This window comes from Nelumbo lutea, chromosome 5 (genome assembly GCF_056320005.1).
Source record: "Nelumbo lutea isolate HS-2025 chromosome 5, American lotus-T2T, whole genome shotgun sequence".
In the NCBI taxonomy this organism is placed as follows: domain Eukaryota; kingdom Viridiplantae; phylum Streptophyta; class Magnoliopsida; order Proteales; family Nelumbonaceae; genus Nelumbo; species Nelumbo lutea.
The window spans coordinates 41,955,630-42,023,886 of record NC_142688.1 but is presented as its reverse complement, the minus strand read 5'-3'; the positions used below and the strand labels follow the sequence as shown (position 1 = coordinate 42,023,886).

The following is a 68,257-nucleotide window of genomic DNA, read 5'->3' as shown; positions in this document are numbered from 1 at the left end:
TGTGGTTATGCTTGCTGAAGCTAACAAATCGGGCAAGAAAAAGAGAAAGGCAAAGAAGCCTCAGAAGAAGGCTACCAATCCTAAGAAGCAGAAGAAGAACAAGGCATCTGATGTCTGTCACTTCTGCAAGCAGACCGGCCACTGGAAGAGGAATTGTCCTGCCTACCTGGAATCTAAGAAAGGTAACATCGAAACTTGTGTCATAGAAACTAACATGTTAGTTACTTCTGTATCCTGGTGTGTTGACTCCGGGGCTTCAACTCATGCGTGTAACTCACTGCAGGGGTTCAAAGTTAGCAGAAGGTTGAGTGAAGGTGAAGTGACATTATTCTTGGGAACAACTGCAAGTGTTGCAGCAGCGGCAATAGGAACCGTAGAATTAGTTTTTAAAGAAGGAATGCTTGTACTTAAAGATTGTCTTTATGTACAGAACTTGAGAAGAAATTTAATTTCTGTTTCAAAACTGTGTGCTGATGGATATACTGTTTATTTTAGTAATGTGATTACTGTTAAACGGAATAATAAATTCATCGCATGCGGGGAACAAGAGAACGGTCTCTATGTTCTACATCCTTCTCTGGAAACTAACTTAACCGAAACTACGTCGGTCAAAAATCCCAAGAAAAGGAATCGTGATATAGTAAGTCCCACGTGCCTCTGGCATTACCGACTTGGCCATATCAGTATTGACCGAATCACAAGGTTGGTAAAGGATGGTCCTTTGGATTTTCTAACTGTAGAAAATCTTCCCACTTGTGAACCTTGCCTTCAAGGTAAGATGTCTAAGCGGCCATTTGACGGTAAGCTTGAAAGATCTGAAGGCACACTTGACCTGATACATACAGATGTATGTGGTCCCCTGAGTGTTAGAACACGGAATCAACACGTGTACTTCATCACCTTTACAGATGATTTTTCACGATATGGTTACGTGTACCTAATGAGACATAAGTCTGAATCATTTGAAAAGTTCAAAGAGTTCAGACAGGAAGTCGAGAAGCAGTTAGGGAGAGAAATTAAGGCCCTTCGATCAGATTGAGGTGGCGAGTATCTCTCTGACGAATTCAGGGACTACTTAAAGGTCAATGGGATAGTGTCACAATTAGCTCCTCCTGCTACACCTCAACTCAACGGTGTTTCAGAGAGGAGGAATAGGACCTTGTTGGACATGGTCCGGTCACTTCTCGTACGCTCACAATTACCCACATCATTTTGGGGATACACATTAGAGACTGCTATCTACGTACTGAATCGGGTTCCAACCAAATCAGTTCCTAAAACTCCATATGAACTTTGGACCGGAAGGAAGCCAAGTGTAAGACACTTGAAGATTTGGGGTTGTCCTGCACACGTTAAAAGAACAAGTGCGGACAAGTTGGAATCTAAAACCAGTCGTTGCCTATTTATAGGCTACCCAAAGGATTCGGTGGGTTATCTATTCTATGACCCGAGTGAGCAGAAAGTGTTCTGCAGTCGAAACGCCCAGTTCTTAGAATCCGATTACATCCTGGACACCCATCGTCAGGAAATAGTTCTTGATGAGGAGAGCTCAGGAGCAGTGGGAGATACCCCACAAATTCCAGGTAATTACCAACCTAGAAGATCCACCCGGGTATCCAGACCACCAGTCCGGTATGGTTATGACCAGGATAGTTACCTGGTGGAAACCTTGACCAGTGAAGAGGATCCCGTGACTTACGCGGAAGCTATGTTAGACATAGACTCCCAGAAGTGGGTGGAGGCCATGAGAGCTGAAATGGACTCAATGGAGACCAATGGAGTCTGGACTCTAGTGGATCCGCCCCCCGGGGTAAAAGCAATTGGTTGCAAATGGATCTACAAGAGGAAGAAGGGCCCCGATGGCAGGATTGAGACCTTTAAAGCTCGCTTGGTGGCGAAAGGGTATACTCAGAAAGAAGGCATCGACTATGAGGAAACCTTTTTGCCCGTGGCCATGCTTAAATCCATTAGGATCCTGCTAGCTGTAGCAGCGTACCATGACTATGAGATTTGGCAAATGGATGTCAAAACCGCGTTCCTGAATGGAGATCTTAGTGAAGATATCCACATGCAGCAGCCGCAAGGCTTCATTGCTGCTGGTCAGGAACACATGGTATGTAAACTTAATAGATCCATATATGGACTTAAGCAGGCTTCTAGGAGTTGGAACATCCGTTTTGATTATGCAGTTAAAACGTTTGACTTTGAGCAGAATCCGGATGAGCCCTATGTTTACAAGAAGTCCAGTGGGGATAAGATCACCTTTTTGGTGTTGTACGTGGACGATATCCTACTCATTGGAAATGATGTAGGAATGTTGACTTCGGTCAAGGTATGGCTATCACAGCAGTTTTCCATGAAAGATCTTGGAGAAGCTTCATACATACTGGGTCTTCGACTCTATAGAGATAGATCGAAGCGGATAATTGGATTATCCCAGGCTGCTTACATTGACAAAATTGTCAAGAGGTACAGCATGGAGAACTCCAAGAAAGGAAACGTTCCTTTCAGGCACGGAGTCACTCTCTCCAAGAAGATGTCTCCCAAGACTTCTGAGGAGATTGAGAGCATGAGAGACGTTCCCTATGCCTCAGCCGTAGGGAGCATCATGTATGCCATGTTGTGCACTCGCCCTGACATTGCTCAGGCGGTGAGTGTAGTAAGCAGATTCCAGGCAAACCCAGGGCAGTAGCATTGGACTGCTGTGAAGAACATACTCAAATACCTTCGAAGGACAAAAGAGTTTTGTCTGGTATTCGATGGTAGTTCACTGCAAGTTCTAGGGTATACCGATGCCGATTTCCAGTCGGATCCAGATGATAGAAAGTCTACATCTGGGTATGCTTTCACGATAGGATCGTGTGCTGTTTGCTGGAAAAGCAGCAAACAGGGGTCCACTGCAGACTCCACAACCGAGGTCGAGTACATTGCCGCAAGTGAAGCTGCCAAGGAAGCCGTGTGGATGAAGAAGTTCATACACGAATTGGGATCGATTCCATCCAGCACATCTCCCATCCCGTTGTTGTGTGACAACAATGGAGCGATCGCCCAGGCTAAAGAGCCTCGGACTCACTCGAAGTCGAAGCACATCGAGAGAAAGTACCATGTACTGCAGGAGATCGTTGGTAGAGGGGACGTCCTGATTCAGAAGGTAGCATCAGCGGATAATGTGGCAGACCCATTGACTAAGCCACTGACACAGAAGGTGTTTGAGAAACACATGGAAAGTATGGGACTCCGGCTTGTACCAGATTGGACCTAAGTGCAAGTGGGAGCTGCTAGACAGTTTTGTGTGCCCTTAGCTTCAATCTGATTTGATGTACTTTTGTTATTTAGTGGAAATAAATAAAGTGCATGTTTGATTCATGTTGTTTGGTTTAATTCTGTGTAAAACCCTAAAACTGGACATTTATAGAGACTCATGTTAGTTTTAAATGTTCACAGCCGTTGGATAAGTCTGGGGAGATTTATCCTGCCAAGGCTGATACTGGTGTGCCACCAAGTGTTGGGATGGCCTGTCTCAGCCATCAAGGTAAGACCCGAGGCACATGCAGTATGGGATTACTTGAATCCTTGACCTGGACCAGATTTCCAGTATTGCCCTGGACCTTGGAGATAGATGGGCAAAACTGGAAAGTTAAACCTGACCCCTAGACTCGATTATGACATTTCACTAGGTGTTGGATCAGGCTGCCTTTGATATGCCATTCAGTGAGATCCTTAGTGGGGATCAAAACCTAGGTATGTTGGGGCAGTTTGAGAATTCATCTGAGTGGGTGATCATAGTGACAGAATCAGCCACTTTGTCGGACAAAGGGTAATGATCGGGAATGCACTCTCTCTGATGGAAACCAAACTGCCGGTAGTTGATTTCAATCGTTGGAATTTTGTTTTGCAAAATTAATATATTTATATATATATATGTACGGTTTCGAATTGTTTGCAAATGGTTTTAATTCTCGGGATCCATGTGAGAGGAGAGTGCGGCACTGTTCCTTGCAGCCGAGGGAGAGGCCCTCTCATGTCGAGCAGTGCTTGATCATTAAGGGCTGAGAGGTTAAGTGTAAGACCATTGAGGATAATACCTAATGGGCTAATCTTGCACCTGCCCACAGTCCCTGGTTTTTTATAAGATGGCTTGGCCCAGGGACCACTTAATGTAAGTGTTGGGCCCATAGGGTCCATATGATGGACTCAAGGGGTTCTTGAGTTTTTCAGTGAATTCGGCTGGGCCTTGTTTTAGAGGCTGGGCCGAACCCATGTGGCTGGTGTGTAGATCAATGCTTGGGTCCCACGCCATACAAAGAAGCCCAACTGGGCAGCAGATTGGAAAGTAATTAGACACTGAACACTTAATGGGCCAAAAGCCCATTTCGAGGTAGGCTGATATGATCACCCATCCATGGCGCGAATTTGAGATTAAAGTTAGTAAAAGGATTGGGCCTTTAGCCTTATCCACTCTTAGAGATCAAATTCAAATTAGATTTGAATCTGGTAACCTCCTGATAAGATCAGGAGTAAGCTAAGTCTATCTACAGAAAGAATTAAGATTATCCCCTATCCAAATACTGATTTGGATTGGGATAACTCCTAAAAAGGAGGTTTCTTAATCAAGAAGAAAGGAGGAGATTTCGAACCACCTTGAAGAGGTATAGGATATCTCCTGCGAATTGAGAGAGATTTTCATTCATACTTTCCAGAAAAACAGAAAAAGCAGTTCAGCCTTTTTCGTTTTGGAGATCTCCTCCTGCCGCCGCCATTTGCCATTGCAAGATTAGATCTTTGCAGAAAAGAAAAGTCAAGAAATATGTTCTTGACATTAGTCTTGCAACAAAGACTAAAAGGATTCAGTGTTTAGTGTTTCCAGAGGATTCTTGTGAAGGATCCAGTGTGTAGGATGCACCCTGCTGGATCTGTTCCATCCACAGCTGTGTCATCTTCAGCAGGAACGGATCTTGGAGCATTCTTTGGGCGTGAACACCAACTTTGGGAGATACTGCTTCTCCGGATCAGTTATATTCCTCCCATTTATCTTTTGGTACAGATCTGGTTTGATTATGGTTCAAGTAGGATCCTTGAATATTGTATTCTAAACTTAGGGAATATGATTCCCAGTTGAGAGAAGGTAGAAAATTTTTGAAATTCGCCCACCCATTCCGCAACCTTTATGGCGTCCATTAGATGGATCCTACCATTCTTTCACTCCAACAAGTTCTTAGGTGACATTCCACTTAGTATCGGAAAATTAATGAAGCTCAACACTATTCAATTGCAGGATAAGATGTTTTCTAGAAGCATACCTGATTCGTTAGGTTCAAGTGTTTCTCTGAACGTCATAAATTTCACCAACAACTCACTCACCGGTCAAATTCCATCGACACTTGGGCATTACCCTCCCTGAAATTGTTAAACCAATTGAATAACTTGCCAACGGGATCAATTCTAGTGGGTCTATCTTCTCTTAGGCTTCAGCCTTTTCAATGTGTCGCACAAGAGCATGCATTGTCAAAAGACTCTTAGAATGTAAAATCATTTTGTGTTGAGATTCAACAAAGAAGATATATTGAATTCGATAAAAGAGGAGAAATTGATTGGGAAGGAAGGGTCTGGGGAATGTTTATAAGGTGATTCTTGGGAACGGAAGGAGCTGGCAATAAAACACATGGAATTCAAAATCCGAGGGCCGGAAAAGCCAGAGTAGTAGAACGACAATGTTGAAGAAGAGATCAGGAAACCCATCAGAATTCGACGCAAAGGTGACGACTCATCTCTCTGCATCTCTCTACGATCGTGTCAATCGATAGTACTATTCATGGCTCTGGCTGCAGAATGAGATGGTATACTGGATCTCCGATGTGAATTTGAAGGTCCAAGTTTCAGAAGATGTGGTGTCTAAGGTGGGATTGCACCGAGAAGATGTGGTAAAATAGGTATTTTAAAAAGATGATCATCTCTTTTACTTGTTCCATTTTGGTCATTGTAGAATACTAAAAGATGCGAGGTCATGGGGACACCATCATCAAGTCCCAAAGAACACAAGGTCAGGAGAGTGAGGCTGGCTTGCAAGGTTAGAGAGAACCTTGTTCCGAGGTTTGAGGAGCTACAAGGCAGAGATGTTAGAACCATCATATGAGGAGCCATAGAGGTACCTATTCAAAAAGATTAATGAGATAGTGAGGTTGCAAATCCCATAGGGCTACAAGGTCATAAATCTCACAAGGCTGCATGGCATTCATCCTACAAGGCTATGAAGTCATGGATCCTATAGGGTTGAAAATGACAAACTCAACCTCCTTATGAGGGAAAACTCAACAAATAATACTATTGTCAACCCATTTTAGGGTCATTTAGTAAGACACCCCTTATATTTTAACTGATGTGTTTACTGAGACCTGCACTTTAGTTTGCCTCGATTACTAATATATCCATTATAGTTTTAGTTTGTAATTGTATTAGTTATTAATGATTCTTTTAGATGAAAGTGTAAAATGACATTTTTGACACGAATGCCATCAAACCAAACTAATAATTGAAAAAGAAAATAAGGGATTTAAGCCTATTTTCTTTTGAAGAGTAGAAACCTAACCATTGAATGACAATGGATAGTTGTCCTTTTCCACACTATTCAAAGTCTAAAACCATGCTAGAAGCTCCCAAAGTCCCTAGAGCAGCATCAACAGCAAATGGGTATATATGTGGCCAACGGTTAATTCATAATAGTCCTGAGGGCTTCGACAACATGACAATTATAACTCAATTAGGAAAAAGAGAAAGCTATTTTGACATTTACATAGCCAAGTGTAAAATCCTCACAAGAATGCTAAAGTATAGGTGAGAATTTGGAAAAAATCTTCATAAAATAACTTCCTTTCTGATTTGAAGTTATAGAACATATATGATTGTTGTTTGTGTTGAATCTTTCTAAGAAGTTTGTTCTTGAAGTTTCTCTCCTGCAAATCCATTTTGGTTGTAAAGATTCTACAGATGCACCTTCATCACCATCTTGCTGTTTGCAAATGATTACTTAATTTTTGCAAAAAGTACTATTCCATCTTGCCTTGAAATTATAGATATTCTGTAAAAAGTGAACAGGGCCTAAGAAGGAAACCGTGTTGCAAACTGCTCCACAAATAAAGGTATTGATCTACGGAACTTTTTTACCTATACCTCGATGCATCCAATTCCAAATGAAAATGCAAAGCTTCTTAGAGAAGACTACCAACAACTTCTCATTCTTTGAATGGGGTAGTGCTTTTGTTTCTCTTAACCTTATGTATTAATTAGTCGGGATCCGTGCACTACATGGGTTTTATTTATAAGAAAATTTGAGGATGGAATTCTATGACATTTCTAATTAAGTGGTACCCATCAATGTTCAATTCAAGTATTATTTATTGGGTTATGTCTAGTTTATCCAATCACAATATAAATTATGCTATTGTGAGAATGGTCAATTTCCTACTCTCTTGATAAGTTTATTTTCTTTTTTGTCTTAACGCTAATTTATTATTATTTTTTTCAAAAAATTATTTATTTTATTGGTTTAATTTATTATTATTTTTCTATTATTTTTAGGTAAAATAATATTGGAAACTTCACAAGAAAACACCAAATCTATCAGACTGTCAATTCAACTCTGTATTCAAACAAGGTAAAAAAAGGAAGAATGACGGTTCAATACAGAGTCAGAATTTGTATGCCCAAAGTACTGTTGGGGTAGGTGCCAATTTGGAATTGATGCCTATTCACGGGCGGGCATTGGTGCATAGAGTGTGGGTTGTTGCCATTTTGAATATTAATAGCTCTGCAGTGAAAATCAAAAATCTACATTAGGCCTGTCCATACTTTTCCGGAAAAAAAAAAAAAAAAACCATTGTGATGGCAGTGACTCCAAATGGTCCACTTTCACAAGCTTAATGATAATTGATTTGTCCATTTCTCTCAAATATTGTTTGTTTGGTCTATTTTCAACGAAAAGAACAAGGATTGGTGATAGGTCTTCCCAAAAAGATAAGCTTTTTATTTCATCCAGAGATAGGATGCTAAGCTTATCCACGTGGTCATCATGAGAGAAGCACATTTTCAGGTGATGCTTTCAATTGATTTCTGTCACTGCCGTGTTGGTTTTTCATCGTGGGTAAGAGTGTCAATTGCACTGGATTTGGTCCAATGTGAGTCCATTATAAATAAATCAGGTCCAATCCAATCTAATGAATATTTTGGATCATTTTGGACTGGTCCAATTAAAGTCTGGGCCATTTAATAACCTGTTCAAATTTGTTTTAATTATCCAAATTTGCTCAATTTACACTTATATTCTTATCTTTTATCAATGGATCAGATATTGGCTCAATCCAACCCAATCTAATATAAATTCATTATGGATGGACCATGTCCAACCCATTCCAATAAATACTTTGGACCATTAAATCTGGACTGATCTAATTCATATATGTTATTGGTCTGTCCAATCCATCCAAATTGATTTTGGTTTGGATGGTCCAATCCAAAACTGGTCCATTGACACCCCTAATCATAGGGACTCAGGAGATAGCAGGAAATATGAACTTTGTGATCATAGACTTGCTTTACGAACGAGAGAATATATGTCCAGTGTTTATGGAATTTGGGAAAGATTATACCAGATTGAAGCATTTTAGGAAAATAAAATATGCACACCATAAAGATCAAACTGCATTTCATTCTTATTCGGATGCATAATTTAAAAAGTCAGAAACAAGTTCGAAGGTAAAAAAGAAAAAAGAAGGAACTAATTATTTGTGGAACTCCATAACCCAAGTATGGTAAGCATTGCAAACAATTTCACAACCAGCAAAGCCCGAATCTATTCCCAAGGCCTCAAACTCCTTTTGCGTCCTCTCTTTTCCTCCAGGGCAATGAGTTAGCATGACTAAATCATGTGTGAAGGCAATATTAGAGCGGTAACTAGCTTCTGGAGCCATTGGAAGAATTGATTCAACAATGATCAATTTTCCTGACTTTGGTAGGGCTTTCCAACAGTTTCTCAAAATCTTTAAACAATCTTCATCATTCCAGTCATGAAGTATCCACTACAAAAATCACGAAATTAAAATATATATATATATATACATTTAAATATATATATATATTTGGAGACATGAAATCACAAAAGAACATATCGAAAATGTACCCTATAATACTGTAGATTTTAAATTCCTAAATACTCTCTGTCTATGTTTTATCACTTCCTTCGTTTAAGGACTAATAGACATTATGACTTTCTTGATTTGTAAACTTTATTTGCTTTAAATGACTTGATACTACAAAGAGATTCATGGTGAATGTAATTCTCTTCTAGATATCGTGGGACATATCCAGTCTACCCCTCTCAAGACCTAAAAGTAGAACTAACCTTCATAAAAATGGCTTCTCCTTTGGGGACATATTCAAACATATCTCCTCCAACATGTTTCACACCTGTCCCATGGTTACAAATACTTTCTGAGTTTCTGTTAGCTGTTAGAAATTAAAGGAAGTAGAAAAGCTGGGGTTTTTCTACTAATAATTATCAAGCCAAGCCAAATAAAATTCTTACCAGGGTAGGATGGTGCTGCTTCTATCACATGAAGCAAATCAAAATTGATACCTTTGATTTGAGGATACCTAGATGTAATCATTTTTAGTGTGGTTCCATTCCCACCTCCCACGTCAACCACCTCTTTAAGACCTTCAAATCCCTTGTATGTGTCAAGAATCTTCTTCAAGACTATTGTGGTGTGACCTGACATTCCCTTATTAAAGAATTCGTTATACCTTGAATCTTTCTCACAGTACTGAAATAAGGTCATTCCGTGTTCCTTATGGAAAGGAATTCCACCTTCCAATATAGCATCTCTCAGCTGGTACCTGCAAGCAGCGATAAAGTTCAGATAGAATGTAATGTTTTTTTTTTTTTCTCCTGGAAATACAGAATGCATGTCACATAAGGAGTGATGTTGGTGGTGGAATATTTTGCCCAAATCAAAGATCATAGCTCGGCAAGTAAGATCATACCAGCTATCAATGAGCGACTTGTCCTGATGCAGTAGAAGCAGGGGTCGAAGAGACACTCCGTCCTGGCTGTTGGTGAAAAATTTGCAGACAGGAGCCAAGCCATAACGCCTTTCAACTTGGTCATTGTCCCGTTGGACGAGAGAGCATTTAAGAACAGAGTAACTCGTCAGTAGAGACAAGAGACGGTCGAGCATGGTTGCTGCATCTGGGTTTTCAGTGTGAAGGTGCAAGGCAATCTCTGAAGCCGAGAGGTACGCATCAGGGCCAGCTCTAGATATGATCTCGAACACATCTAGTTCTGTAGTGACTTTCAAGGCCATAGGAAGCACTGAAGCACTTGCCAATTGCATGGCCGCCAATATACAGTTTTCTTCTTCTTTCTCTTCATTTGGGGTTTCAAAGTGATTACTGAGGATTAAAGCCATACTCACTGTAGAGCAGAACTAGAAAGAAAGCTACACAGTTAGAATAAAGATAATCCCTCTCTCACGGCTCACAATCTCACTGTTTATGAAATATATAGAGGCTCGTCCGTGATGCTAATGACATGTGATTTTAATGCGTGATGTGATTTGTAGTTTGATGGCAACCACTACCAGCCATTAGGTAGGCTTCTACTTAGACTTTTGTTTTTATTTTTTTTCTTTGGTTAACAGAATTTCACTTTTCACTCCACAAGCAACAAAACAACAAAGCAAAGATCAGAAACACCAAAAAAAGAAATCAATTACTAGTACTACTAACTACTTGGACTCAGTTAGGAAAGAGTACAAATACAATTATGTAGTGTAAATATATACAGAATACAAGATTTTGTACTCTACATGTATGTTTGTATTTGTACTCTTTTCAAACTGAGCTTTTGGCTGCTTTTGGATGCAACACAAAATTGTTTGCACTAGTATAAAAATGCATGGGAGTGCAAATGAAAATAATGCATATTTTGATTTAATTTTGTTTTGCACTTTATATTATTCTGCTTCACATCTTATTTTACTTTATTTGAACTACAATTAAGGAAAATAAGGTAAAATTTGAAAAAAAAAAATCAGATTTTTCGCCCAAATCATTTGCACTGCTATAACTTTGCATCAATACAAATTTATTTGCCTTGCAACCAAACACCGCCTTAGGAACAGAAACAAAAGTAATCAACTAAAATAGTTTATGAAATAGGACAAAGGGCATGCGTCCAACCTTTCTTTTGAAGAGACCAAACCCCACTGGGCAAGGAGATGAGAAAGCCTATTCTAGTCTCGTTTAATAAAGAACAAAGAAACTGAAAGAACTTGGGAAAGGTTTAGATAGTCAAGTAACAAAAATATTATTTACGACGCTGCCCTTCCTGTTGTCAATACAAATTTCGTGCGTAAATTTGGAGCACAAAAATTAATGTGGACAAATTCAAAGGAATTTGATTTTTTTTCCAGAAATTTAAATGGGATACAGACTCACTTTTTCTTGGCAAAGAAAACCTTCTGATTCTCTTGCCTTGGACGAAAGCCGAAACTGTGACTAGAACTTGCAATTATGAGAAGCAAACAACACCCAACCTTGTGTCAATGAAAATTTACTCATGCTCAATCAATGATTAGAACATAAACAGCTGAAACAATGTTTTTACTTGTAGAATTTACAGAAGCCCTTTGAATCATGGGAATTTCACGGGTTGATGTAGCACGAAGTTGTAACAATTTCGGTGCTTCGGCAATTCAAGAGTTGGGGTATTTCTTCTTTCTTCCTTGATCTTAGTGCAGCGCATTCCCTTTCCTTTATCAAAAACAACGGAAGCGGTCGAAGACAAACGGAAGCAGTGGTTGAAAGGGGGGAGCCAAATGGGAGCTTCCTCTTGTTTTCTCCTCTATTTATAGAGGCTCACCAATTGAAGATGAGTTGGTTTGAAATATTTGAATTGATTTGAATGGTTTCAATTCAATTCATCACCATTTAATGTTAATTGAAATGGGGGCACTAAATTGACATATCGGTGATCATTTTGTCAACCTAATTAAGGTAATTAAGTCATTTAATTGAAGTTAATTTCAATCGCTAACTGTATTTGGAACAAAGTGCCACTTGGCACAGGGTTGGGCCTACACATGAAAGGAAATCCAATTGATTAATTGTAACATTCCTTCTTAACTTAGATTAAATTGGATGCCATTGAGATCTGATAATTCAATTTAAATGCTCTTCTCTATATTGAAATTGAAATTGAATCAATCTCCCTTAATTATGGGGCCATGTTCAACTAATTGGGAAATCATTTATGAAGAGGCCACTTATTAGCTAGGTGTAATAACACCTCATGGGTAACGTGGTCGGTCAAGATCCAACCAGAATTTCTTTCCCCCTCTTTTTGTTTATTATTTATTTTCTTGAATTCATGTTGGGCTCAATGGGATGGAAGGTTTTAGTGGGACCCAATGTATGGGCCCTCAATCGTATTAGCCCAAGGTGTTGGAGCCCAACACCTTATTTTTTTGCCAAATTTTACCTTATTTTCTTTAATTGTAGTTCAAATAAAGTAAAATAAGATGTGAAGCAGAATAAAGTAAATCGCAAAACAAAATGAAATCAAAATATGCATTATTTTCATTTGCACTTCCATGCATTTTTATACTAATGCAAACAATTTTGTGTTGCAACCAAAATCAGCCTAAAGCTCAACTTGAAAAGAGTACAGATACAAATATACATGTAGAGTACAAAATCTTGTATTTTGCATTATTTTGTATATATTTACACAACATAATTGTATGTGTACTCTTTCCAAACTGAGCCAAAGTAGTTAGTAGTACTAGTAAGTAATTTCTTTTTTTGGTGTTTCTCGTCTTTGCTCTGTTGTTTTCTTGCTTGTGGAGTGAAATTCTGTTAACCAAAGAAAAAAAATGAAGATATTTTCATTTAACAAAGAAAAAAAGAAACAAAAGTTTAGGTAGAAGCCTACCTAATGGCTGGTAGTGGTTGCCATCAAACAACAATTCACATCACGCATTCACATTACATGTCATTAGCATCATCGACGAGCCTCTATATCGTTCATAAATTGTGAGATTGTGAGCCATGAGAGAGATTTTCCTTACTCTAACTGTGCAGCTTTCTTTCTAGTTCTGGTCTACAGTGAGTATGGATTTTGATGCTACTCAATCTGAGGTGGTGTACGAACTGAGGAGAGCATCCAGGTAGTCCTTGTTGACAGGGCGAGGCTGAGCTACAAGGATGAGGCTGCACTTCAAGACCTATGATCAAGAAAGAAATCAAAGGCCCGAGGAGTTATCCCTGGGTAAGTACTCTGACACTCAAGTTAGTAAGAAGTGGTGGGTGGTCGGGCCGAGCTAAGTAGCAGTACTGGTCTCAGAAGTGGATCCCTTACCTCGAGCATGGAGTGCCTTTTTATAGTGATGAACATACAATTTATCTATATTTTATGAGGTTTTTGCATGAAATTTTATGCTGGTTTAATTAGATTTTGCCCTATTTTAGCTTGATTGCAAGAAAGATTTCAGGGGAGCCAAATCAACAAAAAGAAGGCAAAAGCAAGAAAAGAAAGCCCAAAATTTATCAAGTTCAGCCCGGCCCAGCCCTGAGAGCAAGGGATTTTCATTCGGCCCAAGTAGTGCAAGCTAACTCTTTGGAAAATCCAAGAGAAGAAGCCTAGCAAGAAGGAAATTTCGGCCCAGCCCATTTTTAGCCCAAATAACAGCCTAGAGTGTAGCCCACATGAAATCAAAAGCAAGCTAAGTTGTAGCCCAAATAGCAGCCCAAAGGGAGCTAGGGGCGGCAACTCCTAGAAGTTTCTTGAAGAGAAGGAGGGTGCACTCTAGAAGGTTCATGAGGGGTGTAATATACCCAATTCTAGAGACTTCAAGAAAGGGCAAGAGCCCCCTTGAAAAACTATATAAGGAGGCCTCTAGGAGGGGGGAGAGGTGTTCAATTGCTTGTGAGGAAGGCTCTCCCACTCTTAGAGGTTCGGACACCTTGAGAGAAGAGAAGAGAAGAAGGCTAGGCGCAAGGAAGAAGAAGAAGAAGGGCTGAAGGAAGTTCAAGACAAGCAAGTTAGAAGAAGAAGGTGAGTTCGAATTGAGGGTTTGTGATTCAAAGATCTTTTGTAATAAATCATTTGTAGTTTCATTCTCTTTTGATTTGAATTCAGTTTCTTTGTTATATGTTCTTTCTTCTTTCTCCTTTATTTCCATTCTTCCTTGATGTATTTCAGCTTGTAAAATTTCAATTCAGCAATCTAATTCTTTTTTATTCATTCAAATGGTCATGAATTGTACTTGAAGTTTCTTGAATAAGGGTGTTATTGTAGATTAATTCGGCCAACTAACCTTCAAAACTCATATCTGAATTCTCAGATCTGAGATTGCAAGTTCTGAATTGCTTGAAAGAGAATTCAGATCTGCAATTTTCAGATTGGCCGAATGGATCTACAGCTTGGAATTCCTAGAATGCTTGAAAGAGACTCTAGGAATTCAGATCTACTATTCAAGAACTGAATTGAGTGCAAGGTTAGAGATAACTTGTACAACTCAGTTGGTGATCAATTCAGATTTGACTTGATGCCTTAGAAGTGTTTGAAGAAATGCATGCATGGGGATTAGATTCTTGCTAGAGATAGAAGAACCGTCACTCATGCATAGGATGAACATGCGCTTGAGAGAGGTTGTTCATGACCTTGGGGTTTCACCAAACCAAGGCTCAATCATGATTTATTCGAATGATCCAAATTGATAGATTGCTGAATTCTGAGATTGACATTTACTGCTTACTCTTCTAACCTGATTTGAAGGCAATTGGGCCAATGATTTAGATAGATTTTAATTTAGGATTTTTTTAGCTTTCATTAAAGTTTTGATTTATTTGTGGATCAGATAAGAAGTGCTCAATTTAGTATTGGTAATTGTTTCCTAAATTCTCATGGGAACGATAATTCACTCACTACTTTATTACTTGAATGGCTAGTGCATTTGCTACTGTCACAATGAGCCACACATCAAGTTTTTGGCGCCGTTGCCGGGGATTTATGGAAACAATATTAAGAAACATTGAGCATTCTTAATCTGATCTCATTCAGCATTGCATTCATAGTTGGGTTAATTTGCTAACTTTTTCATTTCAGCTTGGACTGCAACTGCTGTACTACTGTAATTGTGTTTTAGTAGATTACTTTCTTTCAGTTTAATTTTAATAAAGGGAGACCTGTTTTCCTTTCTATCTTGAAGTTATTGTCTTCTAAAAGAAAAAAAAAATTGAAAACATGAGTGTTGCAGATCTGAGTTGCATTCGGCACTCAGATCTGCTATAGCAGAACTGCAATACTCAGCAAAAAAAAAAAAAAACTGTTCTCATCCCTTTATTATTCTTTTCTTTCATTACAAAAAGAAAAAAAATATATATTTAGATAGTGAAAAAAAAAAGAGAGAGAGAGAGAACCATATAACCGAAAGAATGGAAACCAAGGATTCGGATCAGAACTCAGATCTGAGTTCAGATCTGAGTTCTACTGTAGCAGATTTGCAACAGTTCAGATCTGAGTTCCCTTGAACTCAGACCTGAACTGATATAAATTCAAAGAGTAATTGGGGGTTATCTTCACCCCAATACACCCTATAACAAATTTGCTATATCTACAAAACAATTGGATAGCATTGGGTAAAGAAATTCAGATCTGAAATCACCCAGATCTGAACTGGGACTATGAACAGAGCAGGATAGAGGGCAGACTTTGCAATGTTAGATAACTTGTACTATGATTTTTTTTAGCTGATTTGGTTGAGAAAAAGTGTGTTAATTTTGAGGAAAAGAATAGCATGAGAGCTTTCAGATCTGAACTTCAAATCTGACTTTCAGATCTGAAACTCAAATCTGAATTTCAGATCTGAAACTCAAATCTGCTAGATTAAGATCTGAGTTCAGCTAATTGCAGGTCTGCATTCTGCTAGGTTCATATCTGAGTTCATCTGAACTCAGACCTGAACCTACTCAATTATGACTGATATTTTGATACATCAGACTTGTCTCATGGCTGAAAATGTAGCAAAGAATGAAAGAAATTTGATGTGAACTCAGACTTGGGGTCAGATTTGAGTTCAGTTGGTTGCAAATCTGCTAGGTTCAGATCTGAGTTCATCTGAACTCAGACCTGAACCTACTCAATTCTGATGAGAATTTGGCACCCCATTCACAATGTGAGATATCAGATTAGCTTCAGGGAACAAAGGGTAGCAAGGATTGAAAAATATTTGAAAGAATGATATGTAAGCCTTCAGATCTGAACCTCAGATTTGAGCTCAGATTTGAGCTCAGCTAGTTGCAGATCTGAATGCATGTGGGTTCAGGTTTGAGTTCATCTGAACTCAAACCTGAACCCACTCTATTCTGATGTGAATTCGGGTAGTAACAGCACCATTTGATGCATCAGACTTGCCTCATTGATGAAATATAAGCCATGAATGGTAAAATCAGATCTGAATTACATGAGAATCTGAGGCAGTATGAGTACATGATCTCAAATTTCTTTGAAATTGATGTTTTGTTATCTTTTAAATCTTTTGCACCCGATCTGAATTGATGTTTGGATTAGATCTCTTGCAGCAGTTAACAATACCAAGCATTGCAGATCTGATTTTTCAGGTCTTAGCAAGTGTTTGATATGCATAAGCTATACAGGTTTGGGCTTCAAATATAGAGCTTAAAATCCTTAAACCAAGCCTAACTCTGATATCAGCCCTAACGCATCACAGATTTGGTAGATGTATATTGCAGTGTATACCAATGAGTGTGTATGAGATATACAGCTCAGATCTGAATTATTATTTGTTAATTTCTCTAGACTAACAATGCCAAAGACTTGTAGATCTGAACTCAACTAATTTGGGTCTGAATTCAGATGTTGCAATCGATGGATGTAGATAAAGGAACCTTGAATAAGATGATTGGTTTAAATCTGCTTTTAGTATAATCGGCTTCATTTATTCATGATAGGATGTAGGTTTTTGTATTCCAATAATTCACTTTACATTTTCAGTGTGATAGGATTAGTTATTTATTTTCTTTTGTGAATATTGGCCTTTTTATTGCTTTGACCTTAACAGTTTATGACAAGCAGACCTGAACTGGAAGAGATCCTTTACGACCCGAAGATTGAACGGACTCTCCGTGTCCGTTTAAGAGCTGCTAGGCAAGTCAGACAAGAAGCACAAGAAGCTCAAGAAGCTCAAGAAATGGCTGAGCAGAGGGCTATGATGGACTATGCCAAACCCACTCTCACTGGAGCTGCCTCTAGCATTATCAGGCCCAATATTGCTGCTAACAACTTTGAGATCAAACCTGCCATCATACAAATGATTCAAAACACGGTGCAATTCTGTGGATTGGCCCACGAAGATCCTAATGCACACATTTCTAACTTTTTAGAAATTTGTGATACCTTCAAACACAATGGGGTAAGTGATGACGCCATTAGGTTGAGGTTATTCCCATTTTCTTTGAAGGATAAAGCCAAAGCATGGCTGAATTCATTACCGGCAGGATCAATAGCTACATGGGACGAAATGGCCAGCCGTTTTCTCTCTAAATATTTTCCCCCTTTTAAAACTGCTAAAATGAGGAATGACATCACTACCTTTTTCCAGCAAGAGGGGGAATCTTTATATGAGTCATGGGAACGATACAAGGAGCTGTTAAGGAGAGTTCCTCACCATGGCCTCCCCATTTGGCTGCAAGTGCAAACTTTCTATAATGGTCTTACTGACTCAAATAAGACCATATTAGATGCTGCAGCCGGAGGATCCGTAAATAATAAAACTCCTGAGGTTGCCCATGCACTTATTGAGGAAATGGCAGCCAACAACTATCAATGGCATTCGGAAAGAACTCAAACTAGGAAGCAGCAAGGCTTGCATAATGTTGACACTTATACAGCACTATCTGCACAAATAGGAGCACTCAGTAAGAAAATAGATGAAATGCAGATAGCTGCCATGCATGTGCAGCCTCTTAATTGTGAATTATGTGGGGGAGGCCACATCAGTACAGACTGCCAAGTTGGCAATCAGTTCAGACCATCTACTGAACAAGTTGACTATGTCAGCAATTCATCAAGACAACAGGGTTACCAGAGTCACCATACTTTTCATCCAGGATGGAGGGGACATTCAAACCAGTCCTGGCCAAATCAGCATACTTCCAAGCCGTTCCACCAAACTTATCACCAGCCTGAACCAAAATCCAATTTGGAAGAACTGATGACAAAATTTATAGCAGGTGCAGAAACTAGGTTCCAGAACCAGGAAGCCTCAATCAAAAACCTGGAAAACCAAGTGGGGCAATTGGCACAATTAATCTCTTCCAAACTACCGGGAACTCTTCCAAGCAACACTGAAGTGAATCCATGAGAGCAGGTGCAAGCTATTACCTTAAGGAGTGGAAAAGAGTTGCCTGAGGTAGAAAAGAAGAATTGGGCTGAACCCAAGGCAGAAACAAGCCTTGGGACCAGACAACAGAAGACGGAATGACCAGAAGCACAACAAGGGATGCACCAACAACCACAAGTTCCATTCCCTAACAGGCTGAAGCAACAAAAATTGGAGAAGGAATTTGGTAAGTTTCTTGAAATATTTAAAAGTTTACATATTAATATTCCTTTTGCTGATGCTTTAGCCCAGATGCCACACTATGCAAGGTTTTTGAAGGAATTATTGGCAAACAAAAGGAAACTGGGAGATGTGGCTACAGTTGCATTAAATGAGGAATGTTCTGCTATCCTTCTGAACAAGCTGCCTCAGAAACTCAAAGATCCAGGGAGTTTCACTATTCCTTGTACCATTGGCAGTTTAAAAATTGAAAAAGCTTTATGTGACCTGGGAGCTAGCATCAATTTAATGCCATATTCTATCTTCAAGAAATTGGGGTTGAATGAACCCCAACCCACTAGAGTGGCATTACAATTGGCTGATAGATCCATTAGACATCCTAGGGGGATCATAGAAGATGTGTTAGTTAAAGTTGACAAATTCATTTTTCCAGTTGATTTCATTGTGTTAGACATGCAAGAAGATGTAGAGGTCCCGCTTATCCTAGGGAGACCTTTCCTGGCTACTGGGAAAGCAATGATTGATGTCCAACAAGGACAACTCAGCCTTAGGATACAAGATGAGGAGATAATTTTTAAAATGTCTAATGCTATGAAACATGCACCCTCTAGTGATGATTCTTGTTTTATGATTGATGCCATTGAATTGACAATTGATGAATGCTTCCAGGTAAGTAGAATAACTGATCCTCTTGAACTCTGCCTCCAGTAGGGAGAACTTGAAGAAGGAGAGAATGAAAAAATAAACCTCATGATAGCATACCTGAACGATAAGCCTCAATTCAAGGGAAAGGGGTTTCTTAAATTAGAGAACTTAGGCAAATTGCCTGGACCATCAGGTAAGCCATCACTCCAAGAACCCCCCACCCTTGAACTGAAGCAATTACCATCCCATTTAGAGTATGCTTTCCTTGAGGAACCATCAGATCTCCCCGTGATAATTTCCACAGCGCTGAATCCCTTACAAAGAGAAAAATTATTAAGAGTGCTCCGGGAACACAAAAATGTTATAGCTTGGAAGGTAGAAGATATCAAAGGCATTAATCCATCAATCTGCACTCATAGAATTTTGATGGAAGAGGACAGCAAGCCTTCCGTTCAGCCCCAAAGGCGCCTGAACCCCAACATGAAAGAAGTGGTAAAGGCTGAAATAATTAAGTTGTTAGATGCTGGGATCATTTATCCTATTTCTGATAGTTCTTGGCTAAGCCCTGTGCAAGTTGTGCCCAAGAAAGGGGGTATGACTGTTGTTCCAAATGAGAAAAATGAACTCATCCCTACTAGAACCATCACTGGATGGCGTGTGTATTGACTATAGAAAATTAAATGAAGCCACCCGGAAGGACCATTTCCCTCTCCCATTTATGGATCAAATGTTGGAGAGGCTAGATAGGCATGAGTATTATTGTTTCTTGGATGGATATTCAGGGTATAACTAGATACCAATTGCACCAGAAGATCAAGAAAATACCACTTTTACTTGCCCATATGGAACCTTTGCATACCGAAGGATGCCCTTTGGGTTATGCAATGCCCCAGCAACCTTTCAGTGATGTATGATGTCTATATTTTCTGATATGGTTGAAAAATTTATTGAGATCTTCATGGATGATTTTTCAGTTTTTGGCTCTTCGTTTGATGCATGTTTGAATAATCTGGAATAGGTGCTTACTAGATGTAAAGAAACACATCTTGTGTTGAATTGGGAGAAATTTCATTTTATGGTGCAAAAAGGCATAGTGCTTGGACACAAGATCTCTCAAAGAAGTATAGAAGTCGACAAGGCCAAGGTGGAGGCAATTGAAAAATTGCCAACCCCAACATCTATTTGTTCTTTGAGAAGTTTCTTAGGACATGTTGGATTCTATAGGAGGTTTATTAAGGATTTCTCAAAAATTTGCAAGCCATTATCTACCTTGCTGCAGAAAGAAGTGCCTTTTGAATTTTCAACTGAATGCCTTCATGCTTTCAACATCTTGAAAGACAAATTGATCCATGCACCTATCATGGTAGCACCAGATTGGACCCTCCCATTTGAATTAATGTGTGATGCGAGTGATTTTGCTATAGGAGCTGTTTTAGGACAAAGAATGAACAAACATTTTCAGCCAATTTACTATGCTAGCAGAACCTTGACTGGACCCCAACTCAATTACACCACCACAGAAAAGGAGCTGCTAGCAGTAATATTTGCACTTGATAAGTTTCGTTCATATCTGATATTATCCAAGATTGTTGTCTACACAAATCACTCGGCATTAAGGCATTTGCTTACCAAGCAAAACTCAAAACCATGACTGATCAGGTGGATCCTTTTATTGCAAGAGTTTGACATTGAGATTAGAGACATGAAGGGTGCTGCAAACCTGGCTGCTGACCATTTCTCCCGGTTGGACACGGTAAGCTCAAAAGAGGAGATAACCAGCAACATTCGAGAAGAATTTCCGGATGAGCAGTTGTACTCAATACATAAATACTCATATCCTTGGTATGCTGATTTTGCTAATTATCTAGCTGCACAAGTCCTTCCTCCTAACCTTTCATATCAACAGAAAAAGAAATTCCTTTCTGATGTAAAATACTATCTGTGGGAGGAACCCTTTTTGTATAAATTGTGTGTAGATCAGATCATAAGGAGATGTGTCCCCGAGGAGGAGATGGAGTCGGTACTCCAATTTTGCCATGATAAAGAAGCAGGAGGTCATTTTGGAGCTAGTCGCACTGCAGCCAAGGTTTTGCAATCAGGTTTTTATTGGCCCACACTTTTCAAAGATGCCCATAGGTATGTATCCACATGTGACAAATGCCAAAGATCGGGAAACATTTCCCGACGGAATGAAATGCCCCTTTCCAATATTTTAATCTGTGAAATCTTTGATGTTTGGGGTATAGATTTCATGGGACCTTTCCCGAATTCTTTTGGAAATAAGTACATCCTCGTTGCAGTTGACTATGTATCCAAATGGGTAGAAGCCATGGCTTTACCCACAAATGACTCAAGAAGGGTGGTACACTTCCTAAAGAAGCTATTCTCCCGATTTGGCACTCCGCGAGCTATAATTAGTGATAGGGGAACTCACTTATGCAATAGCCAATTTGAGAGGTTAATGCAGAAATATGGAATTACACATAAATTAGCTACCCCTTATCACCCTCAAACCAGTGGCCAAGTGGAGTTGGCTAACAGGGAACTCAAAAGAATTCTGGAAAAGACCGTAGCATCTGCCAGAAAAGATTGGTCCATCAAATTAGATGATGCATTATGGGCATACAGAACTGCATTTAAGACACTCATTGGCATGTCCCCCTACAGATTGGTCTTTGGTAAAGCATGCCATTTACCAGTTGAATTAGAACACAAGGCCTATTGGGCTCTTAAATTCTTAAATTTTGACATTCAGGCCACAGGGGCTAAAAGGCGGTTGCAATTGAATGAATTGGATGAATTCAGACTTACCACCTATGAGAATGCCAACGTTTATAAAGAAAGAATAAAAAACTGGCATGATAAGAACTTGCTGAGACGGGACTTTTATGTAGGCCAACAGGTATTGTTATATAATTCCCGTCTTCGCTTGTTTCCAGGTAAGCTGACATCCAGGTGGTCTGGACCCTTTACCATTTCACAGGTTTTTCCCCATGGGGCTATAGAACTCACCCACCCGGTTTAGGGCACGTTTAAAGTAAATGGTCAGCGCCTGAAACCATATTTAATGGGCGGTACTGTACCCCCTCCATCCACTGTTTATCTTGATAACCAATAATCTTTTATGCTTGCTCATGAACAGGTTAAGGAATCTTTTTGTCATTTATCTTTTTAGAATATTAGTTATTAAAATAAAGATCTTTTTCTCAAAATTCCAATTCTTTAAGGACTCAGTTCATCATTTTTTTTTTCTTCAGTTTGCTCTAGCAAGTGTGATCCCCTAACACTACGAACATTGAGGACAATGTTCATCTTAAGTGTGGGGGAGTGAGCCCGAGGCTAGGGTATGGGGGATGAAACCATGCACCTCATTCACCTCAACACACATATGCAGGCAATGACATAACCAAAAAAAGACTGGAACCCCTCAAGTTCATTACTATTTATTTGATGATTTTTTTTTTTTAAGAAGGAATTCAATGAGTTGAGGGAGACTGATGTACTTGTTAAGTTTTTATTCTTGTGAATAACCCAATTTGATATATGCATGAGAAAAGGGGAGCTGAATATGCCTTTCAGCATGACTAGCCCTAACTTCCTTCATGTGTATGGAAGCCCTTGATTTCATTGTTAATGGTCAAGAAAGCTAGTGCACATCTGAAGTGTTGATTCTTGAGGTTCAATAATTGCAAAGAAGGACAAAAGCCCAAATTGACTCCGCTATTTTGAGCTGAATAGTAAAACTAGCAGCTCAGAACATGAGTCCTATTTACCTACCTCAAGTAAGTGACTAGTGTGAGATGGAGCATAAGATGCACACACTCAAAAAAAAAAATAGAAAAAGAAAAGTAAAAGAGAGAGAAAAGTGTGTGAGATGGAGCATAAAATGCACTCACACCGGAAAAAAAAAAAAAAAAAAAGAAAAGGGTGAGATGGAGCATAAGATGCACTCACCCTTAGAAATAAGTAATTGTGGTGACAACCGAGGTTCAAAGGGGCACTCTAAAGTTGAACTCTCATTGAGATTTAGTTACAGATGTGAAACTTAGTGAAATTTGATTATTAACCTTGACAATTAAGGAGCTGATTTATATATGAATTAGGAGTGAAGGCTAGACTATGATGAAATTCATATTCTCCTTTCCTTGGATCTGATACATATCTTAAATGGTAATTTACAAGAATAAGAGTTGAGCATATACAAAAGTTCCCCGACTACTCAATGCATTTCTATCTAAAAGGTTCACTAGGTAAATGGTGAGAACAGAAGGGGGGAATATTAAGTTTATGGCTGATGTCTTTGCTTGAGGACAAGCAAAAGCTTAAGTGTGGGGGTATTTGATGAACCTACAATTTATCTATATTTTATGAGATTTTTGCATGAAATTTTATGCTGGTTTAATTAGATTTTGCCCTATTTTAGCTTTATTGCAAGAAAGATTTCAAGTAGAGCCAAATCAACAAAAAGAAGGCAAAAGCAAGAAAAGAAAGCCCAAAATTTATCAAATTCAGCCCGGCCCAGCCATGAGAGCAAGGGAGTTTCATTCGGCCCAAGTAGTGCAAGCTAATTCTTTGGAAAACCCAAGAGAAGAAGCCGAGCAAGAAGGAAATTTCGGCCCAACCCATTTTTAGCCCAAATAACAGCCTAGAGTGTAGCCCACATGAACTCAAAAGCAAGCTAAATTGTAGCCCAAATAGCAGCCCAAAGGGAGCTAGGGGCGGCAACTCCTAGAAGTTTCTTGAAGAGAATGAGGGAGCACTCTAGAAGGTTCATGAGGGGTGTAATACACCAAATTCTAGAGACTTCAAGAAGGGGCAAGAGCCCCCTTGAAAAATTATATAAGGAGGCCTCTAGGAGGGGGGAGAGGTGTTCAATTGCTTGAGAGGAAGGCTCTCCCACTCTTAGAGGTTCGGCCACCTTGAGAGAAGAGAAGAGAAGAAGGCTAGGCGCAAGGAAGAAGAAGAAGAAGGGCTGAAGGAAGTTCAAGACAAGCAAGTTAGAAGAAGAAGGTGAGTTTGAATTGAGGGTTTGTGATTCAAAGATCTTTTGTAATAAATCATTTGTAGTTTCATTCTCTTTTGATTTGAATTCAGTTTCTTTGTTATATTTTCTTTCTTCTTTCTCCTTGTTTCCATTCTTCCTTGATGTATTTCAGCTTGTAAAATTTCAATTCAGCAATCTAATTCTTTTTTATTCATTCAAATGGTCATGAATTGTACTTGAAGTTTCTTGAATAAGGGTGTTATTGTAGATTAATTCGGCCAACTAACCTTCAAAACTCATATCTGAATTCTCAGATCTGAGATTGCAAGTTCTGAATTGCTTGAAAGAGAATTCAGATCTGCAATTTTCAGATTGGCCGAATGGATCTACAGCTTGGAATTCCTAGAATGCTTGAAAGAGACTCTAGGAATTCAGATCTACTATTCAAGAACTGAATTGAGTGCAAGGTTAGAGATAACTTGCACAATTCAGTTGGTGATCAATTCAGATTTGAATTGATGCCTTAGAAGTGTTTGAAGAAATGCATGCATGGGGATTAGATTCTTGCTAGAGATAGAAGAACCGTCACTCATGCATAGGATGAACATGCGCTTGAAAGAGGCTGTTCATGGCCTTGGGGTTTCACCAAACCAAGGCTCAATCATGATTTATTCGAATGATCCAAATTGATAGATTGCTGAATTCTGAGATTGACATTTACTGCTTACTCTTCTAACCTGATTTGAAGGCAATTGGGCCAATGATTTAGATAGATTTTAATTTACGATTTTTTTAGCTTTCATTAAAGTTTTGATTTATTTGTTGATCAGATAAGAAGTGCTCAATTTAGTATTGGTAATTGTTTCCTAAATCCTCGTGGGAACGATACTTCACTCACTACTTTATTACTTGAACGGCTAGTGCACTTGCTAGTGTCACAATGAGCCACACATCATATAGCCAAAGATACATATCCTGGCCAGAGGTACTCGTGATAGAGTCCCATTTCCTTTAGGAATCATCTTTCCTTACTCCTCCTTATCTGTAATTGTGCTCATCCGCATGACGTGTAGTTGACATGGCTGGAAGGAAAAGACGGGGGCCACAATAATAATATAGCTAGGCCGACGTGTAAAAGCCTGGATGACATGGCAGGGCACTAGCTAGGCAGCCACATGTATCGCAAGACCAGCTTAACCATGACCCGAACAACACTTCCCCAGTTCTGAAGTCGAGGAATGAAGTAGTCCAATTCGTTCTTCAGCTGAAGAGCTTCAAGTTGATGTCTAGATGGGCATCTGGCCTTTTTGGTGTTCCCCAGTGACTGTCACAATCTTGGGAACCAGGCAATATGAGGAATGGTCAAGGAATCTTCCCATCATTGGGTGTAGAACTCTAAAAGCTCTGACTTCGGAATTCAAACCACTCCCCGAAATGTTGTGCGGTTGTGTAGCTTGGCGAAGGGCCAATGTGTCGAACTAAGCTTCCGAGTTTATCCTGTAGGGACCGAGGAATGACTCTGGTTCCAAGTGGAAGTCAAGCTTTGGTGCAGTGGTGATGCTCGGACATGGTGCATCGAGATTTGGAGTTGGATCCGTATTTCAGAATTTGGGTTTGTGTCATGCTCGGCTTTGATGTGCCGACCTTCCAAAATTGAGGCTTATCTTGGCCATATGCCGAGGAAAGGCCTTTTGCTGATGGTTGGATGCTGAGCTCTGGAATTGAGGTTGTGATTTTCGGCCACGGGGTGCCGAGCAGTGAAGACGGGTTCCTTCGGGGTTTCCGAGCTGTGAAACTAAAGTTATCATGATTCATCCTTGCCATGTCAGTCGTTGTCGAGGAGTCTTTCGCTCATCGGCTGCAGAACTTAAATGAGAACTAAAGTTTCGATTCCCAAACCACTTCCCTAGTTCAGATGTCGAGGAGGGGAGTCCTTGGCAAGACTACTGCATGGCCTTGTAGCCTTAAGCAACCTATCCGAGGACTTGAGTGCCCTAGCCAAGGGTCTATGTTGAAGGTTGGACCGGTACTGTGGGTCTCTGCGTCAAAGGTTGGACCGGTAGTGTAGTTGAACCGGTGCAATTAATAGGTATAACTGCTTCTTGCGGAGGATGCGACATAGGTTTTGAAGGAGTCCCGTCATACGTTATTGGTCTTCCAAGGCATTGTTAGAGGTGCTTCATCTGCACCATTGATCTCTTCTCGATCCGTGCTCCCGATGGTTATAAAAGGGAAGACATTGGAGTGCTCGGCAACTAACACGATAGATAGCTTGGTGGCCTTCGCTCCTCAGCTCTTGTGAATTGCCCAGTATGTCCTTTTCATCTCATTAGTGCTCTTCCTCTTTCGGGTCCTTCAGTAGTTCTGGTTCCAGCTCTTCTTATGGCACGAACTACGAGCCTTAGTTGAGAGATTTTGTACCTGCCGAAGTTAAGGAGGCTGAGGCTGGTCCCTCTGAGATGGAAGCAGAGCTTTCTCTACGGGTAGGTCATCAGTTTGGCACAACGTCCTGCGTCTTGGCGCCCGAGGATATGGCTCGGATCCAAACTATGTACGCCATTCCTGCAGAATACCAAATGAGGTGTCCACTTCCTCGGGAGATGGCCACTGATTCTCAACTCAATGAACTATGTGTTTATGACCATAATTTGGAGGTTGGACTGAGGTTCCAGTTGAGCGAGGGGTTCGCCGAGGTTCAAAACTGGTACAGGGTGTTTCCGGTGCTGCTGATGCCGAACTCCTTTAGGTTTCTGGTCAGACTTATGTCCTACTGTGTCGTCTGTGATGTTGAGCTGACCCTGGTGATGGTGAACTTGATTCTCTAGCTGAAACACCACCAGCAATGGTACTATTACTTCTCCACTTGGTGGAATATTCTTTGTGTGCATTCCCAAGGGTCCCCCTTTTCCTGTCTAGTTGCGGGAGTCGAGGATGACTCTATTGCAGCCCCAATGGTGAGCGCTCACTTGAGAGGAGAGGTCGGCCCTGAGCATGATTCACGAAATTAGCGTTATCGCATACACATCCTCGAAGATGTTGATGCTCGTCGGGCTGATGGAGAGGGTAGCTGATCTGTTTCCTTTACTATTTGTTCGCCGAGTTAAATTTATCTTGCCTGTCTTTTACTTACATTAGGTATCCTGTATTGTAGGTTTAAGTATGGTTAGCGAGGAAGAGATTGTTCACTAGATGAAGGCACTTCGACAAAGATAGGAGCAAGCTGGTGCGCAACCAGAAGCTCGCTCCAAGACAAGAGAACAGCCATGTTCTGCAAATAGGGGGGCTCGTCGACAACTGAGAGTCCGGCAGTAGGAGGATGAGGAGGACGATGTGGTCGTGGTCGACCTTGAAGGGGTTCGTCGTCCCATAGGTGCGTCGGCAACTAAGGCAAGCAGTAGCTCGGGTTTGCACGTGTCGAGGTGGTCGGTTCATTTGGACCACAATCTGGAGATGCCTGGGGTTCCCGAGCAATTATTGTAGGGAATCATGACAATGTCAATAGTTTGAGAATAAATTGGAGTCGGTAGTAGAGCACTGGAGCGTGCGCTGCTATGGTCTGTGGCACAGGTAAGTCTCCTCTTCTTATTCCTTGTGTTTCGTTCTCTTTCTTGGTATACTTATCATGTTTGTCTACAGAATGCTTGTGCGGAGATAGCGCTGGTTGATCATCTTCGAGACTTCAAGTCATCGTACGAATGGGAACACTCTGAGTATCTACAACAGAAGGCCCAGTTGCTCTTAAGAGGGAGGTTGCCATGCTAAAGGTACAGTTGTTCAGGCAAGCAAGCCTTGTCCGGGAGCTGAAGCAAAAGATTGCCAAGCTTAAGGTAGAGCGAGACACATTGAAGCAGGAGGCTGTCGAGGAGGTAGCCAACCAATACAAGGCGCCAGAGGAGATGCAGCAGCAAAGGACGATTAGTGATAAGTATGGTAGATGCAGCTAGTAGAGGAGCCTTGGTAAATAAAGCACCCAAAGCGGCCAGAGAATTAATTTCCAACATGGCCAAAAATTCTCAACAGTTCGGAGCAAGAACAGATGGCACCACTAGGCGTGTTAATGAGGTAAGTCATGTTAATTTGGAAAATATAATTTCAGATTTAACTACTTTGGTAAGACAATTGGTTGCAGGGCAATTGCAATCAACTAGGGTATGTGGTTTCTGTTCAATCCCTGGGCATCCTAAGGATATGTTTCCATCACTACAGGATGGATCGATGCAGAAAGTTAATTCCGTAGGAGGACTTCCGAGCCAGCCTCAATGCAAGTATCACCCCTACTCTAATTACTACAATCTTGGGTGGAGGGATCATCAAAATCTGAGCTACGGAAACCATGGATGACCACAGAGATATCAGCCCGAAGCTTTCAATACGCAGCCCCAATTTTCAGCACCTATCACAGTGCAAGGCCAACCTTGAAGTTCAGGTATGTCATTAGATGAAAGAGTTAAGGCTGTAGCTACTAACACACAGCAATTTCAGTAGGAAACAAGAGCCAGCATCCAAAACTTGAGGAACCAAATCAGCCAACTCGCTACTTCCATTAGCAAGTTGGAGGCGCAGATCTCCGAGGAAACTACCATCACAGACAGTAGTCAACCCCAAGGAAAGTGTAAATGCAGTGGTGCTAAGAAGCGGGAAGGAGTTGCAGCTCCAACCTACCTCACCAACGAGGGCAGGTAAAGGAGACAAGGAAGAGGAGAGACAAAGTTCAACCGATGATCCCATTGAGGTAATATCCGATCCCCCTCCCACTAAGATTACTAATGCCATTATACCACCTTTTCCTAGTAGGTTGGAAAAGCTCAAGAAGGAGGAATATGAGCAGGAAGTCTTAGAAACCTTCAAGAAGGTGGAAATCAAAATCCCCTTGTTAGATGCTATAAAACCGATCCCAAGATATGCAAAGTTTCTACAGGAATTATGCACTAACAAGAGGAGGTTGCAAATCGATGAGAAGGTAAGGGTTGGAGAAAACATTTCAGCTGTTATCAAGAGGACCTTGCCAGAAAATGTGTTGATCCAGGTATGTTGAAGATGTGTTGGTGCAGGTTAATGATTTAATTTTTCTAGCTGATCATTCTAATGCCAACCTGGAAGGGATTATTGAAGATGTGTTGGTGCAGGTTAATGATTTAATTTTTCTAGCCAATTTTTACATCCTGAAGAAGGAGGAGGACACAGTCACAAGTTCAGCCCCACTTCTATTAGGCATGCCATTCATGAAAACGGCCAAGACCAAAATAGATGTGGATGAGGGTACCCTCTCCGTCGAGTTCAACAGAGAGATTGTTAAATTTAATATATTTGAAATTATGAAATAGCCAAGTGAATGCCATTCGATCTGCTCTATTGATACCATTGATTCGATTGTGCAGGAAGTTTTTGGAGAGGAGGGCATGGATGAGGAACTTGAATTCAATGCACAATTGGACAGGGATGAGGATTTTGATACACCCTATGACACTACGGAACCGATGCCGGAACAAAAGGTAATCAATTCTGATCTTCCATCGTCATGTTCTCACAAGAAATTGATACCTTCTGTTTTGCAGGCTCCGGAGTTGGAACTAAAGACCTTACTTGATCACCTTAAGTATGCATACTTGGGCGAGAAAGAGACACTACCCATGGTCATTGTGAAAGGGTTGACCGAATGGTATTGCTGCTTATGTCTACATCCAGATGGTGGCATCGTCAAGTGAGCTTTAATCCCATATGGTATTGCTACATATGTCTTCATCCAGATGGGTACTTACACGGGTGGCCTCAACACTTTTGTTGTTGTCGGTCTAGCCTCCAAGCCTCTCCATATCGACAGTAAGCCCCAGCCGGGTTCGGAAAGCTCACTAGTCTTCGTAACTTTGACACTTCAACTAACAATCTTGAAGGAGATATCTCAGAACTCAGGTCCCTGACACAATTCATCTCTCTACAACTCTTCGAGAATAATCTGCCAGGAGAAATGCCCTAAGAGTTTGGGGATTTTAAGTATCTCATGAATTTGACGCTTTACTGGAACAACCTAAGTGGTACTCTCCCTCAGAGGCTTGATTACTAGACAGACTTCAATACCATCGATGTCTCTAAGAATTATTTGGCGGGTCTAATTCTGCCTGATATGTACAAGAACGACAAATTGAAAGCCTTGCTCATGCTGCATAACAAGTTTATTGGAGAAATTCCATCCACTTACACGAATTATTCAACTCTAACTCTTTTCTACGTTAGCAATGATTCCCTTTCTAGCAGCGTCCCTACTGGAATCTAGGGTTTGCCCAACCTCAACAACATCGATTTCACAATGAATCACCTGCAATGAGCTGTTACGTTCGACATTGCGAATGCCAAAGCATTGTGGAAGTTATACATTGCAAATACTAGACTTTCAAGTGAATTGCCGCCAGAAATCTCAAAAGCGACGACTTTGATTTCTATTGACTTGACCTCCAACAAGTTCTTAGGTGACATTCCACTTAGTATCGGAAAATTAATGAAGCTCAACATTATTCAATTGCAGGATAAGATGTTTTCTAGAAGCATACCTGATTCGTTAGGTTCAAGTGTTTCTCCGAACGTCATAAATTTCACCAACAACTCACTCACTGGTCAAATTCCATCGACACTAGGGCATTACCCTCCCTGAAATTGTTAAACCAATTGAATAACTTGCCAACGGGATCAATTCCAGTGGGTCAATCTTCTCTTAGGCTTAGCCTTTTCAATGTGTCGCACAGGAGCGTGCATTGTCAAAAGACTCTTAGAATGTAAATTCATTTTGTGTAGAGATTCAACAAAGAAGATATATTGAATTCGATAAAAGAGGAGAAATTGATTAGGAAGGAAGAGTCTGGGGAATGTTTATAAGGTGATTCTTGGGAACGGAACGAGCTGGCAATAAAACACATGGAATTCAAAATCCGAGGGCCAGAAAAGCCAGATTAGTAGAACGACAATGTTGAAGAAGAGATCAGGAAACCCATCGGAATTCGATGTAGAGGTGACGACTCATCTCTCTGCATCTCTCTGCGATCGTGTCAATCGATAGTACTATTCATGGCTCTGGCTGCAGAGCGAGATGGTATACTGGATCTCCGATGCGAATTCGAAGGTCCAAGTATCAGAAGATGTGGTGTCTAAGGTGGGAGTGCACCGAGAAGATGTGGTAAAATAGGTATTTTAAAAAGATGATCATCTCTTTTACTTGTTCCATTTTGGTCATTGTAGAATACTAAAAGATGCGAGGTCATGGGGACACCATCATCAAGTCCCAAAGAACACAAGGTCAGGAGAGTGAGGCTGGCTTGCACGGTTAGAGAGAACCTTGTTCCGAGGTTTGAGGAGCTACAAGGCAGAGATGTTAGAACCATCATATGAGGAGCCATAGAGGTACCTATTCAAAAAGATTAATGAGATAGTGAGGTTGCAAATCCCATAGGGCTACAAGGTCATAAATCTCACAATGCTACATGGCATTCATCCTACAAGGATATGAAGTCGTGGATCCTATAGGGTTGAAAATGACAAACTCAACCTCCTTATGAAGGAAAACTCAACAAATAATACTATTGTCAACCCATTTTAGGGTCATTTAGTAAGACACCCCTTATATTTTAACTGATGTGTTTACTGAGACCTGCCCTTTAGTTTGCCTCGATTACTAATATATCCATTATAGTTTTATTTTGTAATTGTATTAGTTATTAATGATTTTTTTAGAAGAAAGTGTAAAATGACATTTTTGACACGAATGCCATCAAACCAAACTAATAATTGAAAAAGAAAATAAGGGATTTAAGCCTATTTTCTTTTGAAGAGTAGAAACCTAACCATTGAATGACAATGGATAGTTGTCCTTTTCCACAGTATTCAAAGTCTAAAACCATGCTAGAAGCTCCCAAAGTTCCTAGAGCAGCATCAACAGCAAATGGGTATATATGTGGCCAACCGTTAATTCATAATAGTCCTGAGGGCTTCGACAACATGACAATTATAACTCAATTAGGAAAAAATAAAGCTATTTTGACATTTACATAGCCAAGTGTAAAATCCTCACAAGAATGCTAAAGTATAGGTGAGAATTTGGAAAAAATCTTCATAAAATAACTTCCTTTCTGATTTGAAGTTATAGAACATATATGATTGTTGTTTGTGTTGAATCTTTCTAAGAAGTTTGTTCTTGAAGTTTCTCTCCTGCAAATCCATTTTGGTTGTAAAGATTCTACAGATGCACCTTCATCACCATCTTGCAGTTTGCAAATGATTACTTAATTTTTGCAAAAATTACTATTCCATCTTGCCTTGAAATTATAGATATTCTGTAAAAAGTGAACGGGGCCTAAGAAGGAAACCGTGTTGCAAACTGCTCCACAAATAAAGGTATTGATCAACGGAACTTTTTTACCTATACCTCGATGCATCCAATTCCAAATGAAAATGCAATGCTTCTTAGAGAAGACTACCAACAACTTCTCATTCTTTGAATGGGGTAGTGCTTTTGTTTCTCTTAACCTTATGTATTAATTAGTCGGGATCCGTGCACTACATGGGTTTTATTTATAAGAAAAATTGAGGATGGAATTCTATGACATTTCTAATTAAGTGGTACCCATCAATGTTCAATTCAAGTATTATTTATTGGGTTATGTCTAGTTTAAACAATCACAATATAAATTATGCTATTGTGAGAATGGTCAATTTCCTACTCTCTTGATAAGTTTATTTTCTTTTTTGTCTTAACGCTAATTTATTATTATTTTTTTCAAAAAATTATTTATTTTATTGGTTTAATTTATTATTATTTTTCTATTATTTTTAGGTAAAATAATATTGGAAACTTCACAAGAAAACACCAAATCTATCAGACTGTCAATTCAACTCTGTATTCAAACAAGGTAAAAAAAGGAAGAATGACGGTTCAATACAGGGTCAGAATTTGTATGCCCAAAGTACTGTTGGGGTAGGTGCCAATTTGGAATTGATGCCTATTCATGTGCGGGAATTGGTGCATAGAGTGTGGGTTGTTGCCATTTTGAATATTCATAGCTCTGCAGTGAAAATCAGAAATCTACATTAGGCCTGTCCATACTTTTCCAGAAAAAAAAAAAAAAAAAACCATTGTGATGGCAGTGACTCCAAATGGTCCACTTTCACAAGCTTAATGATAATTAATTTGTCCATTTCTCTCAAATATTGTTTGTTTGGTCTATTTTCAACGAAAAGAACAAGGATTGGTGATAGGTCTTCCCAAAAAGATAAGCTTTTTATTTCATCCGGAGATAGGAAGATAAGCTTATCCACGTGGTCATCATGAGAGAAGCACATTTTCAGGTGATGCTTTCAATTGATTTCCGTCACTGGCGTGTTGGTGTTTCATCGTGGGTAAGAGTGTCAATTGCACTGGATTTGGTCCAATGTGAGTCCATTATAAATAAATCAGGTCCAATCCAATCTAATGAATATTTTGGATCATTTTGGACTGGTCCAATTAAAGTCTGGGCCATTTAATAACCTGTTCAAATTTGTTTTAATTATCCAAATTTGCTCAATTTACACTTATATTCTTATCTTTTATCAATGGATCAGATATTGGCTCAATCCAACCCAATCTAATATAAATTCATTATGGATGGACCATGTCCAACCCATTCCAATAAATACTTTGGGCCATTAAATCTGGACTGATCTAATTTATATATGTTATTGGTCTGTCCAATCCATCCAAATTGATTTTGGTTTGGATGGTCCAATCCAAAACTGGTCCATTGACACCCCTAATCATAGGGACTCAGGAGATAGCTGGAAATATGAACTTTGTGATCATAGACTTGCTTTACGAACGAGAGAATATATGTCCAGTGTTCATGGAATTTGGGAAAGATTATACCAGATTGAAGCATTTTAGGAAAATAAAATATGCACACCATAAAGATCATACTGCATTTCATTCTTATTCGGATGCATAATTTAAAAAGTCAGAAACAAGTTTGAAGGTAAAAAAGAAAAAAGAAGGAACTAATTATTTGTGGAACTCCATAACCCAAGTATGGTAAGCATTGCAAACAATTTCACAACCAGCAAAGCCCGAATCTATTGCCAAGGCCTCAAACTCCTTTTGCGTCCTCTCTTTTCCTCCAGGGCAATGAGTTAGCATGACTAAATCATGTGTGAAGGCAATATTAGAGCGGTAACTAGCTTCTGGAGCCATTGGAAGAATTGATTCAACAATGATCACTTTTCCTGACTTTGGTAGGGCTTTCCAACAGTTTCTCAAAATCTTTAAGCAATCTTCATCATTCCAGTCATGAAGTATCCACTACAAAAATCACGAAATTAAAATATATATATATATATATATATACATTTAAATATATATATATATATATATTTGGAGACATGAAATCACAAAAGAACATATCGAAAATGTACTCTCTGTCTATGTTTTATCACTTCCTTCGTTTAAGGACTAATAGACATTATGACTTTCTTGATTTGTAAACTTTATTTGCTTTAAATGACTTGATACTACAAAGAGATTCATGGTGAATGTAATTCTCTTCTAGATATCGTGGGACATATCCAGTCTACCCCTCTCAAGACCTAAAAGTAGAACTAACCTTCATAAAAATGGCTTTTCCTTTGGGGACATATTCAAACATATCTCCTCCAACATGTTTCACACCTGTCCCATGGTTACAAATACTTTCTGAGTTTCTGTTAGCTGTTAGAAATTAAAGGAAGTAGAAAAGCTGGGTTTTTTCTACTAATAATTATCAAGCCAAGCCAAATAAAATTCTTACCAGGGTAGGATGGTGCTGCTTCTATCACATGAAGCAAATCAAAATTGATACCTTTGATTTGAGGATACCTAGAATGTAGTGTTTTTGTTTTTTTCTCCTGGAAATACAGAATGCATGTCAAATAAGGAGTGATGTTGGTGGTGGAATATTTTGCCCAAATCAGAGATCATAGCTCGGCAAGTAAGATCATACCAGCTATCAATGAGCGACTTTTCCTGATGCAGTAGAAGCAGTGGTCGAAGAGACACTCCGTCCTGGCTGTTGGTGAAAAATTTGCAGACAGGAGCCAAGCCATAACGCCTTTCAACTTGGTCATTGTCCCGTTTGACGAGAGAGCATTTAAGAACAGAGTAACTCGTCAGTAGAGACAAGAGACGGTCGAGCATGGTTGCTGCATCTGGGTTTTCAGTGTGAAGGTGCAAGGCAATCTCTGAAGCCGAGAGGTACGCATCAGGGCCAGCTCTAGATATGATCTCGAACACATCTAGTTCTGTAGTGACTTTCAAGGCCATAGGAAGCACTGAAGCACTTGCCAATTGCATGGCCGCCAATATACAGTTTTCTTCTTCTTTCTCTTCATTTGGGGTTTCAAAGTGATTACTGAGGATTAAAGCCATACTCACTGTAGAGCAGAACTAGAAAGAAAGCTACACAGTTAGAATAAAGATAATCCCTCTCTCACGGCTCACAATCTCACTGTTTATGAAATATATAGAGGCTCGTCCGTGATGCTAATGACATGTGATTTTAATGCGTGATGTGATTTGTAGTTTGATGGCAACCACTACCAGCCATTAGGTAGGCTTCTACTTAGACTTTTGTTTTTATTTTTTTTCTTTGGTTAACAGAATTTCACTTTTCACTCCACAAGCAACAAAACAACAAAGCAAAGATCAGAAACACCAAAAAAAGAAATCACTTACTAGTACTACTAACTACTTGGACTCAGTTAGGAAAGAGTACAAATACAATTATGTAGTGTAAATATATACAGAATACAAGATTTTGTACTCTACATGTATGTTTGTATTTGTACTCTTTTCAAACTGAGCTTTTGGCTGCTTTTGGATGCAACACAAAATTGTTTGCACTAGTATAAAAATGCATGGGAGTGCAAATGAAAATAATGCATATTTTGATTTTATTTTGTTTTTCACTTTATATTATTCTGCTTCACATCTTATTTTACTTTATTTGAACTACAATTAAAGAAAATAAGGTAAAATTTGAAAAAAAAAATCAGATTTTTCACCCAAATCATTTGCACTGCTATACATTGCATCAATACAAATTTATTTGACTTGCAACCAAACACCGCCTTAGGAACAGAAACAAAAGTAATCAACTAAAATAGTTTATGAAATAGGACAAAGGGCATGCGTCCCACCTCTCTTTTGAAGAGACCAAACCCCACTGGGCAAGGAGATGAGAAAGCCTATTCTAGTCTCGTTTAACAAAGAACAAAGAAACTGAAAGAACTTGGGCAAGGTTTAGATAGTCAAGTAACAAAAATATTATTTACGGCGCTGCCCTTCCTGTTGTCAATACAAATTTCATGCGTAAATTTGGAGCACAAAAATTAATATGGACAAATTCAAAGGAATTTGATTTTTTTTCCAGAAATTTAAATGGGATACAGACTCATTTTTTCTTGGCAAAGAAAACCCTCTGATTCTATTGCCTTGGACGAAAGCCAAAACTGTGACTAGAACTTGCAATTATGAGAAGCAAACAACGCCCAACCTTGTGTCAATGAAAATTTACTCATGCTCAATCAATGATTAGAACATAAACAGCTGAAACAATGTTCTTACTTGTAGAATTGACAGAAGCCCTTTGAATCATGGGAATTTCATGGGTTGATGTAGCACGAAGTTGTAACAATTTCGGTGCTTCGGCAATTCAAGAGTTGGGGTATTTCTTCTTTCTTCCTTGATCTTAGTGCAGCGCATTCCCTCTCCTTTATCAAAAACAACGGAAGCGGTCGAAGACAAATGGAAGCAGTGGTTGAAAGGGGGGAGCCGAATGGGAGCTTCCTCTTGTTTTCTCCTCTATTTATAGAGGCTCACCAATTGAAGATGAGTTGGTTTGAAATATTTGAATTGATTTGAATAGTTTCAATTCAATTCATCACCATTTAATGTTAATTGAAATGGGGGCACTAAATTGACATATCGGTGATCATTTTGTCAACCTAATTAAGGTAATTAAGTCATTTAATTGAAGTTAATTTCAATCGCTAACTGTACTTGGAACAAAGTGCCACTTGGCACATGGTTGGGCCAACACATGAAAGGAAATCCAATTGATTAATTGTAAAATTCCTTCTTAACTTAGATTAAATTGGATGCCATTGAGATCTGATAATTCAATTTCAATGCTCTTCTCTAGACTGAAATGGAAATTGAATCAATCTCCCTTAATTATGGGGCCATGTTCAACTAATTGGGAAATCATTTATGAAGAGGCCACTTATTAGCTAGGTGTAATAACACCTCATGGGTAACGTGGTCGGTCAAGATCCAACCAGAATTTCTTCCCCCCTCTTTTTGTTTATTATTTATTTTCTTGAATTCATGTTGGGCTCAATTGGATGGATGGTTTTAGTGGGACACAATGTATGGCTCCTCTATCGTATTAGCCCAAAGTGTTGGAGCCCAACACCTTATTTTTGTGCCAAATTTTACCTTATTTTCTTTAATTGTAGTTCAAATAAAGTAAAATAAGATGTGAAGCAGAATAAAGTAAAGCGCAAAACAAAATGAAATCAAAATATGCATTATTTTCATTTGCACTTCCATGCATTTTTATACTAATGCAAACAATTTTGTGTTGCAACCAAAATCACCCTAAAGCTCAACTTGAAAAGAGTACAGATACAAATATACATGTAGAGTACAAAATCTTGTATTTTGCATTATTTTGTATATATTTACACAACATAATTGTATGTGTACTCTTTCCAAACTGAGCCAAAGTAGTTAGTAGTACTAGTAAGTAATTTCTTTTTTTGGTGTTTCTCGTCTTTGCTCTGTTGTTTTCTTGCTTGTGGAGTGAAATTCTATTAACCAAAGAAAAAAAATGAAGATATTTTCGTTTAACAAAGAAAAAAAGAAACAAAAGTTTAGGTAGAAGCCTACCCAATGGCTGGTAGTGGTTGCCATCAAACAACAATTCACATCACGCATTCACATTACATGTCATTAGCATCATCGACGAGCCTCTATATAGTTCATAAATTGTGAGATTGTGAGCCATGAGAGAGATTATCCTTATTCTAATTGTGCAACTTTCTTTCTAGTTCTGGTCTACAGTGAATATGGATTTTGATGCTGCTCAATCCGAGGTGGTGTACGAACTAAGGAGAGCATCCAGGTAGTCTTTGTTGACAGGGCGAGGCCGAGCTACAAGGATGAGGCTGCGCTTCAAGACCTATGATCAAGAAAGAAATCAGAGGCCCGAGGAGTTATCCCTGGGTAACTACTCCGACGCTCAAGTTAGTAAAAAGTGGTGGGTGGTCGGGCCGAGCTAAGTAGCACTACTGGCCTCAGAAGTAGGATCCGTTACCTCGAGCATGGAGTGCCTTTTTATAGCCAAAGATACATATCCTGGCCAGAGGTACTCGAGATAGAGTCCCATTTCCTTTAGGAATCATCTTTCCTTACTCCTCCTTATCTGTAATTGTGCTCATCCGCATGACGTGTAGTTGACATGGCTGGAAGGAAAAGACGGGGGCCACAATAATATTATAGCTAGGCCGACGTGTAAAAGCCTGGATGACATGGGCATCTGGCCTTTTTGGTGTTCCCCGGTGACTGTCACAATCTTGAGAACCAGGCAATATGAGGAATGGTCAAGGAATCTTCCCATCATTGGGTGTAGAACTCTAAAAGCTCTGACTTCGGAATTCAAACCACTCCCCAAAATGTTGTGCAGTTGTGTAGCTTGGCGAAGGGCCAATGTGTCGAACTAAGCTTCCGAGTTAATCATGTAGGGACCGAGGAATGACTCTGGTTCGAAGTGGAAGTCAAGCTTTGGTGCAGTGGTGATGCTCGGCCATGGTGCATTGAGATTTGGAGTTGGATCCGTATTTCAGAATTTGGGTTTGTGTCATGCTCGGCTTTGATGTGCCGACCTTCCGAGATTGAGGCTTAGCTTGGCCATATGCCGACGAAAGGCCTTTTGTTGATGGTTGGATGCCGAGCTCTGGAATTGAGGTTGTGATTTTCGGCCACGGGGTGCCGAGCTGTGAAGACGGGTTCCTTCGGGGTTTCTGAGTTGTGAAACTAAAGTTATCATGATTCATCCTTGCCATGTCAGTCGTTGTCGAGGAGTCTTTCGCTCATCGGCTACAGAACTTAAATGAGAACTAAAGTTTCGGTTCCCAAACCACTTCCCTAGTTCTGCTGTCGAGGAGAGGAGTCCTTGGCAAGACTACTGCATGGCCTTGTAGCCTTAAGCAACCTATCCAAGGACTTGAGTGCCCTAGCCGAGGGTCTATGTCGAAGGTTGGACCGGTACGGTGGGTCTCCACGTCAAAGGTTGGACAGGTAGTGTAGTTGAACCGGTGCAATTAATAGGTATAATTGCTGCTTGCAGAGGATGCGACATAGGTTTTCAAGGATTCCCGTCATACGTTATTGGTCTTCCGAGGCATTGTTCGAGGTGCTTCATCTGCACCATTGATCTCTTCTCGAACCATGCTCCCGATGGTTATAAAAGGGAAGACATTGGAGAGCTCGACAACTAACACGACAGATAGCTTGGTGGCCTTCGCTCCTCAGCTCTTGTGAATTGCCTAGTATGTCCTTTTCATCTCATTAGTGCTCTTCCTCTTTCGGGTCCTTCAGTAGTTCCGGTTCCAGCTCTTCTTATGGCATGAACTACGAGCCTTAGTTGAGAGATTTTGTGCCTGCCGAAGTTAAGGAGGCTGAGGCTGGTCCCTCCGAGATGGAAGCAGAGCTTTCTCTATGGGTAGGTCATCAGTTTGGCACAACGTCCTGCGTCTTGGCGCCCGAGGATATGGCTCGGATCCGAGCTATGTACGCCATTCCTGCAGAATACCAAATGAGGTGTCCACTTCCTCAAGGAGATGGCCACTGATTCTCAGCTCAATGAACTATGTGTTTATGAGCATAATTTGGAGGCTGGACTAAGGTTCCAGTTGAGCGAGGGGTTCGCCGAGGTGCAAAACTGGTACAGGGTGTTTCCGGTGCTGCTGATGCCGAACTCCTTTAGGTTTCTGGTCGGACTTATGTCCTATTGTGTCGTCTGTGATGTTGAGCTGACCCTAGTGATGGTGAACTTGATTCTCTAGCTGAAACACCACCAGCAGTGGTACTATTACTTCTCCACTTGGTGGAATATTCTTTGTGTGCATTCCCAAGGGTCCCCCTTTTCTTGTCTAGTTGCGGGAGTCGAGGATGACTCTATTGCAGCCCCAATGGTGAGCGCTCACTTGAGAGGAGAGGTCGGCCTTGAGCTTGATTCACGAAATTGGCGTTATCGCGTACACATCCTCGAAGATGTTGATGCTCGTCGGGCTGATGGAGAGGGTAGCTGATCTGTTTCCTTTACTATTTGTTCATCGAGATAAATTTATCTTGCCTGCCTTTTACTTACATTAGGTATCCTATATTGTAGGTTTAAGTATGGTTAGCGAGGAAGAGATGGTTCACTAGATGAAGGTACTTCGACAAAGATAGGAGCAAGCTGGTGCGCAACCAGAAGCTCGCTCCAAGACATGAGAACGGCCATGTTCTACAAATAGGGGGGCTCGTCGACAACTGAGAGTCCGGTAGTAGGAGGATGAGGAGGACGATGTGGTCGTGGTCGACCCTGAAGGGGTTCGTCGTCCCATAGGTGCGTCGGCAACTAAGGCAAGTAGTAGCTCTGGTTTGCACGTGTCGAGGTGGTCGGTTCATTTGGACCACAATCTGGAGATGCCTGGGGTTCCCAAGCAATTATTGTAGGGAATCATGACAATGTCAATAGCTTGAGAATCAATTGGAGTCGGCAGTAGAGCACTGGAGCGTGCGCTGCTATGGTCTGTGTCACAGGTAAGTCTCCTCTTCTTATTCCTTGTGTTTCGTTCTCTTTCTTGGTATACTTATCATGTTTGTCTACAGAATGCTTGTGCAGAGATAGTGCTAGTTGATCATCTTCGAGACTTGAAGTCATCGTACGAATGGGAACACTCTGAGTATCTACAACAGAAGGCCCAGTTGGCCGAGCTGCAGGCTGCTGGGGAGAAATGAGTTGCACTTAAGAGGGAGGTTGCCATGCTAAAGGTACAGTTGTTCAGGCAAGCAAGCCTTGTCCGGGAGCTGAAGCGAAAGATTGCCATGCTTAAGGTAGAGCGAGATAGGTTGATGCAGGGGGCTGTCGAGGAGGTAGCCAACCAATACAAGGCACCAGAGGAGATGCAGCTGCAAATGGACGATTAGTGATAAGTATGGTAGATGCAGCTAGTGGAGGAGCCTTGGTAAATAAAACACCCAAAGCGGCCAGAGAATTAATTTCCAACATGGCCAAAAATTCTCAACAGTTCGGAGCAAGAACAGATGGCACCACTAGGCGTGTTAATGAGGTAAGTCATGTTAATTTGGAAAATATAATTTCAGATTTAACTGCTTTGGTAAGACAATTGGTTGCAGGGCAATTGCAAACAACTAGGGTATGTGGTGTCTATTCAATCCCTGGGCATCCTAAGGATATGTGTCCAACACTACAGGAGGATCGATGCAGAAAGTTAATTCCGTAGGAGGACTTCCGAGCCAGCCTCAATGCAAGTATCACCCCTACTCTAATTACTACAATCTTGGGTGGAGGGATCATCAAAATCTGAGCTACGGAAACCAAGGATGACCACAGAGATATCAGCCCGAAGCTTTCAATACACAGCCCCAATTTTCAGCACCTATCACAGTGCAAGGCCAACCCTGAAGTTCAGGTATGTCATTAGATGAAAGAGTTAAGGCTGTAGCTACTAACACACAGCAATTTCAGTAGGAAACAAGAGCCAGCATCCAAAACTTGAGGAACCAAATCAGCCAACTCGCTACTTCCATTAGCAAGTTGGAGGCGCAGATCTCCGGGGAAACTACCATCACAGACAGTAGTCAACCCCAAGGAAAGTGTAAATGCAGTGGTGCAAAGAAGCGGGAAGGAGTTGCAGCTCCCACCTACCTCACCAACGAGGGCAGGTAAAGGAGACAAGGAAGAGGAGAGACAAAGTTCAACCGATGATCCCATTGAGGTAATATCCGATCCCCCTCCCACTAAGATTACTAATGCCATTATACCACATTTTCCTAGTAGGTTGGAAAAGCTCAAGAAGGAGGAATATGAGCAGGAAGTCTTAGAAACCTTCAAGAAGGTGGAAATCAAAATCCCCTTGTTAGATGCTATAAAACTAATCCTAAGATATGCAAAGTTTCTACAGGAATTATGCACTAACAAGAGGAGGTTGCAAAGCGATGAGAAGGTAAGGGTTGGAGAAAACATTTCAGCTGTTATCAAGAGGACCTTGCCAGAAAATGTGTTGATCTAGGTATGTTCACCTTACCTTGTGTGAATGGCAATAAACGAATCGAGCATGCCATGCTAGACTTAGGTGCATCCATGAACATCATGCCATACTCGGTTTACAATGCTTTGATATTAAGTCCCTTAAAGGAAACTAAAGTTGTTATTCAGCTAGCTGATCGTTCTAATGCCAACCCGGAAGGGATTGTTGAAGATGTTTTGGTGCAGGTTAATGATTTAATTTTTCTAGCCAATTTTTACATCCTGAAGAAGGAGGAGGACACAGTCACATGTTCAGCCCCACTTCTATTAGGCATGCCATTCATGAAAACGGCCAAGACCAAAATAGATGTGGACGAGGGTACCCTCTCCGTCGAGTTCGACAGAGAGATTGTTAAATTTAATATATTTGATGTTATGATATACCCAAGTGAATGCCATTCGATCTGCTCTATTGATACCATTGATTCGATTGTGCAGGAAGTTTTTGGAGAGGAGGGCATGGATGAGGAACTTGAATTCAATGCACAATTGGATAGGGATGAGGAGTTTGATACACCCTATGACACTACGGAACTGATGCCGGAACAAAAGGTAATCAATTCTGATCTTCCATCATCATGTTCTCACAAGAAATTGTTACCTTCTATTTTGCAGGCTCCGTAGTTGGAACTAAAGACCTTACTTGATCACCTTAAGTATGTGTACTTGGGCGAGAAAGAGACACTACCCGTGGTCATTGTGAAAGGGATGACCGAATGGTATTGCTGCTTATGTCTACATCCAGATGGTGGCATCGTCAAGTGAGCTTTTATCCCATATGGTATTGCTACTTATGTCTTCATCCACATGGGTACTTACACGGGTGGCCTCAACACTTTTGTTGTTGTTGGTCTAGCCTCCAAGCCTCTCCATATCGACAGTAAGCCCCAGCCGGGTTCGGAAATCTCACTAGTCTTCGTAACTTTGACATTTCAACTAACAATGTCGAAGGAGATCTCTCAGAACTCAGGTCCCTGACACAATTCATCTCTCTACAACTCTTCGAGAATAATCTACCAGGAGAAATGCCCTAAGTGTTTGGGGATTTTAAGTATCTCATGAATTTGACGCTTTACTGGAACAACCAAAGTGGTACTCTTCCTCAGAGGCTTGATTACTAGACAGACTTCAATACCATCGATGTCTCTGAGAATTATTTGGCAGGTCTAATTCTGCCTGATATGTACAAGAACGACAAATTGAAAGCCTTGCTCATGCTGCATAACAAGTTTATTGGAGAAATTCCAGCCACTTAAACGAATTATTCAACTCTAACTCTTTTCTACGTAAGCAATGATTCCCTTTCTATCAGCGTCCCTACTCAAGCAATTATTCAACTCAACAACATTGATTTCACATTGAATCACCTGCAATGAGCTGTTACGTTCGACATTGCGAATGCCAAAGCATTGTGGCAGTTATACATTGCAAATACTAGACTTTCCAAGTGAATTGCCGCCAGAAATCTCAAAAGCGACGACTTTGATTTCTATTGACTTGACCTCCAACAAGTTCTTAGGTGACATTCCACTTAGTATCGGAAAATTAATGAAGCTCAACATTATTCAATTGCAGGATAAGATGTTTTCTAGAAGCATACCTGATTCGTTAGGTTCAAGTGTTTCTCTGAACGTCATAAATTTCACCAACAACTCACTCACCGGTCAAATTCCATCGACACTTGGGCATTACCCTCCCTGAAATTGTTAAACCAATTGAATAACTTGCCAACGGGATCAATTCCAGTGGTTCTATCTTCTCTTAGGCTTAGCCTTTTCAATGTGTCACACAAGAGCATGCATTGTCAAAAGACTCTTAGAATGTAAAATCATATTGTGTGTTGAGTTTCAACAAAGAAGATATATTGAATTCGTTAAAAGAGGAGAAATTGATTGGGAAGGAAGGGTCTGGGGAATGTTTAGAAAATGATTCTTGGGAACAGAAGGAGCTGGCAATAAAACACATGGAATTCAAAATCCGAGGGTCAGAAAAGCCAGAGTAGTAGAACGACAATGTTGAAGAAGAGATCAGGAAACCCATCGGAATTCGACGCAGAGGTGACGACTCATCTCTCTGCATCTCTCTGCGATCGTGTCAATCGATAGTACTATTCATGGCTCTGGCTGCAGAGCGAGATGGTATACTGGATCTCCGATGCGAATTCGAAGGTCCAAGTATCAGAAGATGTGGTGTCTAAGGTGGGAGTGCACCGAGAAGATGTGGTAAAATAGGTATTTTAAAAAGATGATCATCTCTTTTACTTGTTCCATTTTGGTCATTGTATAATAATAAAAGATGCGAGGTCATGGGGACACCATCATCAAGTCCCAAAGAGCACAAGGTCAGGAGAGTGAGGCTAGCTTGCACGGTTAGAGAGAAATTGATTGGGAAGGAAGGGTCTGGGGAATGTTTAGAAAATGATTCTTGGGAACGGAAGGAGCTGGCAATAAAACACATGGAATTCAAAATCCGAGGGTCGGAAAAGCCAGAGTAGTAGAACGACAATGTTGAAGAAGAGATCAGGAAACCCATTGGAATTCGACGCAGAGGTGACGACTCATCTCTCTGCATCTCTCTGCGATCGTGTCAATCGATAGTACTATTCATGGCTCTGGCTGCAGAGCGAGATGGTATACTGGATCTCCGATGCGAATTCGAAGGTCCAAGTATCAGAAGATGTGGTGTCTAAGGTGGGAGTGCACCGAGAAGATGTGGTAAAATAGGTATTTTAAAAAGATGATCATCTCTTTTACTTGTTCCATTTTGGTCATTGTATAATAATAAAAGATGCGAGGTCATGGGGACACCATCATCAAGTCCCAAAGAGCACAAGGTCAGGAGAGTGAGGCTGGCTTGCACGGTTAGAGAGAAATTGATTGGGAAGGAAGGGTCTGGGGAATGTTTAGAAAATGATTCTTGGGAACGGAAGGAGCTGGCAATAAAACACATGGAATTCAAAATCCGAGGGTCGGAAAAGCCAGAGTAGTAGAACGACAATGTTGAAGAAGAGATCAGGAAACCCATCGGAATTCGACGCAGAGGTGACGACTCATCTCTCTGCATCTCTCTGCGATCGTGTCAATCGATAGTACTATTCATGGCTCTGGCTGCAGAGCGAGATGGTATACTGGATCTCCGATGCGAATTCGAAGGTCCAAGTATCAGAAGATGTGGTGTCTAAGGTGGGAGTGCACCGAGAAGATGTGGTAAAATAGGTATTTTAAAAAGATGATCATCTCTTTTACTTGTTCCATTTTGGTCATTGTATAATAATAAAAGATGCGAGGTCATGGGGACACCATCATCAAGTCCCAAAGAGCACAAGGTCAGGAGAGTGAGGCTGGCTTGCACGGTTAGAGAGAACCTTGTTCCGAGGTTTGAGGAGCTACAAGGCAGAGATGTTAGAACCATCATATGAGGAGCCATAGAGGTACCTATTCAAAAAGATTAATGAGATAGTGAGGTTGCAAATCCCATAGGGCTACAAGGTCATAAATCTCACAAGGCTGCATGGCATTCATCCTACAAGGCTATGAAGTCGTGGATCCTATAGGGTTGAAAATGACAAACTCAACCTCCTTATGAGGGAAAACTCAACAAATAATTCTATTGTCAACCCATTTTAGGGTCATTTAGTAAGACACCCCTTATATTTTAACTGATGTATTTACTGAGACCTGCACTTTAGTTTGCCTCGATTACTAATATATCCATTATAGTTTTAGTTTGTAATTGTATTAGTTATTAATGATTCTTTTAGATGAAAGTGTAAAATGACATTTTTGACACGAATGCCATCAAACCAAACTAATAATTGAAAAAGAAAATAAGGGATTTAAGCCTATTTTCTTTTGAAGAGTAGAAACCTAACCATTGAATGACAATGGATAGTTGTCCTTTTCCACACTATTCAAAGTCTAAAACCATGCTAGAAGCTCCCAAAGTCCCTAGAGCAGCATCAACAGCAAATGGGTATATATGTGGCCAACCGTTAATTCATAATAGTCCTGAGGGCTTCGACAACATGACAATTATAACTCAATTAGGAAAAAGAGAAAGCTATTTTGACATTTACATAGCCAAGTGTAAAATCCTCACAAGAATGCTAAAGTATAGGTGAGAATTTGGAAAAAATCTTCATAAAATAACTTCCTTTCTGATTTGAAGTTATAGAACATATATGATTGTTGTTTGTGTTGAATCTTTCTAAGAAGTTTGTTCTTGAAGTTTCTCTCCTGCAAATCCATTTTGGTTGTAAAGATTCTACAGATGCACCTTCATCACCATCTTGCAGTTTGCAAGATTGTTTGCAACACAAAATTGTTTGCACTAGTATAAAAATGCATGGGAGTGCAAATGAAAATAATTCATATTTTGATTTAATTTTGTTTTGCACTTTATTTTATTCTGCTTCACATCTTATTTTACTTTATTTGAACTACAGTTAAAGAAAATAAGGTAAAATTTGAAAAAAAAAATCGGAATTGTCATCCAAATCATTTGCACTGCTATAACTTTGCATCAATACAAATTTATTTGCCTTGCAACCAAACACCGCCAACAGAAACAAAAGTAATCAACTAAAATAGTTTTTGAAATAGGACAAAGGGCATGCGTCCAACCTCTCATTTGAAGAGACCAAACCCACTGTGCAAGGAGATGAGAAAGCCTATTCTAGTCTCGTTTAACAAAGAACAAAGAAACTGAAAGAACTTGGGCAAGGTTTAGATAGTCAAGTGACAAAAATATTATTTACTACGCTGCCCTTCCTGTTGTCAATACAAATTTCGTGCGTAAATTTGGAGCACAAAAATTAATGTGGACAAATTCAAAGGAATTTGATTTTTTTCCAGAAATTTAAATGGGATACAGACTCACTTATTCTTGGCAAAGAAAACCCTCTGATTCTCTTGCCTTGGACGAAAGCCGAAACTGTGACTAGAACTTGCAATTATGAGAAGCAAGCAACGCCCAACCTGTGAATGAAAATTTACTCATGCTCAATCGATGATTAGAATGAAAACAGCTGAAACAATGTTCTTACTTGTAGAATTGACAGAAGCCCTTTGAATCATGGGAATTTAACGGGTTGATGTGGCTCGAAGTTGTAACAATTTCCGTGCTTCGGAAATTCAAGAGTTGGGGCATTTCTTCTTTCTTCCTTGATCTTAGTGCAGCGCATTTTCTCTCCTTTATCAAAAACAACGGAAGCGGTCGAAGACAAACGGAAGCAGTGGTTGAAAGGGGGGAGCCGAATAGGAGCTTCCTCTTGTTTTCTCCTCTATTTATAGAGGCTTACCAATTGATGATGAGTTGGTTTGAAATATTTGAATTGATTTGAATAGTTTCAATTCAATTCATCACCATTTAATGTTAATTGAATTGGGGGCACTAAATTGATATATCGATGATCATTTTGTCAACCTAATTAAGGTAATTAAGTCATTTAATTGAAGTTAATTTCAATCGCTAACTGTACTTGGAACAAAGTGCCACTTGGCACATGGTTGGGCCTACACATGAAAGGAAATCCAATTGATTAATTGTAACATTCCTTCTTAACTTAGATTAAATTGGATGCCATTGAGATCTGATAATTCAATACAAATGCTCTTCTCTAGACTGAAATGGAAATTGAATCAATCTCCCTTAATTACGGGGCCATGTTCAACTAATTGGGAAATCATTTATGAAGAGGCCACTTATTAGCTAGGTGTAATAACACCTCATGGGTAATGTGGTCGGTCAAGATCCAACCAGAATTTATTCACCCCTCTTTTTGTTTATTATATATTTTCTTGAATTCATGTTGGGCTCAATGGGATGGAAGGTTTTAGTGGGACCCAATGTATGGGCCCTCTATCGTATTAGCCCAAGGTGTTGGAGCCAAACACCTTATTTTTGTGCCAAATTTTACCTTATTTTCTTTAATTGTAGTTCAAATAAAGTAAAATAAGATGTGAAGCAGAATAAAATAAAGCGCAAAACAAAATGAAATCAAAATATGCATTATTTTCATTTGCACTTCCATGCATTTTTATACTAATGCAAACAATTTTGTGTTGCAACCAAAATCAGCCTAAAGCTCAACTTGAAAACGGTATAGATACAAATATACATGTAGAATACAAAATCTTGTATTTTGCATTTTTTGTATATATTTACACAACATAATTGTATTTGTACTCTTTCCAAACTGAGCCGAAGTAGTTTGTAGTACTAGTAAGTAATTTCTTTTTTTGGTGTTTCTCGTCTTAGCTCTGTTGTTTTCTTGCTTGTGTAGTGAAATTCTGTTAACCAAAGAAAAAAAATGAAGATATTTTCATTGGTAACAAAGAAAAAAAGAAACAAAAGTTTAGGTAGAAGCCTACCTAATGGCTGGTAGTGGTTGCCATCAAACAACAATTCACATCACGCATTCACATTACATGTCATTAGCATCATCGACTAGCCTCTATATAGTTCATAAATTGTGAGATTGTGAACCATGAGAGAGATTATCCTTATTCTAACTGTGCAGCTTTCTTTCTAGTTCTGGTCTACAGTGAGTATGGATTTTGATGCTGCTCAATCCGAGGTGGTGTACAAACTGAGGAGTGCATCCAAGTAGTCCTTGTTGACAGGGCGAGACCCAGCTACAAGGATGAGGCTGCACTTCAAGACCTATGGTCAAGAAAGAAATCAGAGGCCCGAGGAGTTATCCTTGGGTAAGTACTCTGACGCTCAAGTTAGTAAGAAGTGGTGGGTGGTAGGGCTGAGCAGTAGCAGTACTGGTCTCAGAAGTAGGATCCCTTACCTCAAACATGGAGTGTCTTTTTATAGCCAAAGATAGATATCCTGGCCAGAGGTACTCGAGATAGAGTCCCATTTCCTTGTGGAATCATCTTTCCTTACTCCTCCTTATGTGTCATTGTGCTCATCCGCATGACGTGTAGTTGACTTGGCTGGAAGGATAAGATGGGGGCCACAATAATAGTATAGCTAGGCCGACATGGCAAAGCCTGGAAGACATGGTAGGGCACTATCTTGGCAGCCACATGTCTCGCAGGACCAGCTCAACCATGACCTGAACACCACTCCCCCAGTTTTAAAGTCGAGGAATGAAGAAGTCCAATTCGTTCTTCAGCTGAAGAACTTCAAGTTGATGTCTCAATGGGCATCTGGCCTTTTTGGTGTTCCCCAGTGACTGTCACAATCTTGAGAACCAAGCAATATGAGGAATGGTCAAGGAATCTTCCCATCGTTGGCTATTGAACTCTAAAAGCTATGACTTCGGAATTCGAACCACTCCCCGAAATGTTGTGCGGTTGAGTAGCTTGGCGAAGGGCCAATGTGTCGAACTAAGCTTCTGAGTTTATCCTGTTGGGACTGAGGAATGACTCTGGTTCCAAGTGGAAGTCAAGCATTGGTGCAGTGGTGATGCTTGGCCATGATGCATCGAGATTTGGAGTTGGATCCGTATTTCAGAATTTGGGTTTGTGTCATGCTCGGCTTTGTTGTGCAGACCTTCCGAAATTGAGGCTTAGCTTGGCCATATGCCGAGGAAAGGCCTTTTGCTGATGGTTGGATGTCGAGCTCTGGAATTGAGGTTGTGATGTTCGGCCACGGGGTGCCAAGCTGTGCAGACGGGATCCTTCGGGGTTTCTAGCTGTGAAACTAAAGTCATCTTGATTCATCCTTTCCATGTTAGTCGTTGCCGATGAGTCTTTCGCTCGTCGGCTGCAGAACTTAAATGAGAAGTAAAGTTTCGGTTCCCAAACCACTTCCCTAGTTCTGCTGTCGAGGAGGGGAGTCCTTGGCAAGACTACTGCGTGGCCTTGTAGCCTTAAGCAACCTATCCGAGGACTTGAGTGCCCTAGCCGAGGGTCTACGTCGAAGGTTGGACCGGTACTATGGGTCTCCACGTCAAAGGTTGGACCGGTAGTGTAGTTGAACCGGTGCAATTAATAGGTATAACTGCTGCTTGCGGAGGATGCGACATAGGTTTTCAAGGATTCCCGTCATACATTATTTGTCTTCCGAGGCATTGTTAGAGGTGTTTCATCTGCACCATTGATCTCTTCTCGATCCATGCTCTCGATGGTTGTAAAAGGGAAGACATTGGAGAGCTCGGCAACTAATACGACAGATAGCTTGGTGGCCTTCGCTCCTTAGCTCTTGTGAATTTCCTAGTATGTCCTTTTCATCTCATCAGTGCTCTTCCTCTTTTGGGTCCTTCAATAGTTCCAGTTCCAGCTCTTCTTATGGCACGAACTACGAGCCTTAGTTGAGAGATTTTGTGGCTGCCGAAGTTGAGGAAGCTGAGGCTGGTCCCTTCGAGATGGAAGCAGAGCTTTCTCTACGGGTAGGTCATTAGTTTGGCACAACGTCCTGCGTCTTGGCGCCCGAGGATATGGCACGGATCCGAGCTATGTACGCCATTCCTGCAGAATACCAAATGAGGTGTCCACTTCCTAGAGAGATGGCCACTGATTCTCAGCTCAATGAACTATGTGTTTATGAGCATAATTTGGAGGCTAGACTGAGGTTCTAGTTGACCGAGGGGTTCACTGAGCTGCTAAACTGGTACAGGGTATTTCCGGTGCTGCTGATGCCGAACTCCTTTAGGTTTCTGGTCGGACATTTGTCCTACTGTGTCGTCTGTGATGTCGAGCTGACCCTGGTGATGGTGAACTTTATTCTCTAGCTGAAACACCACCAGCAGGGGTACTATTACTTCTCCACTCGATGGAATATTCGATCATTAGTCAGGGCCCCTTCCTCCATGAAAAACTGGAATGAGTCATTCTTCTTTGTGTGCATTCCCAAGGGTCCCCCTTTTCTTGCCCAGTTGCGGGAGTCAAGGATGACTCTATTGCAGCCTCAATGGTGAGCGCTCACTTGAGAGGAGAGGTCGTCCCTGAGCATGATTCATGAAATTGGCATTATCGCATACACATCCTCGAAGATGTTGATGCTCGCCGGGCTGATGGAGAGGGTAGCTGGTCTATTTCCTTTACTATTCATTCGTTGAGTTAAATTTATCTTGCTTGCCTTTTACATACATTTGGTATCCTGTGTTGTAGGTATAAGTATTGTTAGTGTGGAAGAGATTGTTCACTAGAAGAATGCACTTCGACAAAGATAGGAGCAAGCTGGTGCACAACCAGAAGCTCGCTCCAAGACAGGAGAACGGCCATGTTCTGCGAACAGGGGGGCTCGTCGACAACTGAGAGTCTAGCAGTAGGAGGATGAGGAGGACTTCATTGTCATGGTCGACCCTGAAGGGGTTCGTCGTCCCATAGGTGTGTTGGTAACTAAGGCAAGCAGTAGCTCAGGTCTGCACGTGTCGAGGTGGTTGGTTCATTTCGACCACAATCTGGAGATGCCTGGGGTTCCCGAGCAATTATTGTGGGGAATCATGACAATGTCAATAGCTTGAGAATCAATTGGAGTCGGCAGCAGAGCACTGGAGTGTGCGCTGCTATGGTCTGTGGCACAGGTAAGTCTCCTCTTCTTATTCCTTGTGTTTCGTTCTCTTTCTTGGTATACTTATCGTGTTTGTCTACAGAATGATTACTCGGAGATAGCGCTGGTTGATCATCTTCGAGACCTCAAGTCATCGTACGAATGGGAACACTCTGAGTATCTACAGTAGAAGGCCCAGTTGGCCGAGCTGCAGGCTACTGGGGAGAAATCAGCCGCTCTTAAGAGGGAGGTTGCCAAGCTAAAGGTACAGTTGTTCAGGTAGGCAAGCCTTGTCTGGGAGCTGAAGCAAGAGATTGCCAAGCTTAAGGTAGAGTGAGACAAGTTGGGGCAGGAGGCTGTCGAGGAGGTAGCCAACCAATACAAGGCGTCAGAGAAGATGCAGCTGCAAATGGACGATTAGTGATAAGTATGGTAGATGCAGCTAGTGGAGTAGCCTTGGTAAATAAAACACCCAAAGCGATTAGGGAATTAATTTCCAACATGGCCAAAAATTCTCAACAGTTCGGAGCAAGAACAGATTGCACCACTAGGTGTGTTAATGAGGTAAGTCATGTTAATTCGGAAAACCAAATTTCAGATTTAATTGCTTTGGTAAGACAATTGGTTGCAGGGCAATTGCAAACAGCTAGGGTATGTGGTGTCTGTTCAATCCTTGGGCATCCTACGGATATGTGTACATCACTACAGGATGGATCAATGTAGAAAGTTAATACTGTATGAGGACTTCCGAGCCAGCCTCAATGCAAGTACGACCCCTACTCTAATTAGTACAATCTGGGGTGGAGGGATCATCCAAATCTAAGCTATGGAAACCAAGGAGGACCACAGAGATATCAGCCTTAAGCTTTCAATACACAACCCCAATTTTCAGCACCTATCACAGCGCAAGGCCAATCATCAAGTTTAGGTATGTCATTAGATGAAAGAGTTAAGGCTCTAGCTACTAACACTCAATAATTTCAATAGGAAACAAGAGCAGCATCCAAAACTTGAGGAACCAAATCAGCCAACTCGCTACTTCCATTAGCAAGTTGGAGGCGCAGAACTCTAGGAAACTACCATCACAGACGATAGTCAACCCCAAGGAAAATGCAAATGCAGTGGTGCTAGGAAGCGGGAAGGAGTTGCAGCTCCAACCTACCTCACCAACGAGGGCAGGTAAAGGAGACAAGGAAGAGGAGAGACAAAGTTCAACCGATGATCCCATTGAGGTAATATCCGATCCCCCTCCCACTAAGATTACTAATGCCATTATACCACCTTTTCCTAGTAGATTGGAAAAGCTCAAGAAGGAGGAATATGAGCAGGAAGTCTTAGAAAACTTAAGGAAGGTGGAAATCAACATCCCCTTGTTAGATGCTATAAAACAGATCCCAAGTTATGCAAAGTTTCTAAAGGAATTATGCACTAACAAGAGGAGGCTACGAATCAATGAGAAGGTAAGGGTTGGAGAAAACATTTCAGCTATTATCAAGAGGACCTTGCCAGAAAAACATGTTGATCCAGGTATGTTCACCTTACCATGTGTGAATGGCAATAAATGAATCGAGCGTGCCATGCTAGACTTAGGTGCATCCATCAATGTCATGCCATACTCGATTTACTGTGCTTTGAGATTAGGTCCCTTAAAGGAAACTAAAGTTGTTATTCAACTTGCTGATCGTTCTAATGCCAACCCGGAAGGGATTGTTGAGGATGTGTTGGTGCAGGTTAATGATTTAATTTTTCCAATCGATTTTTACATCCTAAAGATGGAGGAGGACATAACCACAAGTTCAGCCCCACTTCTGTTAGGCAGGGCATTCTTGAAAACGGCCAAGACCAAAATAGATGTGGATGTGGGTACCCTCTTCGTCGAGTTCAACGGAGAGATTTTTAAATTTAATATATTTGAAGCTAGGAAATATCCAAGTGAATGCCATTCGATCTGCTCTATTGATACCATTGATTCAATTGTGCAGGAAGTTTTTGGAGAGGAGGAAATGGATGAGGAACTTGAATTCAATGCACAATTGGACAGGGATGAGGAGTTTGATACACCCTATGACACTTTGGAACCAATGTCAGAATATAAGGTAATCAATTCTTATTTTCCCTCATCATGTTCTCACAAGAAATTGTTACCTTCTGTTTTGCAGGCTCCAGAGTTGGAACTAAAGACTTTACCTAATCACCTTAAGTACGCGTAATTGGGAGAAAAAGAGACACTGCCCGTGATCATTGCGAAAGGGTTTATCGAAGAACAAGAGGAGCAGCTCATCAAAGTCCTAAAGGAACATAAGGCGGTGATTGGTTGGACCTTAGCCGACATATAGGGGATCAGCCCCTCAATTTGCATGCATATGATCTTTTTGGATGATGACGCCAAACCAGTTAGAGAACCACAAAGAAAACTCAACCCGGTAATGAAAGAGGTAGTGATGAAAGAAATACTTAAGTTGTTAGATAAAGGGATAATCTACCCAATTTCGTATAGTAATTGGGTAAGTCCTATACATGTTGTACCCATGAAATTTGGGATAACTATGGTAAGAAATCAAAATAATGAACTAATCCCAATGAGAGTACAAAGTGGCTGGCGTATGGTAATTGATTTTCGAAAACTTCATTTGGCCACTCGAAAGGACCACTTTCCCTTTCCCTTCATCAATCAGATGTTAGAAATATTAGCAGGTAAGGCCTTCTTTTGTTTTCTCAATGGATTCTCAAGATATTATCTGATAGTTATTGTCTAGGAGGACCAAGAGAAAACAACTTTCACTTGCCCATTTGATACCTTTGCTTACCAAGTCTGGACTGAAGCATGCAATGGATATGGCTTTATGTTGAGAGCAAGATAGATTAAAAATTAGTAGGAAGTTTCTTTTGTTTTGCTTGAGTTTTGCCCTGCTCGAGGACGGGCAAAGTTTAAGTATGGGGGGATTTGATGAGACTAAAAAGTACCATATTTTTATCCCCTAATATTCACTCTTTTATACTTATTTAGCACTTAAATGGACTCAATACTCTTGTATTTCGATTCAGGGCAAAAAAAGGCAATTGGGAGAAAATAGGGCAATTTGGATGATTTTGCACAGTTTCTGCAACAATAAGTAATATGAGCATTACTCTCAATTCTGGACTCCGAATTGGAAAATTCTAGAGGCATTAGAACGATGAAAGAAAGGCCCACAACTTTTATGTTTTTGGCTTTGACAGATCCGGTCCACATCGAGTACGAAACCGGGCCCGAATCCGGAGCAAGTTCGTATTCAGGCCCATTTCACAGCTAAAGCCCAACTCGCAAAAGAACCTTGAAGCAGCCCAAGTTATCAAGCAGCCAAACTCAAATTCAAGAGCCAAGAGTCCCAATTTCAAATGTAATCTCCACAGAGAAAGAGAAAGTCTTATCAAATCTAATGTTTTGAATGTAATCCTAGAGAGATAACAAGATTGAGATTAGATCATTAAATAAGAGATAGGATAGGATTAGTTCAAAACAGATCAGTACTTTCTAGCTAAGGTTAATCTCCTAAAAGGAGTTGGAAAATAACCCTTTTCCTCTGCTATATAAAGAGGGGGTGGACTAGCCTTAGGATTCACTCAAGCATCCAAGAAATCATCAAGCAACTCAAGCTATCAAGAAGAACAGTTCGGCCTACTGAGAAGCAGAGCATGGAGGGATCGAAATTCATGAGCAGCTAAGCTTTTCCTTTTTGGTTTAAGGGGGGAGGTTCGATTGTGTCATCGTTAGGTTCTGTATTTAATTCAAGTCTTGCTTTTTAATTCAAGTATTCATTGGTTCTTGTGCTTATTCTCATTGGTTGTTAATGTTAATTAGTCTGACAAATTAATTAATATTGATTTTCCTACTACTATCCATACTTCAATGATCCATAATTGTCACGAATAATGGTACAAGTAGCAATTAGGTTAATATCTTTTTGGGTCCATTGTTCGTGACAGCCTTTGACCAATGTATTGACATGTTTTAACCTAAAGGGAATCGATGGAACAAAATTTGAAAACTATCTCAATTATTGTTATTTTGGTTAAACTATTATCACAAAGCTTAATGCTATCACTAATTGATATGAAATGCTATCGTACCCAATCGATTAGTGATAAGTATGGTAGACATAGCTAGTGGAGGAGCCTTGGTAAATAAAACACCCAAAGCGGCCAGGGAATTAATTTCCAACATGGCCAAAAATTCTCAATAGTTCGGAGCAAGAACAGATGGCACCACTAGGCGTGTTAATGTGGTAAGTCATGTTAATTTGGAAAATCAAATTTCAGATTTAACTGCTTTAGTAAGACAATTGGTTGCAGGGCAATTGCAAACAGCTATGGTATGTGGTGTCTGTTCAATCTCTGGGCATCCTACGGATATGTGTCCATCACTACAGGATGGATCGATGCAGCAAGTTAATACCGTAGGAGGAATTCTGGGCCAGCCTCAACGCAAGTATGACCCCTACTCTAATTACTACAATCTAGGGTGGAGGGATCATCCAAATCTGAGCTACGGAAACCAAGGATGACCACAGAGATACCAGCCCCAATCTTTTAAAAGACAGCCCCAATTTTCAGCACCTATCACAGCGCAAAGCCAACCCTCAAGTTCAGGTATGTCATTAGATGAAATAGTTAAGGCTTTAGCTACTAACACTCAGCAATTTCAATAGGAAACAAGAGCTAGCATCCAAAACATGGGGAACCAAATCAGCCAACTCGCTACTTCCATTAGCAAGTTGGAGGCGCAGAACTCCGAGAAACTACCATCACAGACGGTAGTCAACCCCAAGGAAAATGCAAATGCAGTGGTGCTAAGAAGCGGGAAGGAGTTGCAGCCCCAACCTACCTCACCAACGAGGGCAGGTAAAGGAGACAAGGAAGAGGAGTGACAAGGTTCAATCAAGGATCCCATTGAGGTATATTCGATCCCCCTCCCTATAAGATTACTAATGCCATTATACCACCTTTTCCTAGTAGATTGGAAAAGCTCAAGAAGGAGGAATATGAGCAGGAAGTCATAGAAACCCTCAGGAAGGTGGAAATCAAAATCCCCTTATTATTTACAAACAAGAGGAGGTTGCGAATCGATGAGAAGGTAAGAGTTGGAGAAAATGTTTCAGCTGTTATCAAGAGGACTTTGCCAGAAAAATGTGTTGATCCAGGTATGTTCACCTTACCTTGTGTGAATGGCAATAAACGAATCGAGCATGCCATGCTAGACTTAAGTGCATCCATCAACGTCATGCCATACTCGATTTACAATGCTTTGAGATTAGGTCCCTTAAAGGAAACTAAAGTTGTTATTCAGCTAGCTGATCGTTCTAATGCCAACCCGGAAGGGATTGTTGAACATGTTTTGGTGCAGGTTAATGATTTAATTTTTCTAGCCGATTTTTACATCCTGAAGATGGAGGAGGACACTGTCACAAGTTCAGCCCTACTTCTATTAGGCAAGCCATTCATGAAAACGGCCAAGACCAAAATAGATGTGGACGAGGGAACCCTCTCCATCGAGTTCGACGGAGAGATTGTTAAATTTAATATATTTGAAACTATGAAATATCCAAGTGAATGTCATTCGATCTACTCTATTGATACCATTGATTCGATTGTGCAGGAAGTTTTTGGAGAGAAGGGCATGGATGAGGAACTTGAATTCAATGCACAATTGGATAGGGATGAGGAGTTTGATACACCCTATGACACTCCGGAACCGATGCCGAAACAAAAGGTAATCAATTCTGATCTTCCATCGTCATGTTCTCACAAGAAATAGTTACCTTCTATTTTGCAGGCTACGGAGTTGGAACTAAAGACCTTACCTGGTCACCTTAAGTATTCGTACTTGGGCGAAAAAGAGACACTACCCGTGATCATTGTGAAAGGGTTGACCGAATGGTATTGCTGCTTATGTCATCATCAAGTGATCTTTCATCCCATATGGTATTGCTGCTTATGTCTTCATCCAGATGGGTACTTACACGGGTGGCCTCAACACTTTTGTTGTTGTCGGTCTAGCCTCCAAACCTATCCATATCGACAGTAAGCCCCAGCTGGGTTTGGAAAGCTTACTAGTGTTCGTAACTTTGACACTTCAACTAACAATCTCGAAGGAGATCTCTCAGAACTCAGGACCCTGGCACAATTCATCTCTCTACAACTCTTCGAGAATAATCTGTCGGGAGAAATGCCCTAAGAGTTTGGGGATTTTAAGTTACTCATGAATATGACGCTTTACTGGAACAACCTAAGTGGTACTCTCCCTCAGAGGCTTGATTACTAGACAGACTTCAATACCATCGATGTCTCTGAGAATTATTTGGCAGGTCTAATTCCGCTTGATATGTGCAAGAATGACAAATTAAAAGCCTTGCTCATGCTGCATAACAAGTTTATTGGAGAAATTCCAGCCACTTACACGAATTGTTCAACTCTAACTCTTTTCTTCGTATGCAATGATTCCCTTTCTAGCAGTGTCCCTACTAGAATCTAAGGTTTGCCCAACCTCAACAACATCGATTTCACTATGAATCACTTGCAATGAGCCGTTACGTTCGACATTGTGAATGCCAAAGCACTATGGCAGTTATACATTGCAAATACTAGATTTTCAATTGAATTGCTGCCAGAAATCTCAAAAGCAACGACTTTGATTTCTATTGACTTGACCTCCAACAAGTTCTTTCCACTTAGTATCGGAAAATTAAAGAAGCTCAACATTATTCAATTGTAGGATAAGATGTTTTCTAGAAGCATACCCAATTCGTTAGGTTCAAGCGTTTCTCTGAACGTCATAAATTTCACCAACAACTCACTCACTGATCAAATTCCATCAACACTTGGGCATTACCCTCCCGAAAATCGTTAAACCTATTGAATAACCAGCTAACGGGATCAATTCCGGTGGGTCTATCTTCTCTTAGGCTTAGCCTTTTCAATGTGTTGCACAAGAGCATGCATTGTCAAAAGACTCTTAGAATGTAAAATCATTTTGTGTGTTGAGTTTCAACAAAGAAGATATATTGAATTCGTTAAAAGAGGAGAAATTGATTGGGAAGGAAGGGTCCGGGAAATTTTTATAAGGTGATTCCGGGGAACGGAAGGAGCTGGCAATAAAACACATGGAATTCAAAATCCGAGGGCTGGAAAAGATAGAGTAGTAGAACGACAATGTTGAAGAAGATATCAGGAAACCCATCGGAATTCAACGCAGAGGTGACGACTCATCTCTCTGCATCTCTCTACAATCATGTCAATCGATAGTACTGCTCACGGCTCTGGCTGCAGAGCGAAATGGTGTACTGGATCTCCGATGCAAATTCGAAGGTCCAAGTATCAGAAGATGTGGTGTCTAAGGTGGGAGTGCACCGAGAAGATGTGGTAAAATAGGTATTTTAAAAAGATGATCATCTCTTTTACTTGTTCCGTTTTGGTCATTGTAGAATACCAAAAGATGTGAGGTCATGGGGACACCATCATCAAGACCCAAAGAACACAAGGTCAGGAGGGTGAGGCTGGCTTGCAAGGTTAGAGAGTACCTTGTTCCGAGGTTTGAGGAGCTACAAGGCAAAAATGTTAGAACCATCATATGAGGAGCCATAGAGGTACCTATTCAAAAAGATTAATGAGATAGTGAGGTTGCAAATCCCATAGGGCTACAAGGTCATAAATCTCACAATGCTGCATGGCATTCATCCTACAAGGCTATGAAGTCGTGGATCCTATAGTGTTGAAAATGACAAACTCAACCTCCTTATGAGGGAAAACTCAACAAATAATACTATTGTCAACCCATTTTAGGGTCATTTAGTAAGACACCCCTTATATTTTAACTGATGTGTTTACTGAGACCTGCCCTTTAGTTTGCCTCGATTACTAAGATATCCATTATAGTTTTAGTTTGTAATTGTATTAGTTATTAATGATTCTTTTAGATGAAAGTGTAAAATGACATTTTTGACACGAATGCCATCAAACCAAAATAATAATTGAAAAAGAAAATAAGGGATTTAAGCCTATTTTCTTTTGAAGAGTAGAAACCTAACCATTGAATGACAATGGATAGTTGTCCTTTTCCACACTATTCAAAGTCTAAAACCATGCTAGGAGCTCCCAAAGTTCCTAGAGCAGCATCAACAGCAAATGGGTATATATGTGGCCAACCGTTAATTCATAATAGTCCTGAGGGCTTCGACAACATGACAATTATAACTCAATTAGGAAAAAGAGAAAGCTATTTTGACATTTACATAGCCAAGTGTAAAATCCTCACAAGAATGCTAAAGTATAGGTGAGAATTTGGAAAAAAATCTTCATAAAACAACTTCCTTTCTGAGTAAAAGATATAGAACATATATGATTGTTCTATGTGTTGAATCTTTCTAAGAAGTTTGTTCTTGAAGTTTCTCTCCTGCAAATCCATTTTGGTTGTAAAGATTCTACAGATGCACCTTCATCACCATCTTGCAGTTTGCAAATGATTACTTAATTTTTGCAAAAAGTACTATTCCATCTTGCCTTGAAATTATAGATATTCTGTAAAAAGTGAATGGGGCCTAAGAAGGAAACCGTGTTGCAAACTGCTCCACTAATAAAGGTATTGATCAACGGAACTTTTTTACCTATACCTCGACGCATCCAATTCCAAATGACAATGCAAAGCTTCTTAGAGAAGACTACCAACAACTTCTCATTCTTTGAATGGGGTAGTGCTTTTGTTTCTCTTAACCCTATGTATTAACTAGTCGGGACCCATGCACTACATGGGTTTTCTTTATAAGAAAAATTGAGGATGGAATTCTATGACATTTCTAATTAAGTGGTATCCATCTATGTTCAATTCAAATATTATTTATTGGGTTATGTCTAGTTTATCCAATCACAATATAAATTACGCTATTGTGAGAATGGTCCATTTCCTATTCTCTAGATAAGTTTATTTTCTTTTTTGTCCTAACGCTAATTTATTATTATTTTTTTTTAAAAGTTATTAATTTTATTGGTTTAATTTATTATTATTTTTGTATTATTTTTAGGTAAAATAATATTGGAAACTTCAAAAGAAAACACCAAATCTATCAGACTGTCAATTCAACTCTGTATTCAAACAAGGTAAAAAAAGGAAGAATGACGGTTCAATACAGGGTCAGAATTTGTATGCCCAAAGTACTGTTGGGGTAGGTGCCAACTTGGAATTGATGCCTATTAACAGGCGGGCATTGGTGCATAGAGTGTGGGTTGTTGCCATTTTGAATATTCATAGCTCTGCAGTGAAAATCAGAAATCTACATTAGGCCTGTCCATACTTTTCTGGAAAAAAAAAAAAAAAAAACCATTGTGATGCGAGTGACTCCAAATGGTCCACTTGCACAAGCTTAATGATAACTAATTTGTCCATTTCTCTCAAATATTGTTTGTTTGGTCTATTTTCAACGAAAAGACAAGGATAGGTGATAGGTCTTCCCAAAAATATAAGCTTTTTATTTCATCCGGAGATAGGAAGATAAGCTTATCCACGTGGTCATCATGAGAGAAGCACATTTTCAGGTGATGCTTTCAATTGATTTCCGTCACTGGCGTGTTGGTGTTTCATCGTGGGTAAGAGTGTCAATTGCACTGGATTTGGTCCAATGTGAGTCCATTATAAATAAATCAGGTCCAATCCAATCTAATGAATATTTTGGATCATTTTGGACTGGTCCAATTAATGTCTGGGCCATTTAATAACCTGTTCAAATTTCTTTTAATTATCCAAATTTGGCCCATTTACACTTATATTCTTACCTTTTATCAATGGATCAGATATTGGCTCAATCCAATCCAATCTAATATAAATTCAGTATTGATGGACCATGTCCAACCCAATCCAATAAATACTTTGGACCATTAAGTCTGGACTGATCTAATTCATATATTTTATTGGTCTATCCAATCCATCCAATTTGATTTTGGTTTGGATGGGTCCAATACAAAACTGGTCCATTGACACCCCCAATCATAGGGACTCAGGAGATAGCAGGAAATATGAACTTTGTGATCATAGACTTGCTTTACGAACGAGAGAATATATGTCCAATGCTTTTGGAATTTGGGAAAGATTATACCAGATTGAAGCGTTTTAGGAAAATAAAATATGCACACCATAAAGATCAAACTGCATTTCATTCTCATTCGGATGCATAATTTAAAAAACCCACAAACAAGTTCAAAGGTAAAAAAAAAAGAAAAAAAAAAAAAAAAAAAAAAAAAAAAACCTAATTATTTGTGGAACTCCATAACCACAACCAGCAAAGCCCGAGTCTATTGCCAAGGCCTCAAACTTCTTTTGTCTCCGCTCTTTTCCTCCGGGGCATTGAGTTAGCATGACTAAATCATGTGTGAAGGCAATATTAGAGCGGTAACTAGCTTCTGGAGCCATTGGAAGAATTGATTCAACAATGATCACTTTTCCTGACTTTGGTAGGGCTTTCCTACAGTTTCTCAAAATCTTTAAGCAATCTTCATCATTCCAGTCATGAAGTGTCCACTACAAAAATCACGAAATAATAATATATATACTTGGAAACATGAAATCACAAAAGAGCATATCGAAAATGTACCCTATAATACTGTAGATTTTAAATTGCTAAATACTCTCTGTCTATGTTTTATCACTTCCTTCATTTAAGGACTAATAGACATTATGACTTTCTTGATTTGTAAACTTTATTTGCCTTAAATGACTTGATACTACAAAGAGATTCATGGTGAATGTAATTCTCTTCTAGATATCGTGGGACATATCCAACCCCTCTCAAGACCTAAAAGTAGAACTAACCTTCATAAAAATGGCTTCTCCTTTGGGGACATATTCAAACATATCTCCTCCAACAAGTTTCACACCTGTCCCATGGTTACAAATACTTTCTGGGTTTCTGTTAGCTTTTAGAAATTAAAGGAAGTAGAAAAGCTGGGTTTTTTCTACTAATAATTATCAAGCCAATTCAAATAAAATTCTTACCAGGGTAGGATGGTGCTGCTTCTATCACATGAAGCAAATCAAAATTAGTGTGGTTCCATTCCCATCTCCGACGTCAACCACCTCTTTAAGACTATTGTGGTGTGACCTGACATTCCCTTATTAAAGAATTCGTTATACCTTGAATCTTTCTCACAGTACTGAAATAAGGTCATTCCGTGTTCCTTATGGAAAGGAATTCCACCTTCCAATATAGCATCTCTCAGCTGGTACCTGCAAGCAGCGATAAAGTTCAGATAGAATGTAGTGTTTTTTTTTTTCTCCTGGAAATACAGAATGCATGTCACATAAGGAGTGATGTTGGTGGTGGAATATTTTGCCCAAATCAGAGATCATAGCTCGGCAAGTAAGATCATACCAGCTATCAATGAGCGACTTGTCCTGATGCAGTAGAAGCAGGGGTCGAAGAGACACTCCGTCCTGGCTGTTGGTGAAGCAGTAGAAGCAGTAGAAGCAGGAGCCAAGCCATAACGTCTTTCAACTTGGTCATTGTCCCGTTTGACGAGAGAGCATTTAAGAACAGAGTAACTCGTCAGTAGAGACAAGAGACGGTCGAGCATGGTTGCTGCATCTGGGTTTTCAGTGTGAAGGTGCAAGGCAATCTCTGAAGCCGAGAGGTACGCATCAGGGCCAGCTCTAGATATGATCTCGAACACATCTAGTTCTGTAGTGACTTTCAAGGCCATAGGAAGCACTGAAGCACTTTCCAATTGCATGGCCGCCAATATACAGTTTTCTTCTTCTTTCTCTTCATTTGGGGTTTCAAAGTGATTACTGAGGATTAAAGCCATACTCACTGTAGAGCACAACTAGAAAGAAAGCTACACAGTTAGAATAAAGATAATCCCTCTCTCACGGCTCACGATCTCACTGTTTATGAAATATATAGAGGCTCGTCCGTGATGCTAATGACATGTGATTTTAATGCGTGATGTGATTTGTAGTTTGATGGCAACCACTACCAGTCATTAGGTAGGCTTCTACTTAGACTTTTGTTTATATTTTTTTTCTTTGTTTAACAGAATTTCACTTTTCACTCCACAAGTAACAAAACAACAAAGCAAAGTTCAGAAACACCAAAAAAAGAAATCACTTACTAGTACTACTAACTACTTGGACTCAGTTTGGAAAGAGTACAAATACAATTATGTAGTGTAAATATATACGAAATACAAGATTTTGTACTCTACATGTATATTTGTACTTGTACTCTTTTCTAACTGAGCTTTTGGCTACTTTTGGTTGCAACACAAAATTATTTGCACTAGTATAAAAATGCATGGGAGTGCAAATGAAAATAATGCATATTTTGATTTATTTTTGTTTTGCACTTTATTTTATTCTGCTTCACATCTTATTTTACTTTATTTGAACTACAATTAAAGAAAATAAGGTAAAATTTGAAAAAAAAAATCAGAATTTTCACCCAAATAATTTGCACTGCTATAACTTTGCATCAATACAAATTTATTTGACTTGCAACCAAACACCGCCTTAGGAACAGAAACAAAAGTAATCAACTAAAATAGTTTATGAAATAGGACAAAGGGCATGCGTCCAACCACTCATTTGAAGAGACCAAACCCCACTGGGCAAGGAGATGAGAAAGCCTACTCAAGTCTCGTTTAACAAAGAACAAAGAAACTGAAAGAACTTGGGCAAGGTTTAGATAGTCAAGTAACAAAAATATTATTTACGACGCTGCCCTTCCTGTTGTCAATGAAAATTTACTCATGCTCAATCAATGATTAGAACGTAAACAGCTGAAACATTGTTCTTACTTGTAGAATTGACAAAAGCCCTTTGAATCATGGGAATTTCACAGGTTGATGTGGCACGAAGTTGTAACAATTTCGGTGCTTTGGCATTTCAAGAGTTGGGGCATTTCTTTTTTCTTCCTTGATCTTAGTGCAGCGCATTTCCTCTCCTTTTTCAAAAACAACGGAAGCGATCGAAAACAAATGGAAGCAGTGGTTGAAAGGGGGGAGCCGAATGGGAGCTTCCTCTTGTTTTCTCCTCTATTTATAGAGGCTCACCAATTGACGATGAATTGGTTTGAAATATTTGAATCGATTTGAATGGTTTCAATTCAATTCATCACCATTTAATGTTAATTGAAATGGGGGCACTAAATTGATATATCGGTGATCATTTTGTCGACCTAATTAAGGTAATTAAGTCATTTAAATGAAGTTAATTTCAATCCCTAACTGTACTTGGAACAAAGTGCCACTAGGCACATGGTTGGGCCTACACATAAAAGGAAATCCAATTGATTAATTGCAAAGTTCCTTCTTAACTTAGATTAAATTGAATGCCATTGAGATCCCATAATTCAATTTACATGCTCTTCTCTAGACTGAAATGGCAATTGAATCAATCTCCCTTAATTATGGGGCCATGTTCAACAAATTGGGAAATCATTTATGAAGAGGCCACTTGTTAGCTAGGTGTAATAACACCCCATGGGTAATGTGGTCGGTCAAGATCAAACCAGAATTTCTTCCCCCCTTTTTTTGTTTATTATTTATTTTCTTGAATTCATGTTGGTCTCAATGGGATGGAAGGTTTTAGTGGGACCCAATGTATGGGCCCTCTATCGTATTAGCCCAAGGTGTTGGAGCCCAACATCTTATTTTTGTGCCAAATTTTACCTTATTTTCTTTCATTGTAGTTCAAATAAAGTAAAATAAGATGTGAAGCAGAATAAAGTAAAGCGCAAAACAAAATGAAATCAAAATATGCATTATTTTCATTTGCACTCCCTTGCATTTTTATACTAATGCAAACAATTTTGTGTTGCAACCAAAATCAGCCTAAAGCTCAACTTGAAAAGAGTACAAATACAAATTTACATGTAGAGTACAAAATCTTGTATTTTGCATTATTTTGTATATATTTACACAACATAATTGTATTTGTACTCTTTCCAAACTGAACCAAAGTAGTTAGTAGTACTAGTAAGTAATTTCTTTTTTTGGTGTTTCTTGTCTTTGCTCTGTTGTTTTCTTGCTTGTGGAGTGAAATTCTGTTAACCAAAGAAAAAAAAGAAGATATTTTTGTTGGTAACAAAGAAAAAAAGAAACAAAAGTTTAGGTAGAAGCCTACCTAATGGCTGGTAGTGGTTGCCATCAAACTACAATTCACATCACGCATTCACATTACATGTCATTAGCATCATCGACGAGCCTCTATATAGTTCATAAATTGTGAGATTGTGAGCCGTGAGAGAGATTATCTTTATTCTAATTGTGCAGCTTTCTTTCTAGTTCTAGTCTACAGTGAGTATGGATTTTGATGCTGCTCAATCCGAGGTGGTGTACAAACTGAGGAGAGCATCCAGGTAGTCCTTGTTGATAGGGCGAGACCGAGCTACAAGGACAAGGCTGTGTTTCAAGACCTGTGATCAAGAAAGAAATCAGAGGCCCGAGGAGTTATCCCTGGGTAAGTACTCTAACGCTCAAATTAGTAAGAAGTGGTGGGTGGTCGGGCCGAGCTAAGTAGCAGTCCTGGTCTCAGAAGTAGGATCCCTTGCCTCGAGCATGGAGTGCCTTTTTATAGCCAAAGATACATATCCTAGCCAGAGGTACTCGAGATAGAGTCCCATTTCCTTGTGGAATCATCTTTCCTTACTCCTCCTTATCTGTAATTGTGCTCATCCGCATGACATGTAGTTGGCATGGCTGGAAGGATAAGACGGGGGCCACAATAATAGTATAGCTAGGCTGACATGGCAAAGCCTGGATGACATGGCAGGGCGATAGCTATGCAGCCACGTGTCTCGCAGGACCAGCTCAACCATGACCCGAACACCACTCCCCCAGTTCTGAAGTCGAGGAATGAAGTAGTCCAATTCTTTCTTCAGCTGAAGAACTTCAAGTTGATGTCTGGATGGGCATCTGGTCCTTTTGGTGTTCCCCGGTGACTGTCACAATCTTGAGAACTAGGCAATATGGGGAATGGTCAAGGAATCTTCCCATCATTGTTTGTAGAAATCTAAAAGCTCTGACTTCGGAATTTGAACAACTCCCTGAAATGTTGTGCGGTTGTGTAGCTTGGCGAAGGGCCAATGTGTTGAACTAAGCTTCCGAGTTCGTCCTGTTGGGACAGAGGAATGACTCTGGTTCCAAGTGGAAGTCAAGCTTTAGTGCAGTGGTGATGCTCGGCCATGGTGCATCGAAATTTGGAGTTGGATTCATATTTCAGACTTTGGGTTTGTGTCATGCTCGGCTTTGATGTGTCGACCTTCTGAAATTGAGGCTTAGCTTGGCCATATGCCGAGGAATGGCCTTTTGCTAATGGTTGGAGGCCGAGCTCTGGAATTGAGGTTGTGATGTTTGGCCACGGGGTGCCGGGCTCTAAAGACGGGTTCCTTCAGGGTTTCTGAGCTTGGAAACTAAAGTCATCATGATTCGTCCATGCCATGTCAGTCATTGTCGTGGAGTCTTTCATTCGTCAATTGCAGAACTTAAATGAGAACCGAAGTTTCGGTTCCCAAACCACTTCCCTAGTTCTGCTGTCGAGGAGGGGAGTCCTTGGCTAGACTACTGCATGGCCTTGTAGCCTTAAGCAACCTATCCAAGGACTTGAGTGCCCTAGCCGAGGGTCTACGTCGAATGTTGGACCGGTACTGTGGGTCTCCGCATCAAAGGTTGGACCGGTAGTGTAGTTGAACTGGTGCAATTAATAGGTATAACTACTGCTTGCGGAGGATGCCACATAGGTTTTCAAGGCTTCCCGTTATACGTTATTGATCTTCCGTGGCCTTGTTAGAGGTGCTTCATCTACACCATTGATCTCTTCTTGATCCGTGCTCCTGATGGTTATAAAAGGGAAGACATTGGACTGGTACCAAGATCGAGTCCTAGGCAAGCAGACCTAATTTTAACAACCGGCACAGTAACAATGAAAATGGCTTCTTCTTTAGTGAGATTATCCCAAAAAAGAAATGGTAGGTACAGCTAGTCCGTGAACAGCCAACCATCGTACTGTAAAAATTGGATAGGTTCGACCTATGGTCATTGAGGCCTCCTAAAAGGATCTACTAAATTCATCGAGTTGTGCCAAAGGATCAAAACGATCAGTTATTAATGGAATTTGGCAATTCCTCATGGGGGGATGAATCAAGATAATTTTGAATCAG

General features: G+C 40.2%; 2 protein-coding genes, 1 long non-coding RNA gene, 1 other non-coding gene and 1 pseudogene across 7 annotated transcripts in view; 1 reads left to right on the top strand and 4 right to left on the bottom strand.

Annotated features, from left to right (window-relative positions):
- Positions 1 to 8,672: 8,672 nt before the first annotated feature.
- On the bottom strand, positions 8,673 to 10,622 carry LOC148851973 (caffeic acid 3-O-methyltransferase-like). The gene is made up of 4 exons (XM_088944987.1): positions 10,036 to 10,622; positions 9,578 to 9,888; positions 9,395 to 9,459; positions 8,673 to 9,071 (listed from the first exon to the last, which is right to left on the bottom strand). Exons 1-4 carry the CDS (start codon positions 10,458 to 10,460, stop codon positions 8,775 to 8,777), a joined length of 1,098 nt encoding a protein of 365 aa, XP_088801113.1. The 5' UTR covers positions 10,461 to 10,622; the 3' UTR covers positions 8,673 to 8,774.
- Positions 10,623 to 17,642: 7,020 nt separating this feature from the next.
- On the bottom strand, positions 17,643 to 17,749 carry LOC148851972 (small nucleolar RNA R71). Its single transcript, XR_016100059.1, has one exon. It is a non-coding gene; the product is annotated as a small nucleolar RNA R71 (small nucleolar RNA).
- A 16,431-nt stretch (positions 17,750 to 34,180) lies between these two features.
- Positions 34,181 to 35,761, bottom strand: LOC148851971 (caffeic acid 3-O-methyltransferase 1-like). Of its 3 annotated transcripts, XR_016099307.1 has the most exons (4): positions 35,256 to 35,760; positions 35,064 to 35,160; positions 34,881 to 34,945; positions 34,181 to 34,579 (listed from the first exon to the last, which is right to left on the bottom strand). XR_016099307.1 is itself a non-coding variant. In XM_088944986.1 (3 exons), exons 1-2 carry the CDS (start codon positions 35,678 to 35,680, stop codon positions 35,088 to 35,090), a joined length of 498 nt encoding a protein of 165 aa, XP_088801112.1. In that variant the 5' UTR covers positions 35,681 to 35,761; the 3' UTR covers positions 34,181 to 34,579; positions 35,064 to 35,087. The 3 variants fall into 3 exon arrangements, 2 of the variants coding, with proteins under 2 accessions (XP_088801112.1, XP_088801111.1); XM_088944986.1 differs by lacking the exon at positions 34,881 to 34,945 and having other exon boundaries at positions 35,256 to 35,761; XM_088944985.1 differs by having other exon boundaries at positions 34,181 to 34,945.
- Positions 35,762 to 62,497: 26,736 nt separating this feature from the next.
- Positions 62,498 to 63,985, bottom strand: LOC148851970 (caffeic acid 3-O-methyltransferase-like; annotated as a pseudogene). The gene is made up of 4 exons (XR_016099416.1): positions 63,473 to 63,985; positions 63,097 to 63,327; positions 62,914 to 62,978; positions 62,498 to 62,622 (listed from the first exon to the last, which is right to left on the bottom strand). The product of XR_016099416.1 is annotated as a caffeic acid 3-O-methyltransferase-like (transcript).
- Positions 63,986 to 66,353: 2,368 nt separating this feature from the next.
- LOC148851969 (uncharacterized) overlaps positions 66,354 to 68,257 on the top strand; it is a 7,799-nt gene continuing 5,895 nt past the window's right edge. The window contains exon 1 of the long non-coding RNA XR_016098990.1: positions 66,354 to 66,558. This is a non-coding gene — a long non-coding RNA (uncharacterized LOC148851969). The remainder of the gene's footprint in view (positions 66,559 to 68,257) is intronic.

Excerpts from the sequence above, each read along its gene's own strand:
- LOC148851973 (XM_088944987.1), bottom strand. The coding sequence starts at position 10,460 with ATGGCTTTAATCCTCAGTAATCACTTTGAAACCCCAAATGAAGAGAAA. Across the intron at positions 9,889-10,035 it reads AAGTCGCTCATTGATAGCTG|GTACCAGCTGAGAGATGCTA; the intron begins GTATGATCTTAC and ends CGCTGCTTGCAG. Across the intron at positions 9,072-9,394 it reads GAGAAGCCATTTTTATGAAG|TGGATACTTCATGACTGGAA; the intron begins GTTAGTTCTACT and ends TGATTTTTGTAG.
- LOC148851971 (XM_088944986.1), bottom strand. The coding sequence starts at position 35,680 with ATGGCTTTAATCCTCAGTAATCACTTTGAAACCCCAAATGAAGAGAAA. Across the intron at positions 35,161-35,255 it reads AAGTCGCTCATTGATAGCTG|GAGAAAAAAACAAAAACACT; the intron begins GTATGATCTTAC and ends CTGTATTTCCAG.